Below are 59,407 nucleotides of genomic sequence, written 5' to 3' on the forward strand. Positions count from 1 at the left end.
TCTTGAAAACCAAATTTTGGAATATTGATTCCTTTAAACAGATGTGTACACAAATCAAAGATAGATTTTCGACTATCCATTTACATCCTTAAATTTATTCATTAGTAAAAGTAGTTGCATATTACATACGGATTATCAAAGACATGATTAAACTACTAAACATTAACTCAACTTGGTAAACCCCACCCACTCACCCCCTCTCTCCCCCACCCCCCCCCCCCCCAAAAAAAAAGAAGGAAAAATTATGCATACACCCCCTATATTTTGCCTAACGTACTAATCAACCCAAAATTTCAAAAATTGCATTTGTACACCTCTTGTAGTTTTCAAAAAGTATAAAATTAATAGTCCATTAACCAGATAACGTGTGTGTTAAGTAGACATGAAACGTCAGTTTTTCTGATAAAGAGAAAGCGAAATCGACTTAGAATGCATAAAAATTCAGCCTTAGAAGGACTTTTAAGTCATTTTACCTCACTATTTTTCAAACCATAGCACAAGACTCCCTTCATGAACTTAATTCTGTCATCTACTAGATTTTTATTCTAGGGTTTTACTCTTTTTTTTTGGGAGGGGGGGGGGGTGTAAAGAGTGCTCTTATTGAAAAACCAAACATGAGGAACTCAAGACTTCTTGATTATATAAATCATAATATTAAGCAGTGGAAATAGACCAATCTGTCTTACATACTAGAGACAGACCTTCTGGACTAGGGAATGAGCAACTACATTTGCGTCCCTAAAAACAAGATAAAAGGTACACTCATTAAACTGATTCGCAAGGCAATGGATGTCAGACATGTGATAATCAAAGGGGGAACACTTGTTGGATTAAGCAAGTGGTGGATGAGGTTTGCATTGTCTGACTCGACAATAATATGAGGCAAGCCTTTTGCCGGTGCACACCACAAGCCCAATCGAATAGCCCAAGCTTCCCCTTCTATGACTTCTGAGAACCCCCCCTATGGTCTCTAATAATCACTCCCACACTGCCTCCAGCTGAGTTTGAGCAGAAAGCTGCGTCACTGTTAACCTTAAAAACATACGTAGGGGGTCTTTTCCAGCGATGATGTGGGGATGGGATTGAGTTACACACTTACACTGCTTCACAGCTTGGCGATGTGGGTACTGCGATAGGGACGAGAACTCGTTGAAAGCCTTTTGAGCTGCATTGACGACATCCATTGGTCCCCATTCATTCCTTCCAAAAAACCAATTCTGTATCTAGCCGCCCACAGGTACCAGCATATAAATGTGCATAGGACTCAGAACCTCTGTTAACCTTAAAAACCGTTCATTAGGGTTTTACTAGCATCACGAGAGCATTAGACTCTATTACCCATACGTATTGACGCATCACAGCTGAAATGAAATTAAACAGTGGTAGGGGGAATTTATTTATTTATTTATTTATTTTTGCTGATTGGGTTTATAATGGAACCAATAGGTGATGATACGTATCCTTTTGTTTTCATAAATCTCACTCTATGATATCTAAGGTTGTTCATTACAAAAAAAAAAAAGATATCTAAGGGTGTCAAAATGGAATCAATTCTAATTTCATAGGTTCTATTACCAGTTCGATTCGATTCAAAACCGAAAAACTGAATAAAAACTGAATAGAAAACCAAGATTATGAATATTTTTATTTGTTTAAGAATGGGGTTAAGCACTAAAAAATATTAGGATTCCTTATTGAGAATTTTTTGAATTTCAGTATAAATGCCAAATTTATAAAAGGATGGAATGTTTTAGTACGAGCATGTCTTAGTGAACTTTGTTAATGAATTGGGTGAGGTATGGATTAGTGATGTCCTCAAGTTGGTTTCCCTTACGATACTTTGTGGCCTCACTTAAAAATGTAAAGTGTAAGGTTAAAGGAGGAGAAAGAAAAACTTTAGGTTTTTCGCTTTTCCTTTTCCTTTTCCGCGGCTGTTAATACATTTTCCGCCTCTATGCATGTTCTTAAGTCCGCCTCTGTGCGTGTTCTTCAGTCCGCCTTAGTGCATGTTTTGTTTTCCTCTTTTCTCTTCAGTTCTTCTGCCATGATCATCGGAACCCCCAACGACGAAGATGCCGATGCCGACGCCGACGACGGGCGACGACCTTTGGCCCCTATCATTTCCTTTCAGCTTTGCTCCCATCACCTGGCCTTCCTTTTCTCTTGTTTGCTCCTGTGTATTGCTCCAAATCTGTGCGTGTGCATCGTTTCGGACGGTTGGAAGCTGAGCGAGGTGGAAGTGATTGGTGCCCTAGTGTATACACTCTGGGTGCTAATGAGCTTAGGGATGGATGATGGAGATCAAGAGCATCGACACTTTCTGCCGCCGGCGTTACTCAGGCTCCGTTTGTTGGAGTTGCTCCGAATTCCGGTGAGGTTGTAAGAAGTAGATTGTATCTGTGGCAAGGCTCTTTTACTCTTGGCGATGCAAATGGCAAGGTTCTAATGCCCAAAAGTTTGCCGCATCTTCGAATTCCCCTCCGGCTTGCTGTTTATGCTCTTGCCGAGCGACAACTGGGCAACCCCACCATCGTCATCAAACCTTGTTGCAGCCCAGTTGTTGAGGAGCTTCAAGTTGTCGGTGCTCGGCTGAAACTAATAGCCATGAATCTTGGATCCAATGATCTGGACAGGGCTGCACTTGGGTGCGATGCCGACGAGGCTATGGCAAAGAGTTATGCCTTTTGGCGTTTGGGGTTCACCCTCGCTCGTTTCAGCTTTGGCAACCTCCTCCCTGATGGTGTGAGTATCTCCCTGGACGATATTCTAGGTTGTAGCTTTGCCTTGGATGATCCTCTCGCTGCCGAAATGAGCGAAACGGACTCCCGAAGATGGGAGGCATACAAACTCAAGCCGGTCCTGCTCGTGGTCTCCGTGCTCTCCACCACCGTCACCACTGTCAGTAGCCATTGGAAATGTGTGGTTCCTTGTCTGCCATGCCGGCTGTTGGGATTGTGGGGCCCTGTCAGGTTGTCCGTATTAGATATTGTTCATGTATCCAACTGTTTTGATAGCTGTATCGTTAGCCTTTTATCTAGACTTGCCCATATCCTTGCCGATGTTATCACCGGCATGCATGAGGTCCTCTCTTTTGGCACGAATGTGCATGTGCTTAACCCTTGTTGTGTTTACAACATTTTACCTAGGGAAGTGGTTGTGACCCATCTCGTAGTCTGGATGACCCAATCAATAACATGTGAGACCGAGTCAATTTCCACTTCTTGGTTTTGGATACTGCGTATCCTTGCCTTGCGTTTATCATGTTATGAATCTGTTTTATGTATTTTGATTTCCTCGATTTGGCATTGGGCATGCATGAATGAATAGCCTTTTTTGTACAAAAAAAAAAAAAAAGGGGAAAATTTCACGGACACCCCCTAAAAGTATCCAATATAGCTGAAACTTACCATATTTTGGCAAAAAGGCATAGACTACCCTTATTTTATGAAGATATATGAACTTAGTCCACTCTGTTAGTCTCTGTTAGTCTTTTGGGGTTAAGTTGCTGTTAGATTTATCATAATGATCAAATTACCCTTTGAAAGGATAAATTACCATAATACCCCTTAAGGAATAAACAAAACAGTTCATCATTTTACCGGCTAGGGCTGAAGGAAGAAGATGATGCAACTCATCTCCATAGCTGGGCTGTAGACGGTGACCTCCGCCATTGCTGAACCCATCTCCAAGCTTGGAAGACAAAGAAGGAAAAACCCCCTCTCTACTTGTCACATCTGACCTCTCTTCTCTCCCTTCTCCCGCTGCTGTGGGCGACACCAACGGTGACGACGAAGACCCTTTCAACTCTTCCGGGACTGTTCTGCTGCTACTTGTTTGAGGAATCGCAGTGTGGAAGCACTTGCCACTATTGCTCTGGTTCTTCCTCAAATTCTTCTTCCAATTTCACAAACACCTTGGACGACACCCTCGAATCTGCTCTCAAACAATACCAGCAAAAGTTCAATCTCAACGCCACCGGTCAACTCGATAACAACACCTTATGGCTCTCCTTCTTCCCCAAATTGCTAAAAGTTCCATTCGGTTAAGGAGGACAACCTCTTTGTCTGATCTCTTTATTTTTTTTCTTTTTTCTGGTTTCTCTGTTATTTTCTTCTCTAAAGACAACAACGGTGGTATGGGTTTCTCTGTTTCGAACTTTTCTTCTCTCTCTGGTTCTCCTCCTCTGCTTCGCTGATCTCTGTAACAGCCAAGCCAATGGTAGCACTCCAAACGAATACTTGAAACTAAGATTGCTCCACAGAAGCCCATTTCGTTGCCCCTCTCAATCTCTCCACTTTGATTCTTGTCGTCTCTCCACTATTCTCGGCCTTACAGAGTCGTAAAGGTCTAAAGGTGCATGTTGTTTCTAGAGCTTGCACTGAATCAAGCCAATACTTCGTGGATTTCAGGATCAGAACCCCACCTCAAAAGCTCTTCCTTGTGGCCGATACAGGCAGCGACCTAGTCTGGATTAAATGATTGCCGGAGAACAGAGCTTGAAGAAAGCTGTTCTTCACGCTCCAAAGGGAAGAATATGGTATTTCCTAGTAAAATTTCCCTAAAACTTACTAAGGGGTAAAATAGTCATTTTAAACTTTGGATGATACCAGAAGGGTAAAATCAACATTTTATCTTTGGGGGTTCCTTTGCTTAACATTAGGGGGAAGTTGATATTTTGCCAAAATATGGTAAGTTTCAGCTATTGGATACTTTTAGGGGGTGTCGGTGAAAGTTTCCCAAAAAAAGAAGAGTAATCACTTAAAATTATCATTGCAATTAGCATGTCTAAGTAAACTTTGCCTAGAGTTAGATGTGTATGAAACAATATAATTTCTCCCACATAACAAAGATATGGAAAATAAAATTAAAGGGTACAAAGAACCAGTATTACAAACCGCATGTAACCCGAAAAACAAAAACCGAATAGAAACTACTAAAATCGCACCGCATATACAACGATTCTGATTTTGGGTGATTCTTATCCGATTTGCTTTCGATTTCTAACTTGCAAAATGTGCACCGAACCAGAACCGCACTGTGTTGACACCCTGAATGATATCATTAAGAGTGTATAAAAGAGCATTTATGAAAACAAAAAACACATGCCATCACGTAACTATACATGTGAACAATTGCTTACTCAGTTGGTCGGTGGCTTGTCAATAGAATGTATACTCTCAGGAGGTCACAGGATTGATTCTCCTGTTTCCCACCAATTTAAGGACCTGCATTGTTTTCTCTAGTTTAGGTAATCGGGCCTTATAAGCTAGGGTATGAACACATTTTCATTTGGTTGGTCAGTTAACGGTCCATAATCGGGTTTAAGGTACTCAAGCTAATTGGGCAATAACCAAGTTATAAATGGTTGGTCACAATATTTGATCGGTCCTGATTATCGGGGCACTACCTAGCATCAAAAATGCCCGATTATTTTAATTGATTGGTACTTAAGTCCAACATGGTTAGTAATCAGTCGGGTCAATCTCGGTTTCGACTTTCGAGTTTCAACCGATCAGTCCTATTAATGCGGGCCAACTTTTGACACCCCTTCTAGGGAGATGTATGAGAACTGATGAGTTTAGTGGCGAGTGGCGACGAACAGTCCGGTTCAGCCCAGCCAGGCCGGGTAAATTAGGGCCAGGGTTAGTCTTGAAGGACGAATTGGTAATATGGAGTAAAGACAGCAATACTTTTCGTCTACAAAAATTTCTTTTTAAATAGATTAGCAGTTGTAGGCTCTTATATATACGACCTGGGATATCATTTTTAGGGTTAGGGTTTTTCTTCGGCGGCTCGCTCTTCTTCTTCCTATTTTTCTCGGAGCTCACGAAGCCTTTGTTTCAGTCGAAGAAGCTCTCTACTTTCAGCAACCATGGGGTAAGAAACTTTGGCTTCCATGAATTTTCATTTGCTGTCTTAACTAAAATCGTTTAGATCATACTGTTTCTTTTTCTTTTTGTTAATTTGTATATGAAATCCGTTCCTTTGACGAATAATTGGATTATAACTGAGATATGAGACTTTTCCAGTTTCTTTTATTCAAATAGGGTTTTAAAAATTTAAATCCATGTTTGTTGATTCTCTGTCGGCGACATTTTTTGCTTCTCTAAGTTTTAGCTTAGAATCTATTTTTTAGTTGTTTTTTTGGTCTATTGGATGATGGTATTTAGGGAATCAGAAGAACTTGCTATTTTAAATTATGATGAAAATGTGACGGTTCTTACGTTAGAATCGTTTTGAAAGTATCTGAGAATGGTAAAGGTGCCCTTAGTTAGGATTCTTCAACTCCCCTTTGAGTTTCTGAAATTCATGGATTGGAATTTGGATTCGTGAACTCCCCTTTGAGTTTCTGAAATTCATGGATTGGAATTTTTTGTATGTCATTCGTGTTATTCATTCGCTGTGAGCGTGTCTTCAGTCTTCAGTCTTCGTATGTAATGATTGGACTTCTTGTTCTGCCCCGGATTTGGGGTTTCTGTCATGCTTGGCAAGACCCTGTCCTTGGTGAAACATTTTCTGTTATCTATAAGAAGAAATCGATTATTTTTCATGTGCATATGATCATTGAAAATTTTACTTACATATAATGTGTAGATAAAATATGCTTATTGATGTCTTAGAAAAGGAATTTGTCCGACTATGTTTTCCATTTTTTGATACATCTTTGGAAAGATTCAATTTAATCGTTAGAATAAGGCAGTCATGAAACAATGATAAACTTGAGCATATGGTTTATTGCTTCAAACCTAAGCACCATTTGAAAACAAATTTCTTTTATTTGTTATAATTACTATATTATTCATTCCCAGATTGTGGGGCAGTAGGAAAATTGGATTGATGAAGTTACAGTTGGTATTGCACTAGTCTTTGTTGAGTTCAGTTTCCCTGCACTGCTGTCTTCATGGGGGTGTGTGTTAGGCTCCTTTGTTATTGTTAGTTTCATTACCTTTTATCCTTCTACTGTTATGAGATTCTGGCAAGGCATGATCTTTGGGGTAATTTCCTAGACACAATAAGCATTAATAACACCAAGTCCTGGTGGTTTTCTAACTACCCCAGTGACTGTTTCCCTGCATCCTTTATTGTAACAGAAAAATATAGGGAATTATTCATCACAGAGGGTCAATGGTAATTGGGTTTGTTTCATCTAATTACCATCCCATGATAGTCCTAGATCCTGCTGGTGGTAGTGTGGATACTTGTATGAACAATGTGTACCGTCGTTTTAAAACATCTCACACACATTATTTTTCTTACCCTTCCTATTGACTTGTATAGGATTTTGGTTATTAGTGTAATTCATTTTTGGGAAAGAGAATAGTATCTGGTCGTATGCAGTGTGCGACCCTGCGCCCAGATACAGGGCCACACAGAATGATCGTCGTGCCCTCAGAGGTTTCTGCCTTTCCATTGGGGGGAGTGGCGGTCATTTTGGGCAGCCCTGTGTTTGGGTGCTGGGTCCGCATGCTGCAAGCGACCACGCAGCGTTCTTTCTCCCTTCATTTCTATAGGAACTCGGGGATTAACAATAAAGTAGTTAGACGAAGGTAATGATAACTATTATAAACTTCAAAAAAATTTGGATGAATTATGGATCACTGGAAATAGCTTTTGCATTTTTTTGGGGAGTTATCTGAATAATTGATTATGTTTAGAATATTTCATATTCTTGAAATAGATATGCTTCTTGTCTTTATCAATGAACTTGATTATGTTTTGCCTTAAATTTTGTCACATCTTATGTGTTGGTTATTTATAACCCAAGATGCAAAATTTTAATAGGAAGACACGTGGTATGGGAGCGGGACGGAAGTTGAAGTCCCACCGTAGAAGGCAAAGGTGGGCTGATAAATCGTACAAAAAATCTCACCTTGGTAATGAGTGGAAGAAGCCATTTGCTGGGTCTTCCCACGCCAAGGGTATTGTTCTTGAAAAGATGTAAGACAAAAGCAGAACCCCCTCTTTTTCACCTTTACCACCGTAATTAACTAAATACTTACATGGGTTTTGTTTTCACAGTGGTATTGAGGCCAAGCAACCTAACTCAGCCATCAGAAAATGTGCTCGAGTTCAGTTGATTAAAAATGGGAAGAAGATAGCAGCTTTTGTGCCTAATGATGGTTGCTTAAACTACATTGAAGAAAATGTAAGTTGTCTTGATGACTGGTAGGTCTGGAAATCCATTGCATTGATTAAAGACTTCTCACCTATCTTCTTGGCATTGGATTATTTCAATGCTACTATTGCAGGATGAAGTGTTGATTGCAGGGTTTGGACGTAAAGGCCATGCCGTTGGAGATATTCCTGGAGTCAGGTTCAAGGTTGTGAAGGTGTCTGGTGTGTCTCTTCTGGCCCTCTTCAAGGAGAAGAAGGAGAAGCCCAGGTCTTAATTTATCGGTGGACTTGTATTGCCAACTCTTTTAATGTTTGATTAGAGAATGATGCTTTAGGAACTCTTCATGTTGAGAGTGAATTTTGTGAACGTTTTAGTTCTCTATTTTGCAGTATCTAAGAGTCCCATTTGGGTATTAACTGTCAGGTTTATGTTTTACTTAAAGATAGACCAAATTACTTGGTTTATGTTCTTCCTTTAAATCAAAGTCGTATAAGATTAATTTTTTCCATGGTGCTAGTTTAGTACAATATTATTGCTTTGGAGCTCTCCATATACTTGGTTTGAAGGATGTCTAAATTAGCTACCCGACTTTCTGAGGGATTGGCTTTCGATAGCTTTGTGAGTAATACTGCTTATTTTGATTTCATGGGGTCATAAATTGAAATCAATTTAATCTGAAAGAGTGAAAAGCCATCCTTGTTACGATATTGAATTAAAATCAGATTCAAGTCTATTTCGTGTTCCATGTGTTAATAACAGGGAAAAAAAGGAATGGAAGCAAAATCACTCCATTTTGCCACCACCCACCAACCCTTCTCTCTCTCCTCACCGCCTTGTTCCTAGCGCTGCCCCGATCATCATAATCACACTCCCACAGTAACATAGATTATCTATTTGTGGAACGTCAATTATCAAATGAATTTCTTGTTCTTGTAATATATCATGAAATCAATCTGAAAGTGAAATCATACCAAATCAACCCTTAAGGTCGTCTGCCTTGGACCATTCTCCCATGTCTGGTCTAGGCCGAACGTGATCAAGGATGCTATTGTTCTTCAAGGTCCAGACTAAAAACTGGTTATTTAGTCAGTCTGCTTCTGGGTCTTTATCAGTTTGGGTAAACGGTTTGTTCTTGAAATTTAAATAAAACAGGTGCAAGAATGAAGTTAAGAAAAAGATATTGCTGCCTGGACCTCTAGAGTCTGCATGTGTGATTGCCAATTGGAGCACATGCGCAAGTATAGGAGTCATGAGTCAAACAACTAGGTAGCATTTTTCCCCCTATAATTAAATAAAGGAGCGTTGTTCTGTGTCGCAGCGCAGGCTGTGCTCAGGCACATGGGGTGGGCGCAATGATCACCCTACCTCCCTACACAGGCTGCCCATGTGCCTGGGCGTAGCCTGCGCTGCCGCACACAAAACAGTCTCCCTTAAATAAATTTCCATCAAGTGTTTGACACCACATACTCTTAGGTAAGTTATTTCCTAGTTAATAAAAATGGAAAGAGGACTTGATTAAAAAAATGGGGGGGGGGGGGGGGAGAGGAAATTTGCGGACTATTATCCTCTCCAATTCCTAAAGTGTGGCAGTGCTAGGTGGAGATGTTGACATTTGGCAGCTACTGCATCCAATCGTCCAAACTCATTGATATGGACCGTACGATGCGGCAGCTGCCAGGTGTTGACATCTCCACTTAGCACTGCCACACTTTAAGGGATTGGAGAGGATAATTTTCCAGAAATTTGCCCACCTGGAGAATGGTATCATCATCATGGAACGGGTAAACAAAGTTCAATTTTGTTGAATAGTGAACTCACTTGCATAAAATTTTTCAAAACATTTTGGCCAAACTGGTTTTCAATCTTATTAGTTTGGTTTCGGATTCACCCTTGCAACACCGAAATCAATTCATCCCGGACTAAAACCAACCCAAACCGACTGATTGACACCCCTAGGTGAGTCCTCCAACAAGCCTACAGAATCCTCTCCGCAAACAGATAAATGGACAATTGGAATATACTAAACCGATGATTAGTCATCTGATTAATGCATGGTTCTTTTAAACTTCATTTTACAATACAGGGATAGAATAAATACATGGCGATTTTAACTTGGTACGTAAATCGTGGCTACCTGATTAAGACCCTCTTAGTACAAACCCATCCATGGTTATCTACTCTCTATCAAGAGAACCAGCAGTTTTGTAGAGATTATAGCTCCAATCCTAACCCAAAACATCCAAAAATACAAACATGAAGCATTTTTTCATCGCTTCAGGCTGCTTAACTGGAATTAAAAGGTTTTAAAGTTGGATTGTTAGGCTCTTTCTATTGCGCTTTTTATCAACCAAGTGATATGGCTCTACAATTAGTCCATTTTTAAGCACTATCTGATGTAAGAAATGAAACCCGGATCAAAATATCTCATTTCATCCAACAACGAGAATCGAGTACAGCTAAATTTTCCTGAAAACAGCCATAGAAATGCCATGATCAAAAAATGTTGACATAAAATAGGCATAAAAAAAGCAACAAAAAATATTTAGTTATAAAATTTGTTTCATAGGAACTTAGGAAGTAACATCTATACAGTTGGGCATCCTATTTTATGCCCATAATCCATAAAATAACGTAGGCTAAAGTAAAATATTTCCCCCACTTTTTTCTAGTCCCAAAATTTTTATTTCGAAATGGATGGAACCTCACATATCAAAATGTTGTTTCCAATTGCATTTAATATACCATATTTCAAATGAGCAAAGACAGTTTAGTTTTTATAATCAATTTAAACAGGTAATAAACTAAGTAAAATCATTAATATTTGCAAATGATAATACATTTCATAATTTTATTATCTAAGATGAGTCATTGAAGTGGAAAATAGAACAATTAGTAGTTACATCCAGTTCACATGCTTTCAAGAAACTACTAATAAAAAGGACATAATAACTCACGTGTAAAGGATATGTTGATGCCTTCTCAACCAGTACCTGTATGGCTGAATCTTCTGCAGACACAAACAAACTACTGCTGTTGCAAAAAGAGTCCTTCCCAGTGACAGGGAACCTTGAGCTAGGAGGTTACTAGGACTCAAAAGAATATAAAACTGTAACACTTGTTGATGAAGAGAGGACTTCTTCATAATTCAATTCAGCACATCTGGACTGAGATCTATAACTCCAACAGTTCTTATAAGATTACCAACCTGATCTTCAATTCCAAACGAGTTTTCCTTTTCACTAGAATAACAAGTCCCAACTTCTTTTGAGGGACTAATCTTGATAACTCTTAAAGAGACCTGCCCTTCACTTTTTGCCATTATTTTATTCTTCGATGGATCTATACCACCACTGACTTTTGCATTCGGACCAGTACCACATTTCACTGCATCACCAGTTTCTTTTGGTGAAGCATTTGCTTGTTCATGGAGGTCTGCAAAATTAGGTTTTACACTTGATGTAGGACACAGCACTCTAGTGTGCTCAGATTCAGATTTCACTTTCCCAGTTCTAGCCAGAGTTCTTGCAGGTTGTACTTTACCAGGTTTGATTTTAATGGCACTCCCATTGAGGCAACTGATTCCGGGTCCATCTTTAGGCAAACCACTTCTTACTCCTCCCAAACCTCCCCTGGGAGTGTGCAGTGCAGTTTTCTCCTGAAAATCAATTCGCCCTAATGTAAATCCCATAAGGAAATATCTAGAATGGGAAAAAAATGAAATACATACACCTGAACAACCAAACTAACCGCATCAAAAAATCCAATCTTCGGTGATGGCATTCGAAGGCCTGATGGCTTAATGCTCCTAGAAACATTTGTGGAAGCCACACAAGAAAGAGCATTGGTGTCCACAGGTGATTTCATTTCACATTCACTCCTCAACTCTGTTCCATCACTTCCATGTCTAGAACTGGCCCAATTATGCGGATGTGTCTGCAGATCCAATGCCTGAGGAGCATCATTATCTACAGAGAACCCACTGCAAGGCGACTTACTAGTTTTTGAATTATTAGACCTCTGGTTGATAGTAGAAGTTGATGAAGATGATTCTGAAGACCAACCATCAATAGAACTAGCTGGTGATATGCTTGAATAATGCTTGGACATAGACATTAGGTGTGCAGAGAGATGAGAGTTGCCAGAATCAGCTTTATTTGTTGATGATTTTCTCATGGATTCCACGCGGGTTGAACCAAAGGGAGCCGGATTAACATTTCTAGAACTGGTTTTGTTCCTCCAGGAGTTTGCAGGAGATTTACCCCTAGAATCAGATGAAGTGCTTCCAGATCTATTAACTGAGGAAACAGAAGGAGAACCTGAAAAGGAAGACTTTGGGGATGGTGAAGACCTAGGGGTAAAACTGCCAGAATCACCCGATTTAGGTTTCTTGGACCACACATCAGGGGTCCCCTTACCTGCATTTATCAAACAAAGTTGAATGAAGCACTTAGGAATCCAAATAAACAACTTCTGATCATGCAAGAGAAGTCGATCTCAATTACCAGAAGCAGCTTTTGTGGTGTTATGTTCTACTTTGATACGGCTAGCACTCAAAAAAGTCCTTTTTGTTGGAGCTGCTGCGATGGGGTCAGCCATGCCTAGTATCTTGGGTGGCTTGAGAGATGATGAATTTGGCTTTCTACTTTTAGAAGCAGGCTTTATTTCATCAAAAAGTTAAAGGAAGTCAGTCAAAGAATATCTGGAGTCAGAGTTTTGTTCATGATTCTGTACCATTAAGCTACACTTCTAAGGGCCATGACCAGTGCTGGTTCCGCTTACATGGGGTCTTGGGAGGGGTGAGTTTGGAGTCGGTCCTAACCTGAACCGTTCACCATTGCTCTAAGCAATGGCCCCTTTTCCGAGCATTTAACTACTCTTCTGTATGCGCAAATTAGGATCACTAAATCGGAAGCACCTCTGTGATTGGTAGCAGGCCAATTTCACCCGAGTAATGCTGGCCCACAAAACCCACGAACTGACCAGCACGCATCCATGTGGGAAAGACCAATTTTGACATGAGCCAATATTGTGGCTAAACAAAGATTGGAAGCCTGACCTGTATCAATCATAGGTGAACCACATGCATGGTAGACTAGATAGAAAACAAAAAACTCCATTTACTTGCCTGCACAACATGTGGACATACAGAAGCCTTCTTTGGGGTATTTCCCAAGCTTTGAATGCCAACGGTTTGCCTCTTGGAAGCAGCTATGGGCTTCATCTGTGATTTTGATAGTGATAGCTTCAGATTCCCTTCCAAGAAATATTAAAACACTAAAAATGGCTGCCATCATTGAAACTTACCAAATTTTGAGAAGGAAGCCCAACCCTCTTTGAAGCTGAAAAGAAGGATCACTGTTATTTTGAGAGTTACTATACCAGGAAACTGATGCAAAAGTTAATGTGTAATACATGCTCCACTAGACAAATCCCTACCAGCATATACTTCAGCGAACATTATTACGTAAAATGAATTTCTTGCATTTCTATAAGCAAATTTGACACATGATATGCATGCAGTATAATGGTGAATCAAAATTCGCAACCACATATCCCACTTAGAATTTTGCAGACCAGTAATGGATCAGATCAGGTAATCCTGCTAATTTGATATTTTAATCTTCAAATTCGTTTTAGGCAGCCACAAAATACAGGGTTCAGTATCCCCAGTGTATGATCAGATCTTCTGATTATTGAGCAGCCATGCAGGGTAGATTTAAACCTAGAAGATTTCCTTTGCGATTTTATGTTTGCCACAAACACAAATTGAGGACAAAGTCTTTGTTCTGTTGTTTATCTGACACAATTACCGAAGTAGTAGAATTCTTACAGCAAAGACTTTGGATTCCTTGTTCTCCTGGTCCTGAGTTGCAACTAGAAGATGTCACATTGGAACATTTACTGGATTTTTGAATTGAAGATCTTAGATCTTCAAACAAATCAATCTCAATGCTTTCCAATGTCAAAGAATCACTCTCAAATGTAGAGTTGGACTCAGTAGATCTCCGTACATCTTCTTGAATCCCAGGTAATAGAGGTATTTCAGCTTTACTGAATCCTCTATTTATGATAGACAACTCTTCAGGATTAAGAACACCTGAACAAGAAAAAGATATGCTCATCAGTCATGACAATGAACCGGACATTTGTATCATATCATTCAAAGAGGTCACATTGAACCAGAAGAAGTGAAAAAGGCATACCAGCACTTGTGAAGAAAGCACTATCCCAGGCGATACTTTTGCGCAAGTTACACTTGTTAACTTCTCTTGTTCTTTCAGGTTCAAAGGATTCAGATGACGCAGGTGTCCGTTCCTTTTGCCTAATCAAATCTGCTGCATCTTCACAATCCTGGGCATTCCCAACCTCAAACAACCCAAAGCCACCACTCTCCTTTTGATTTTCTGTGAGCCCCATCAAATTGGGTTAATGCGAAATTTTATTTCAGGGCAACGTGATAGAGAAGGTAACAAAGGAAAATTGCATTAATGATGGCAAAGAAATATGAAAAGCAAACACCAGAAAGCGAATTACTAATTCTAAGATGCTTTTACATTGCTTATCATTTCCACAGTAAGTATCAAACTGTTCGTCATATGTTTATATGTTTCAGCTCACGTTAGGATTCCCCAGCCCCAGGGAAGATCCATGTTATGTCATATTCCCACAAAAACCATATGCGAAATTAATCTTCAATGTTGGATCATTAAGATTTAGCTTGGGTGCATATCTACATATGATATTCTCTTAGTCAAACAGCCTATATTGCATCTCAATGATTAAACCAAAACCCACAACTATTTAATAACATAACTGTTCTCCAAAAATAAGATAAATTTAAGTTGAATAACACATGATTCATAAAGATACGTGGAAGAATCTAGAGGCTTAACGGTTGCAGGAAGTGCAAACACCAATAAATGTATCTCCACTCCAAAACTCCTATAAACTCTGGATATTTGGATGGTGCACACTGGCTTTCAACTAGAATTTGAACTCATAAAGTTTCACAAAATTGTAGTTAGTAAAATAAGACAACCAGAATATGAGTGTTGTTATAGGTGCATCGATGAAGGAATCTTTCCAGAAACAATTGAAGTGTACTCTGTCAGAAAAATCAATCATTTCGAAAAGCATTATTGAGTATTGACCTCCATGGTTGATTCCTCATCCCTCAAGCTTAACAACATGAGCCCTCTAAAAACAACTACAAAGCCTCTAATTACTTACACCTCCATGATCTACACCTCACGAAACAAATTAAACACTGGTTGTGCTTGCTCTTTCCCATTTTGCTAAAGAAGAAATCATTCTTTTGAGAATTATCATCTTCATGGTTGATTCTGCAAATTTAACAGACTGCCTCCTCTAAAACAAGTCAACAACTAAAAAACCTTTGACTACTTAGAGGCCCCATGATTCTATAGTGCATGAGGCAAATAAAGCCAACCGTTTTGGTTTTTTTTTTCTCATCCCTTTTTTTTCCTGAAAAAGGGAGATAAATTCTTGTAAGTATTCAATGAACAACATGTAACTTTCTCCACAACTTTCCTTCATTAATTGCACTCTCAAACAGGTCAGGTGCCTTTGCTTGTGAAATGATAGATAAACCTCTTGGTTTTATTTTTTCTGCTCCTCATTCCACATCCAGTAGAGGCAAACTCATGCGGATTGAATTGTGTCAAATAACCACACAGTCAACTTCTAGTGATTGAACATGAGCAATTGGAAACATAGCATGAATCAAAGATTAAAATTGTGGATGTGCTCAAATAAGCCCTTCAATGCAGTTGCAATGGTAAAACATCACAATCACTGTACTTTAATCTTCATTGTTTGCACCCACCACCACCACCCCCAAACAAAAAAAATCTTCACAGTTCACAGCACTTTAACATTTAGTGCTAAATATGGTTCAAAACTAAAGAGAACCACTTTTCACATTTCTTGATAGTGATGTCAACCCACAACCCACAACCTATTTGACTAATGCATTCAGAATGACAAAAGAAAAGATTGAAGTCGATAAATGGAACCATAATTGCAGGATCTGCTATCAACCATTATTTTTTTGGGTTAAATACGTGTACCCCCCTAAAATGCATCCAATATTCCTCGTACCCCCCTAAGGTTTTGACAAGTCCACGTACCACCCCTACTTTACCCCCTAAAGTCATTTAAGTCCACACCAGGTGTAAATGCTAAAAAATGACCAAACTACCCTTGCTTCTATCTTTTCTTAAATTTGAAAAGACCTAACTGCCCTGACCTATTTGCCACTCATCTTCCCCAAATCATCATCTTCTTTTACATACCCACCATCACCACCACCACCGCCACCCACCATTAACACCATCACCAACATAACTGATCCATCATCCCATCTATTATTCATCTTACTTCATCTTCTACTTATTAGCCAAAAATACTGTCAAACTGCAACTTCCTTTGTTTTATCTTCTACATCAACCTTGTAATGTCAAAGATCAAAGCTGACACCATAACAAACCTTAATGGGATACTTCGGAATCAGGATTGGCAGCACCGAATAAACGCTGGTTATAAAGGGGACAAAATTGAAAATAAACGGAAACCCTAGAAATTCAGCCAAACTGAAAGACAAAATCCTAACCTAAACAAAATCAGTTACACATTCAATCAATTGCTGCATCTAATGTTCACAAAACTACATAATCCTAACCCTAGATAAGCTTCGAGAATTGCATCTATAGATCACAAAAAAAGGATTAACATGTATCATCCATGACCGGAAAGATAAAAGTAAAATCCGAAAGATCACAAACCCCCAGATGAAGTATTGGATGCCATTTTCGATCTCGAGCACCTTTCAATAATTCATAATTCCTTCAACTCATCTATTACCAATCCATCATCCCATCTATTATTCATCTTTCGTCTCTCTTGTTACACCAATTTCAAGCATTGGTGAGGTGCTTTGGTAAGGGCGGCGGTGTTGGTGGAGGAATAGGCAAGGGAAGGGAACTTGATGGTGGAATCGGTAAAGGTGGAGGAGTTGGAGGTGGTGCTGGAGGTGGGGCTTCACGGTGGTGATGATGTTAATGGTGGGTGGTGGTGGTGGGGGTCGTGGTGGTAGTATTGGGTATGTAAAAGAAGATGATGATTTGGGGAAGACGAGGGCATTTTGGTCTATTCAAATTTTAGCAAATAGGTCAGGGCAATTAGGTCTTTTCAAATTTTAGAAAAGATTGATGAAAGGGTAGTTTGGGCATTTTTTAGCATTTAATACCTAGTGTGGACTTAAATAGCTTTCGGGGGGTAAAGTAGGGGTGGTATGTGGACTTGTCAGAACCTTAGGGGGGTACGATGAATATTGGGTGCATTTTAGGGGGTACGCGTATTTAACCCCTTTTTTTTTTGGGAGCGGGGGGGGGGGGGTGCCTATCAACCAATAGTTGATTGGTTGTAGATTTGTGTTCAGCCAACTGATTGTAGTAAAACTACAAGTGTATGGCTACATTTGTAAGAATTAACAAATATATTTCTAAAAAATGTAACACTAGAACTTTTATGTATTATAACCTTTTGGATCATACTCTCATGCATTTACGATGTTGTTGAAATACTCTTAGCACTTGACTATTATATATGGCTATACCATAACTGCTCTATAGTAGTCACAAGCAAAATAATATTGTGAACCTTTCCCCCAACATGGTATCTTGAACCATTCAATTCAGCTCTTTGATTACTACGATAACAAACCCATAGATAGTAAAATCTGAAAGCACTGCAGCCATTGCATTTGTCTATGTAACAAAACCTCAAATTACCAACCAGAATCAGAAGAGAATGGTGGAAAGGGGGACTGTCTAGAGAGCTTAGATCGATACTCAGCAGTCCCCCCCCCCCCCCTCCCAATGTCTTATTTATATCCAACAGATTACATTACTCAAGACTCATATTTGTAATGGGAATCTGAGATAAACTCTAAATACAACTTTAGGACTAAATTATAAACTAACCTAAAGACTGACTTAAGTAAACTAGGACTCCAAAACCACAACAAAGTCAAATCTCGATAGAGGAGAAATCCCCTATCGAGTTACACTTCAATGTACCACTCGGTACTAATATTTAACAGTCTAGATTTTACATTTGTATACAATTGAAATGTATTTTGTTCTGCACTGCAATCTTCATAGTAAGAAACAGGGTTTTTCACATGGAGTGATGACAAAAGATTTGCCCCATTCAATTAATATGCAAATTTTACGGACTAGCCACGTGTATGATGCCATCACTTTTTTCAACCTCCAGATGAAGTCCTTGAATTTTGTTAATCCTCTCTCTTTTTTCCAATATAAACCATGTGTTTTTCCAGTAGGCAGAAACCTAAGTTCTGGAATTTGTCACATGACAAGTGATAATGAGGCAAAACCAATGAACCCATTCATTGGCATGACATTCAGTGTATTAGGTTCAAGGTGGATTTATTGAAAGTATCTTTACCTCCAATAGAAAATTTTGATCAAATTTTAAATAAAATTACTCAAGCTGAGAATCAGAATAGTAGTTTTCAGTGGTTGGTTAGGCAAGCTGAAATGTCATAACTAAAACGAAAAGAAACAAAGAAAATGGCATCATAAAGGAAATTTCCAAAAATGAACCCAACCTGTGTGGTGAAATGAATTTCCAGAAAACCTCATTGCATAATACCAAAATACCAACTCCAATATTTACAGTAAACTCTTTCTTCTCAACCTCTTTTCACGCCCAAATGCAGTTAAGCGTGACTCTATTGCAAGTAAGTTAACAAGTAGTTGCAAAATTTTAATAGCCTCCGCATTTGTGTAGGAAGCCGAAATTCAAAAAGGAACCATATTTCATCTTCAAAAGGAAGAATCTTCTTTTTCATATACTCTTAGCATAAACCATTATATGTAATCCAGACTTCTAGCCTAAAAAACTATGTAAAAGAACATCTTTCGCAATTAAAAGCCAACAAAAAGGCAACTTCCAGTGAATCGATAAATAGATTATGCCTTTGACCTCCTTTTCAGCGAGGAAGACCCTTGCATAAAGTTTTAGGTTTAGAGCTTTGACTATGAGTAATTTCTCAGCAATAATAAAATTCCGGCCACATCATTCTGCCACTTTTCCCCTCAGATTCTCATCCAACCAAATCAAATAAGACGATTGTGTAAAAGTAAATGAATACAAACATAATTAGCAACATTTCACACAAACAAATACCTGAAAGACACTTTACCATTTACATTGTCTGTAGTAGCCAAGAGAACCATTGCATATTTGAATACAAGAATACTAACAAAATGAAAGGCAAGAGCAAAAAATATGAACTCCCAACTACAGAGTCGATCAGAATCATAATAGTAAAGTAGCAGAAATCATCAACAGACAGCTAAGAATGAAAAAGAAATCCTTGAACCCTAGAACGTTAAATCAATATAATACAAGAAAAGACAGATACAACTAGAAATTACAAGAACACAACCCATTAATTAGAGTCGAATCGTTACTGTTTCTAATCAATCAAGACCAAATAAAAGAAGATAAAGGAGCATACTGGAACTTCGAAGATTCGATGTTCTGCCCGAAGGAGAAGCTATCAGGCAATCATCCTCAAATGAAACATCGAAGAGTTGAAACCTCTCCGTCTCACTATCATCCATCGCCACGTTAAACAAATCGACACGAAATTTTTCAGAATTTAAGAACCAGAACGGCAATCTGACAAGAAATCTGTACAACTGCACTGGAGATTTCAAGCTTGGGAGATTATTCGATTGTCTTCTTTTTTTTCTTGGGGATCCAAAAACAAAATTAGAAACGAAAATTTTCAAAAACGACGGTTTGATTATTAATGATGACGGATTGAAACCAAAATCACTGCGTGGACTCCATGAGCGGGAAGTTTTGGATTTTCTATTTCAAGGATTTCAATATGGGCCGAGCAAAGCCCAGGCCCACTTTGTCTACTTGTTTTATATGACCAGTTCCAAATTGTCCGGGCTGAGTTTAGCCTAGGTGTGAAATGATACATTGTGACTGATTTCTGGACCGGCCAATTTGCAGCCCTAATCAGGTTGTCGTTACAGAGAGCCTTTAGGAGTTTTAATGGGCCGGGCTGGGTCGGGCTTGCCCTAAACCCTAGCCCAACCCTTGGAGCCTTAACCTAAACCCAAGTCCAGTCGGCCCTGCCATGGCCAAGCATACCCTCAACCCAGTCCGACCCTAGCAGGGTTTTCCCAAGCCCGACCCGGCTCTGATTGACCCCGAATATCTTGGCCCATTGAGTTCTGGTACTAACAAAGCCCAATTACAGCCCACTTAATAAAGCGCAGTCTATAAAAAAGTGAAAGTTTTGGTACAAACCAAAGACCACTTGGTCACAATAAAACAACCTTAACAGTTGCACCAAAGTACATTCACTATATGTTTTATAAAATATATATTATTTAATATAGGATCGGGTTGGCTCTACTACGGTCGAGGCCTCAACCTAGGGCCATGCAAATATCAGACCCAACCTCGACCCTTGCTTATCCCAGGCCCGGCCTGGCCAGGTTTTTTTGATACTCCTAGAAAGCCTCATAGATGATTTGTAAAATAGAGCCAATTTGGCCTCCAAGTTGTTTTTTCTCGTCTGAGAATGCAAAATCAACCTGGTATGCATTCCAAACGCAGTCATAATTTATATCTACTAGTTTTGTAAATCTTTTTGTTATTTAATAGATCTGGGTAATTCCCCTTGACTAAAATTTACAACTAATGACCATATCGTGTTGCTAGTTGCTACTCAAATATCAAAGCATTGCCACATAACTGTTTTGTTGCTCATAACTCATAGAACACGTATATTTACAGAAACACTCTTTTTCAAGATTATTTATTGATAATGAACATTAATGTTTATTTGTGAAAGCTCTTCTTCATCTTGACAATAAGCTTGAATTTCTATGGCATGACTCATATGATGGCCTCCCAATTGATTGCTGAAGTAGTATATTTAACTAAGTACAATAATGATGGAAAGAGAAAACAAAGATGATGGCAATTTGTATGGTAGAAAAGGCTTCATTTAGATCTATTCATTTTAATTTGGGCAGGAGAATGCTACCAGTCGTGTAGCCCCTGCATCAGCACGACAACCAATGAAGGTGTGCACAGAGATATTGGTTTGGATATGATTTTTCGATTTCACTGGACGGTTGAACGATCATTTCACGCACAAAGGCATTAGTTTGTGTATAGACAAGAAACACGCTAACCATGCAACTGATTAACGTAATCTCACCCATGTTGGATGTCCTTGGCACTCTCTCATTGGCCCCCGCATTGGTGCAAGGGCTCTGCAGTCTGGCAGGTAAGGGTGAAATAGGGCTGGGTTGGGCCCGACTTTTGTGAAACCCCAGTCCAGCCATGAGTCTTCTTAGCTCAACTCGTGCCCAACCCAACCCTAAGGTCAAGCTGATATATCATAGGGCAGACCCAACCTTGTCGGGCTCAGCCCAGCCCAGCCCAGCCCTGATGGATCTTGATCAGGCCATTTTGGGCTGGGTTGGCACTGATTGGCCTGGTTGACCCTGATTTTTGTCAGGCTTGAGCTGGCCCTGTTTTTTGCCATTTGTGTCTTTATATGCACTAAAAAAAAAACTCAGAGAATATAATATAAAATTAGGATCAAGCTTGGCCAGGCCTCGGGCCTGAAAATTCCAACCAAGCCTTGCGGGCTGAAGAGCTCAACCCAGGGGAAAATATCACCTCAATTTATCTACCCGTCAATTTCCTCAATTCCCTCTAATAGAGTGAGATGGACTCCACTCCGGGCAGGGGGTAGGATGATCATTTCCGCCCTCCTATTAGATGGAATTGAGGAAATTGAGGGGCAGGCAAATTGAAGGGATAAATATCCCAACCCTGTCCGGGTTTAGAGCGGGCTTGGTCGAGCTTAGGTTAACAGAACCAAACTTAAACCCCTATTGGCAGCGATCCCACTCCCTCATTTCATTTATTCTCCTCACATGAAATCATGCATAGGATCCTAGCCCATTAAATGAATTGCAGGTCATAGTCCTTCGATTCATAATAGAATGAACAGTTAAATTTACATTTGTATCTTGAGTGTTGTAACTTACACAACCATTCACCATTCATATTAATGGAGGTTCTTTAATTTAATTTGACCATCCCTAGCTCCCCCATTTAATTTGACCATCCAACCAATTTGAACAACTATGGTCACCATCAAAATTCACCAACTTATTGATTTGAATAATATTGAAGGGTGGCCTATCCTCCCACCTGGGTTTCACAGAGTTCAACTCTTTGAACAAAGCCCTCTTAGCAAGACAACTTGAATGAGAAACTAGTAACTTAAATAACTTTCTTCATTGAAATACTCTTTCTTCATAAAATTGAACTATGTAGAAAAACTTGTCTCATTTATGCAAATAATATTTTGGTGATTTTTTTTTTTTTTTGGTAAGAAGAAGATTTACTGATGAGAGTCATGTGTATAATCGGTGGCTTCAGATACATAAAGATCATCAAGCCACAGACTGAAGATCAGCCAATCTGTTATACACATGATAGACAGGACTTGGAAGAAAAAAAAAAAACAGATAGACAGGACCTTTCTTGCCGGGGCATCTATAATTGCATTTCTAGCCCGTAGAACAAAAGGAAAAGAAATAAATAAAAAAAACTGAACATAGTTTGCGGATATCTTCAACGACAACATCAAGAGGTGGAACACGATTGGATCATCAATAAAGCTAACAATCTCCTTAATGTCTGTTTTAATAAAGAGATTTGTGATTCCTAAATAACCCCATAACATGAAGTATAATAAAAGCATTTAAAATTTCATTTCTAAATCTTCATAGTTAATTTACAATGATAACATCAATAAGGATAGCACAGGTAGTTGCAATAGAGAATTCCATGCCTGTCTATCGGGTATGGGTTGCATATGGTTTTGCAATTTTCAAAGAGGGTTGGGTATAATATTGGTGATATATATATCCTTGACCCTCCCTATTGCTATCCCAAATGTGTAGCTTATAAGTTTCACAATTTTTAAAGGATGGCATAGCTAAATGATGTGGCCCCTGCGCCCAGACATCCTGTCTCCATGAAAGGAGGAAATTCAGATCAATAATCTTTATCTTCATCTTTCTAATCCAATTCATAATCTCTCTCTTTATCATAAGAATCCTAATCTCAATCTCATTCAGTAACATTGTCTGGGTCATTCCATCCATGTTGATGCTTCTGCGAATCTGCGAGCATTCCCATTGGCTCTCGCGCTGACGCAGGGGCCACACTCTTGGAAAGGTAATGAGTTCCCTACAAAAGATATGGAGATGTACAATTCAAAGTATATATTAAGGGTTAATATATGTAAAGTAACAAAAATATAAAAATAAAAAATAATATATACAGCTAGTAATAAGTCCACCTTTTTACCATGGTCAAACAATTTTTTTCCTTTTTAAGATGAATAAATATGCTTTATTTGTCTGAAATTATTGTTATACACCAATTAGTTGGAGCTTTTTAAAGTTACTTTTCAATAATTTATTGAACTGAAAATGAGTGAAAAGGTTGGTGTCATCTTCAAATTCGAACTTGTATTTGTCAAGTTAATCTCTTTGTGGATCCTATCCAGCGAAGGACCCTCTAAACATTAGTGATAATGATACGTGTCTTGGTCGCATTGATCTTTAGTTAATTAAGATTGGCTCCAATATCATTTAATATGGTAATATACTTAAAATAGATTTCTTCTCTTTTTTCTTTTTTTTTTTTTGAGAATGATACATGGTATCTTATTCAGAGTTGCATATATTTTTTGGGTCCTTTTAGGCATCACTATGTTTAGTGAAGTATAACGCTTCACTATTTGTCATTTGGCAGTACATGGGGCTAGCTAGTCCATGTGATAGAGAACCACGCATACATTTCAATGGACAAATTTTAATCCAACACTCCAACATAAGCAAGATAAGATGCTCAACCTCTCATTCAAAGTTTTAGTAAAATTATCAAAATGTCATCAAATGAATATAAATAAAAAATACAAAATTGCATCTTTTGTTATTTTAACTACTCCTCTACTCATTTTATGTTGAAATTGTACCAATGAGATGCTAGCCTGGTATTCTATCATTTGGACCAACCTATGTACTGTCATGTGGCAAATAATGAAGCGTTATACTTCATTAGGCATACACAAATCAAATGTTGGGCCAAGCATTGCCAGCCGGTAATAGCCGAAGGCAAAAAAGACTTTTATGGAATAAGGGAGAGAAGGAAGAGAAGAAGGATTAGTAGTTGCCCAGCCGATAATTCAATTTCGGTCCTGGAGTTCAAGACGCCGCCTAAAACTAGTGTCGGTCAAAGAGAGGCATTGATTTCTCTCTTGCTTCCCTTTTCTGTCATCAGTCGATAGGTCCATAGGCGATAGTGGCTTCGGTAAGCATTCCTGTGTGTAAAGACAGTCAGATAAGCGAAGATTGTTGTGTTAATTTGTAAAGCAAAGAGATAGGCAGCAATCAGTACACGAATCCCTTCCTTAGTACAAGCACTAAGTAAGCAAGCAAGCTACCTTGTAAATAGTTCCCCTTCTCTTAATGACTCTTCCAAGTTGGTCAGTGAGGGCGACGGTGAAAGTCACCGAATGGGTCAGTCTTTTCCTTCAGTTTGTCCCATATTAAAAAAAAAAAAGGCATGGGAGGATGTTGCAGACCGGGACGGACACGACTTCTTCTAATGCTTGAAGACCACAGGAAGACACCCGGGACCAGAGCATGTCATGAAAGAAGCACACTGGACGGGCGTGCTTCGACAGTGTCTCTGGGGCGCAATTGAATGTAGATATCATGAACGCGAGGTGCAGGATACCAGGCCAAGAAACCCGGGCAACTGTTCCCCTATGTGCTGATCGCTAACGCATCCAAGGCTCCGGCGCCCAGCTCAGTTGGAGAGGCCTAGCCTGATCTGAGAAGTGCTAATTCGATTCGGATAGACTGGACAAGAAAGAAAGCCCTATATAAAAAGAGGGAAAAAGTTTCCCACAACAGTATACTGTCATCCTGTCACATGAGTTTCTTTTGTTTTGTTTTTTGTTTTCACTCTCTTACTATGATCACATGGGCCCATATGAATAATATCGTTCTCTGTGCCTCCATTGATGTGTCACAACAAATTCTCTCAAAGACTGGGTACGCTAGCTAACAGGGTGCTAGCATACTCGCTACCATAATTATCCCTCTCCCCCCCCCCCCCCCAATAAAAATAAATCAAATAAAGGCCAAGTGGTGGGAAAATGACCTACTATCAAAGAATCGAATTCTACAGAACAAAAATCTTCTATCAATGCTGTCCATTTGTAGTGCTTAGCCTACACAACGCATGCTATATATATAAAACACACTTCAGGTCTTCAAAGTTTGAAGTCTGTAACACAGTACTGATCAGTGCTTATATTTATATACCCTCCCAAATCTAACATTGATGTGGTCACCTATACATGGGAGAAAGTAAACAAAAGAGTTGGGCAGATTCAAATCAAGCTATCATCCTTAAATTATTGACCATATATAATTAGAATAATCATTTTATCCTTCATTGTGAATCTTCCTCAAAATAAGAGGTAATCATGAAAGAGAATATCTTGGAAACCCTGCAAGCAAGGTAATTACCCTTTGCCCATTCTTGGACTACTTCATTAGATGCACCAAGATCTCACATTGTCTCAATCTCTCTCATTCTCTCCCTCACATTACTCTTTCCTCATATAGATATAAATAAAAACCCATCAATCTCTCTGATATATTCCCTAATTGGTTACTTGTTAGAAAAACAAATCAGAGAATCCATTAGTATATCAGGGTCATTACAACAGACAAAGAACAGAAAAGAACGGAAAGAAGAATAAGAAAAAACAAGAAAGAGGGTTCTTAATTCATGAGACAATGAAGAAGAACTAAAAACTACATCAGAGGAGTACTGTTAACAAGTCCATGCCAAGAGGAACCAAATCCATTCCAATTCTCTCTTCCAGAGTCTACAACACCCATGCTTCCTTCTCCACTAACTTGCCATGGAAACCCATACAAAATTCTATTCTCTCCATCTTTTCCTCTTCTGAACTCTTGTTTGATAGTTGTTACTGTTGCATTTGTTGCTGTTGCACCACCAATTTCCTCATAAGGGAACATCATCTCACCACCACCACCGCCGCCGCCGCAGCTGGCGGCACCACCACTTTCTAACTCTCCCATGTTTCCATTCCCATACCCAAAGGAGAAATTATGAAACCCATTTGAGGAAGTATCAAGAAACCCACTTCTAAGTGCATCAAGAAAACCAGGACCAGCTGCAGTGGTGGTGGTGTTATCAGGGTTTCCAAGGATATCAAAATGGGTGGGATTATTAGGGTTTCCAAGAATAGAATTCTCATGGTCATCAAAACCTAACTGCCTAGTGGGTTGTTTGTGGAGTCTAGCAAAGGCAAGGGTGAGGTCATTGGAGTCATAAGCAAAGGATGGGAGGTTATGAATTGGGTTGGAAGAGTTAGTTTCAGTGAGAGATTGGTCTTGTGTCATCCTTTTTGATGATGATGATGATGATGATGAAGATCGCTTGTTCTTCCTGCAACCTCCACCAACTGGAACATTTCTAAGTGACCCTCCTTTAGTCCAATACCTTCTACAAGCCTTGCAGAAGTACCTGGGCTGTGAGAGACTGTAGTTGTTGTAGTAACAGAACTTGGTATTGGTGGAATCACATCTAGGACACTTGAGTGCTTGTTCTGGTTGTGGCCTTAGCCTCCTCTCCTGCTGTGGTTTTGGATAACCCAACACATCTTCTACTGATTGGCTAGACATTGCCTGTGCGACAAAAAAATTTCTGGTAAATCTAATAATTTCTTTAAAAAAACAAAGAAAATAATGTGAAACCATAAATTAGGTTTTCTATTCCTTATGGAGGTTTCTTGGGAATTATAAACTACTAGTTCTTAACTTTACTATTTTAGAATTTTCTATATGATATTTCTGATAAATTTTTTCCATGAGAGTAACAAAACCATAAAATTCTTTTTCTAGAAATAAGTGTAAAATAGAAGAAGAAGATTTCTGAACAAATCCATTATTCATAGATCTAATGTGTTATAAGAAGTATACTTTAGCTAGCTAGAGTTGAGACTTGACAGAGACTCAAAAGAAAAGACATTCAGAGAAATTGAAATAATTACCAAAACCCAGAAAGACTGAATACCCACTTCATAAAAACTACTTTTTAGTATAACCCAAAAGCCGGTAAGAGGTCTAGGGCTCATTGATTGATGTTTTGATACCTTTAAATCAAATAAAGCGGAGGAAGAAGAAGAAGAAGAAGAGATGAAATTGAAAAAAAAAAAAAAACAAACAAACAAACAGTGAAGCTGAGAGACCCAGGGAAACAATATGTGTTAATTGGAGCTCTATCTACTTACCTGCTGTGGGGCGTTTGAAGGATCCATCCATGCAAGAGTTCAAACCTGCTCTGAATTTGTGATTGATAGACACAGAAGGAGCGAGAGACTAAGCGCGAAGGTGTAGACTGGAGAGAGAGAGAGAGAGAGAGAAAGAGAGTATTTTTGGGTGTTGCAAATTGCAAAGGATGGAGATAAATAAAGCAAGGAAACCACAGACACACATATACAGGCGCAGAGAGAGAGGGCAAATGATTACTTCCCGTACGGGATGATCGATGTGTTTGGCTTGCACGCAGAGAAAGCATGGAAATTTCGAGTCGATCTGCAACGGATTTATGAAGAAGGGTGGGTCCGGACGAGGATGGGAAACCACAGGTGGATCCCACTCCTTCTCCCAAAGAATTAATCGCCCAAAAACTCGGCGATTCTGCACACCCACTCACTCCTCATGGTTTGGGGTAATCGTATTTTATCGGGTGATAGATACTGATACGGTGATATGTATCGGTATCGCTAGTCATCGATCTCAATACTATATCTATATTGTATCAATAAAACGGTATGGATAAGGGGTAAAACAGTAGAAAAAAAAAAACTCATTTTTGAGAAAAATTAGGGGTAAACTTGTCCAATATGGTCGATCAGTATCATACCAGTTTTGTAGGTAACCAATGCTCGATCTAATACTGTGCACTAAAACCATGCTCCTCACCAATTCACAAAGCTACATGCCTACATGGTTTTACATCGGTTTGGTCGGCTAAATCGGTTGAAACAATACCAATCACTGATACGGATACGAAATCCTGAAAATATCCTTAAGTCAGAGTATATGTACCTTTGAGGGTAAAATGGTTCGATACGTCAATACAAATCGATATTGGTCATGGTATCGATTCTGATATTTATACTATCGATGTCGAAGAAAAAACAATACCTAAAACCATGCAAACTATTATAGCATGAACTAAAAGGGTGTCAATTTGGGATCTGAACCGTGTAGGACCGGTTTGCTATTCCTGGAATCAATCGTTTTGTTATTATATAGGACACTTCATTTTTTTATCGCTTGTGATATATCCAAATATAACCACCCAATGACGTCATGACACATCATCGGATCATTGTAATTTATTAGTGATCGAAGGTCCAACGAATCACGCCCATACTCGCTCCAATAAGGAGTCCATTCATAAGAACAGCACAACACACCGTGTAAGAATGAGTCAATCCGTCCTTACACTAATTCACTTCTATAAGGAAACTACAAGAGTAGCGCCCACGATTCCTATCAATCTAACAACACTCTCCTAAAGGGACTCTACCAGTAATTCTCCTACCATGAATAGAAGACTGCCAGATTGAGACTCTCCTCCATCGCCTCTACTTGCCATGAACACTATATAAACTCAGGTATAACCCCTCATATAGGCATCTTGATTATTCTTAACTGTTGCTAAGAGAGATCTGACTTAAGCATCGGAGAGTCCCCTATCGGAGCAAACCGACTCTCTTGTGCTCATTCTGTTCTTCTGTGTAGGCCACAACGCTAGGAGACACCCCATGGTGACTTCTTGACGCAACAGATTGTTAAATAGTATGAAACGGTTTTGAATTCTTGGAGTCAATTGTTTCATTACTATATAGGACAATTCATTTTTAGATCGATTGTTAAATAGGATTAGATGTTTTTGGAATGAGTTTCCCAATGGGTTCAGCATCCAAAGATCAACAAGGAATGAGATAGTATCGTAACTGCTATGATCTGTTTTAATAATTTAATATGCATATTTATTTATTTATTTATTTAGGAATACTTAATTACTATATTTTATAGAATGTTTATGTCGTATTACAGAGAAAAACTGAGGATTATGTGTCAAATAAACACTTATATTTAAGTATTTGAGACTTTGAGACCCTAGAACCATTAAGGAACAGAATCAAGTTATGTCATAATTACAAAAAAAGCTACTTACAATATCAATTATGAGATGGTTTAATAAAAGTGCAAGATATACTGTTAGCTACTTTTGTTATTCGAATTTTAATTTTGGGACCATTTAACATATGAGATGATTTTGAAATTAACCCCTTTGATCCCATGGCTTTAGGTATTAGTGTAACATCCACTGTGTCAATTTATATGTATTGGTATTGACGGTGACCAATATCAATATGGCATCAATACATATCAATAAAAGTGTTTCTTTTGATTAAAAATAACTTTTTATGTCAAATAATTGTTGTGTAATATAGTGGTTGCATCAGCATATAGACCAATGAGAATACACACAGAGACATAAACATGGATGCAATTTCTGATTTTAAGGGAGGTAGGATGGTACCTTTACGCATTCTTGTATCGAAATGCAAGAGCCATGCTACCAGCTATCAAGTAGGTAGGTTTTTTTTTTTTTTTGAAACAAAATGTATCGGTATTGACATTGACGGCGACCAATTCCGGCGCCGATAATGTGAACTAATCCTCATTCGAAGATCGCACGTCACCATCAACTGCTATCCTAAAAATGTGGGCCCACTAAGGCGACTTGCTTGTTTTTATCTTTCATCTCTCGCCCCACTCTGAAGTCTCAGCAAGAAGCCTATGATAACTGGGCACACCATCTCGATCAACCAGCCGTTCGATTACGATCATACAATCTTGGAAATTGACACGAATACCGAGTACCGACGCTACAGGAAATCAACAAACAATAATTGATCGCACTTGGTATGTCGGTTGGTCGGGATCGGATTTTGAATCCCATCCAGGAGCGGCGGCTCTTCTTTACTTTGGCTTCCCTAAGTTTTTAAATCCCATTAATTAATTGTAAGTAAATATTCCAAAGCCACCCAATGAGACATCGAAGTCCAGCATCAAATCTCGGTGCGCCTTTCTTTTTGTGGACCCCACCCTATATGTTAAACAGTAGGACCCACAACTACTGCTATCATTGGGATCAGTCAAGATCATTGACCAGTCAAAGTTATCAGTCAAAGATTAACCCTCTCCCCGAGGCAAACAGAGCGAACAATGTGCCTGACACATACACACCGTATCAAGGAATCTAAGCACTCTACGAGAAATCCAATAGCACCAGAAATCTAGGCATATCACAGTTCTTGACCCGACCCGTAGTTATAGGGTGGGAAAAACCCGGTCACAGTTTGAGGACAATCAGCAAGGGAAAGTGGCAAACATGCCATTACATGTCATATTTTTGGAAAATTATCAGCGTCACCCCTGACGTTACCTATATTTTAGAATACACCTATTAATTATCATAATATCAATCATTCCCCATTTTTTAACTATTAACATATGAAATTCATTTGACCAACATACCCTTTACACTAAAAATATAAAAAACCAATTCCTAAATCATTTCTGGCCAACAGCCTATCCCTTCCCCGATTCCCTGAAGAGCTTCTCTCCCTCACCCATTTCCGGCTAACAGCCCGACCAACAGCAATCCCTTGCATTTGAACCTTGAGAATCACAAATCCACTTTATGTGAACAAATTATCAGATGAATGAAAAAAAACACACACACACACACAACACTTTTAATCGAAAGACTGTAAGGGTGGGGAGGGGGGGGGAATGTGGAAGAGAAGAACCCAAGAACAGGCATGGAGTTCGTACCTAGGGAGAGGGGGAGTAGGAGGTTGGAGGAGAAGTGGGGATGATTGAATTAGCATGGGAACTTCCGGAAGCTTGTCGAAAAGCTTTGCAATACTAATACTCCTACTCAATACCAGAAATCTCTCAATTTCCCCTCAGCAATGATTTGAATTTGAGTATACAAACGTAAGCCAATAAAAGAGGGCTTCTTCTATCTTTTGAGAGCTTTTTTTGTGCTATGATAGTCTGCTTGAGACTAAGAATCCAGAATTCTGATCATTTTATTCCAATTCCCAACAGCTGAAACAGCTAATTCAACGGGGTTGCTAGAATCCAGACCCGATACAACTATGGAAACTTTGAAGAAGAAAGTCGTGTGACATTGTTATGCCTGCAAGTCAGGATTAATGAGTTAGATTTTATTTTCGAACTTCCCAAAATCACAAAGAAATAAATGGAAATTTGATTAGCCAAATCCAAGTGCCACAGAATGTTAATGAATGCTCTTCTGTTTCGCCTGGGCTTGACTGATGGTTGAGACATTTTCAAGCAAGGCAATGGAGCAGGAAGAATTGAAAGAAGCTGCAGCATTTTCCAATCCACCCCATGAAACTCCGAGAATTACATGGAGATGTCTGCGTTTTATTTGCGTCTGCTTCGCGACTCGCGAGAGAGAGAGAGAAAGAGAGATGGAAGTCGTTAGCTGATATGGCAAAGTCCCGAGCTAGAAACCTAAGGCCAAAAATAGAGAGACAAGGGAGCTTGATCAGAAACGAACATGAAATACCAGTAAACAGAGGAAATGGAACATCTACTGTACTCGCCAGAGTTAGGAAGATGGTGGTTGGTTGATGCCGGGCTCCTTTATCGTCGGAGTAGGTCTCTTCTTCAAAAAACGGTAGGTTGCAATGGATTCTCCAAGGTTGACAGTGAGTGAGGAAGAAGAAGGGTTTGTGGGTGTTTTAATTGAAGGGGTAAATTAGGTATTTTGCCCACTAAAAAGCATAGAATTATCTTTTAAAAAAAATTAAATAGCTGACATCACCACTTAACAGCTCTTAACTAATAGAAAAGGGTCTATGTGAAATTAATTTAGTATAATAAAGGATAGCCTTGATATTATGATAGTTAATGTATGTATTTTAAAATATAGGCAAATGTCAGGGAGTGGCATTGATAATTTACCTTTTGTAATCTACAATTCCTTTTAGAACTGGGGCTTTAAATTGATGGGTTATATTTTAACACGACCCGGATTCTGATTCGGTCTACCATTAGCATCTTCCTCGGCATTATCGACAGTGGACTACACTACAGTCATGTAAGTGGCCTGCAAGTGTTTTCATAGGTGTTGTTCTTTTGTTTGTCTGGGTTTAAAATTCCTAAAGTGCGCATGCCCTTCAATGGTCTATTCCAATTTTCAACTAAAAAACAAAAAAGTGCATCCGACCCAGTCGGACCCGGTTTTCTGACAATTTCGGTGGGAGAGCTGGTGTTGAAGTCATTGGGGCCCACTACAAAGACATCATCAACCATCGGATAAAAAGGCCAACTAGTTTGATTAGTCACCCATCAAGTGGTTAGGATGCATTGTTTAAGAAATCGGGATCGGATTGGGATCGCTATTGCCAAACCGATCAATCCAATAATTGTAGAATTTTTTCTTTTTAACTATTGTTGATTATTCTTTATTAAAAAAAACAAAAAAACTACTTTTGATTATTCATAGATTATAGCCCTATTCTTCCCTTTTCGAATCATAATCGGATTGAAATAGACGATCGGTTCCCAGTATTTGAACCGTGTTAGGATCAGGGTTTTAAAAAACAAAATCAAGATTCCGATTGAAATCAACTGTGATCGGTCTAAATCAGCCCTAGAATCGATGCTTTAATGCCTAAACAAACCAAATCAACCAACATACTCATTTTTAAACTGAATTAGTCAATCCAGATGATTTGATCCCTATCATGATTCAAAGAATCGATATCGGACCTGTTATATCAATTGATTCGTATCAATAGAAACCGATACCAAATCTTAAAGGGTACAATACCGATCTAACGGTGCTAACCAATGATATAAATATAAATAACCCTTAGGAGTTAAACTATCCAATCAGAATCGATATCATATCAATATCGACCAAAGACTGATACCAATACAAATTATTAAAACCCTATCCTGTATAGGATCACTACGCCATTAGATGAGGCTGGTTGTGGCTGTAGGGTTTTTTTTTTTTTTTCTTTTTCTTTTTATTGGGGGTGTGGGGGGAGAGGGGGGAGCGGTTGTGAATGGTCTATGTTTGGACCACAGAGACCGGCAAATTTTCCATCTTGCTTGGTTTGTCTGCCCTACAACCACTTTTTCCCATCAGTAATGGGCCTAAATCATGATTGCAGATCAAATGATCTGATCATATTTAAATTATTAGCCACGTGTCCTAAAAGAAACAGTATCACAAAAACGTTCTATAGGTCCTGGACACCGTAAAAAACGGGGGGAATTTGAAACAGTGGAGCGGGGACGAGGAGAGGAGGAGACACCGAGGAGTGGCGAGTGGCGAGGTGGGCAGCAAAGTGGGGACGGAAGGTGAGAGAATGGTCGGTGGCGGTGGTGGGACCATGTCTGATGCCTATGTCCCATCCAACACGTGGCCTCCAAATACGGCCGTCACGAATATCTTTGATTTAACTCATCGATATTTACTGAACCCCACTGTAATAGAGAGAGAGACAAAGCGGATAGCGAAGTGTGAACTGATGGAAAGGAAGGGAAGGTGGGGTCTACCTGATAGGTTGAAGGAAATAAGTGGAATGCGGGGCCCACGGTTTCCTCTCTTGTGAAGCAAAGGATAAACTTCATTGAGGGGAACGAAGAGACTCGGAGATAGTCAGTCAATAATTAGGGGATGTAAATGGATCGCATCAGGATCCGGCTCTTTTCCATGTAACCCGGGCTGGGCTATGCTGCACACATCCCGATCTTGGTGTACACCTAGTCAGCCATTAGGATGTGTACAATGCAACCCAACAGTTGGATGCTCCTGGGTAATCCCTGGGTGTCAATATCCGTATTTGTTACGATATTGATAGAATTTTAAACATTAATTTTATATCTAAATTCAAGAGTTTATATCGGATATTCAGATATTATTCGATGCGATTAACTATTCGATTAGTAAATGAATGTCACTGATATCGATTATTGGTTTTCGACTCCGATTACTAATTACTAATTTTGATTACCAAAATATTCTTATAGACATGTTTATAATAAGGGTAATATAGTAATATATCAAATATTTTTATAAAAATATTAAACTAATCATATTTTACATTGGATAGTAAATCGATCCGAAATGAAACTATCTGCATTTAAATCCAAATCTAATTATCTTTCATACAGATTGAATATTTTTGAAAAATCAACATTTTGGATTCAAAAACCCCTTACACGGATTTGAACATGGATGTATACGGATTTTCGATCATCCATTTACATCCCTCATTAAACGTTAGTTAGGTCTTATAAGACACGTGGAGAGCTGCTGATGCCGTCCACGAGATTCACGATGCATCACTGTTAAAAACGGACCTAGCTATGTCCGTTATAGAGACAGGTGGAGACAGAGAGAGACGGTAACGGTAGACTTCAGTTTCCCCACTCAAATCGGTGGAAGAAGAAGACAAGAAGTATAACTGTATCAGTACTGCCAAACAACCGTCCCTAAGGCTGTTTGATAGCGTACGAGGTCTCTGTGATGGCATGATCCTCTCTGTCTCTCTCTCTCTCCATTAGGTGTGAACGTACATATGGGTATTTTGTAACGTGAGTTTTCAATTTTCGTTTTTGATGGTTGTGATGTGACTCTACGTGGCACGCATCTTGGACAGAATCTATGTCGGCCCAGTGGATGCTGTCAATCCGGAGTGTGCAGTGCCTGGGATTGAATAAACATTTTTACCGCCTTACCCACTGGCCTACGTCCTGTCTCAGCAGAGGTAAGGCAGTCAAAGCGCCTGTTCAATCCCAGGCGCTACACAAATGCTGCCCGCTGCCCAGATTGATAGGATCTTTTTCCGGCCCAGTGTAGGCTCAAGCCCAACTAATAGATTTTTAGCCCAATCTAATTTAGGCTAGCAATCACTGACCCACAATCAAAGAAGATAACTAGATGCAGAAACTGCAAACTCCAAGCAAGCAAAAGCCCATCATGAATTGCTTCAGCCTCCATTGACAAGGTAGACAAGTCAACACTATGTCTGCAAATAGTTGCAAAAACTGGCCATGTTGATATCATATAACTGCACGACAATGACGACGCCTATCATAAGATTGCCTCGAACTCCAAGGCCCATCAATAAAAATGTAAACATACGAAAAGGGGAATAATTATCACCTCCAAGTTACGGGCATATTTAATTCTTCCAATTCCTCTAATAGGGGGGTGTGGACCCCACCTTGGGCAATGTTTTCTGTCAAGGGGTGGGGTGGTCATTTCCACCCCTATGTGAGGAATTGGAGGGAGCAGCGAATTAGAGGGGATAATGATTCGAGTAGGTCCGGCGCGGATTGTCAAAAATTACTTGATTATGATGCTTCCAAATTACCCACATCAGCGACGCCCCATTGGATTACAATGTCCTTAGTATCTGGAGCACCCTTTGGTCTGATCTAGAGAAACAAAATCCAGTCTTTGATTGTATATCCATGAAAGTTGAATACTAAAAATGAAGCCATGGGGGTAAGGTAGAACAACCATTCCCAATTTTCCTCCATCTAGCAATCAAAAGGTTTCTATATGTTAGAAGACTTCTTCAGGTCCAAGAACTACTAGCCTATCTAGAAGTCTAAAAAAAAAAGAGTATAGTTTGGGAAATATCAGCCCTTTAAAGCCTGAACCAATAGTGCATTGAATATGTAGGAAATCATATATAAATTGACCATGCGTAAAATTTCAATGCACATAATCAAAGCATTTATTATTTCATGCATATCCATCCGTATCTTGGATGTATAATTTTTTTTGTGCACTCTTTTGGTAGTTCTTAGTTTTTGTTACTTGAATTTGCGATATGGTAAATTCAGTATGAGCTAAAGCTTGACATGTGATTAAGAACCTTAAGGTTCCATCAATTTGTAATCCTATCCATAGTTAGCCAAAATGGAAACGGACAGTGCATACATTATACATCCCAAACCTTGCAGTAGCAGGTGTCTCACGCACCAGAATGCTTTTTTCTAAAGTACAATTATAGTTCATTTTGAATTGAGAACCTCATTTAGAATTTTCGGGAATTGACGTCAGCGTGGGGTCTATTTTGAATTGAAAACCTGACTTCTTAATGAAGCCATTTTTCATGAGCCCTTATGTAGGATACATGCAGCATTTGTTTAATTTCCAACAAACGCAAACACATTCAAAACGCATAAGGCAAAAGTATGTGTTTCATTTTTTCATTTGTTTGAGAGGCATACGGAAAAACGTGTTTAAAATACCAGAAAAGGAAAATGAATTTTAAATGCACTTTTGCTAACAATGTCCTATTTAACTTGTCACATGACAGAAATAAATGTTTATCTATCTATTTATGTATATGTACCTAGAGTGATAAATTTGATCTAAAAAATTAGTTGGAAAATCCTATTGCAACTATAGTTGGTGAAAAGAAATTGTAGCATTGCTTTTTCGTCAATTTTAGTTTAATACACCTCTTCTTTCGTTGAAGAGAAATTTTTGTCATTTTATATATGTACTTTAAAAAAACAAGCATGACAATAACAATTCTTAAGAACGACATAATGGTATATCACTTTCAAATAATTTTGAAAGGACTAATTTTTCCTTCACCCAAGAAAAGAAAGACTATTAATCCACGGATTTGGGCGGTTGAATGGGATTCTTCACAAAAAATATTTTGGATCTTCCCTAATAAAGGGAGGTAATGAGATACATGATGAGTCACTATTCCATGAGTCCCATAAGGGTGTCCAAACCCATTGGATGTTGAGGAAAGGATATGGATTGACCACATATAAATTTTCCAACCGAGATTTAATATATCATCTCATTTGTAGGCATACCCCTAATGTGTATGTTCTCGCACCCACGATTGTCTATGATTACTTTAAAGGCATGAGAATGGTGCTTGGTCGCATGGTCTCCTACACCAGCATCTGGACCAATGGGGAAGGATGCCTGGATATGGTGACTGAGAATCAATGTTTTTTCGATCAATTCTCATAGGACTTCTCATCAAATTGGTTGAGAAGATATTGGGTTTCTACTTTTTAAGTTTAGTATCAATAGTAGGTGCACATACCATCAAACCCACACACAAACTTCTACCAAACACCACTGATCAGCAATAATAGTAGGTGCACACACCATCAATCCCACACACAAACTTCAAACTTGTAATAAGGTACATGAATTTGCAAAATCATTAGTTGATAATCGGTCAACAACTATATAATTCAGATTATTTCACCAAAAAGCTCATGAACAAGGTCAACTATTGGACAAACCATGCCCAAACTTGTAAATGAATCATACAATTCTTCATCATAAACAATCAAAGGAGTTTTAAAAATGCAGTTTCTAGCCTATGAGAATGGAGAAGAAGAAGAAGATTTCTAGGGCATTATTCGTTTCAAAAATAAAAAACCCTCAATTTCTAGGGTATTTTTCGTTTCACAAGAAGAAGAATAAGAAGGATATACCTATGGCTTCGGCGAAAACGACAGATGTTTCACTTGTTGGAGCCTTTGATCGTGTAACAGAAATGTGAGAGGCAAGGATTTCAAACGTGTATGGGAAGAAGAAGAAGCAGAAGATGATGCAAGGATTTCCAATGGTTTCTATATCATGTTTTATTGAGTTAGCATTGTAACATCTTGGGTGAGTTGTGCCTAAGAAATGAGTGGTACAACTTTTTGGTGTTTCTCAAAACCATTCTAGAACCATTTCTATTACCTGGTTCGTTTTAAAAAAAAACATAAAAATAGACCGGGCAACACATACATGATCTTCTCCATTTTTTGCCCCCATTGTTTGGAAGGTTACCATACAGATCCTTATAAACTGAATTCATTATCAATCCAAAATCAGACTGGACCATAAAGCCCAACTCCTTATCGACGCAAATTCAGACCGATCTAATATATGTGAACTGACCGAAACTAAACTGAGCCAACCGTTTAACACCAACAAGGGTCACACCATGTCTGAATTTTTTTCCTCTCAGGTTAGTTGCCTGGTACAGTTGTCTGGTTCCTCTCATAGTGGGGCGAAAATGATGACTTAACCTCACTCGGGCAGTGGGTTAGGTTGTCATTTCTGCCCCTATGAGAGTTACCAGACAACTGTACCGGGCAGTGAACCTTAGAGGATAATGATCACCATGTCTTCAGTCTTCTTGTTTTAATATGACAGACTCTTCTACCAAAAAAATATATATATGACGGACTCGACCCTATCGATCTTTATAACAGTTGTGTTGCGTCAGAAATCCTGCTGGAGTGAGTTCTTCCTGCAAGACAGAGATTAGCAGAGAGTACCGGGCCTCACCGGTGATCTCACTCCGATGCTTAAGTTAGACCTCTGAGCAATAGTCAATTCAATGAGTGTTCAGATGGGTTAGGCGTGTGTTACCTCTCGTATTTAAGATGGTTGAGAGGTTGAGTTATGCTTGAATTGGAAAGCTGGAATTCCAGAGTGGAGTGAGACCGTTGGAGAGTGTAATTCGGAGAAAATGTTTATCCGTTGCTTCCCACGTGCCTGATTAGGTGTGATGTGGGTGAAAGTCTCGGACCCTGTTGGTCCATGATAGACTCATGGTGCCTTACGTAAGCCGCAGGGTTATTCCCTTCTTTCTTAGTGTTATTCCAAGTTGACGAGTTACGCGCCCCCAACGCAAGGCGGGGTGCGTGTTCGCGATCGATGAGCTCGAGACCCGGACCTGGCTGACGACCACAATAGCTCGTTCTTATAGAGCCCGTTTCCATATCCCAACAAGTTGGATGGGCATCGTATTGCCGAAGATTCTAATCTAATGGTGTATGACTCGATACATTCTCCTTTCTCTCCTTTCTTTCTTGTTTCAGATATTCTTTCGTTTTCAATTCAAGCTGTCTTGCACATCAGTTCGCTTGCACCCCAAAAAAAAAACACATCAGGTTGCCTATGCCAGTAATCTGTTACAAACAAACACAACAAGGATTAGGGCTTGGAGTGGACAGGACAGCCATGGCGGCAACTTTGGGTCGAGCTCGGAATAGCTCGCTCTGCGAGCAGCAGGAATCCGTATTGAAAATATTTTCTAAAACGGATCAAAGTCTATATGGGAGAAAATTTATCAAAATCCCTTCGATAAGATCCCTGAAATGCTGCTCTCTGAAGGTATTTGCGTCGGATTCTATCCCTGAAGATAAGAAGAAGAAGGCTCAAGCGCTCGACTTTAAGTGTGTTATTGAAGATTCTCCTGCTTCCGAGGATTTGCAATCACTTCCAAGTAAGGAAAAATAATAATAATCTCTACTTTTGATCGGCATTCAGCCATCTTTCTTTCTTTATTCATTCATTTATTTTGAGTTTGTTTCAGGGCCTCTTTCTATCACCAATTTGCCGAATTTGCCTGACAATGGCTCGTGCCTTCGTGTTGCGTACCAGGTTTGGATTTACCATGGGAGGTTATTTGTTCATATAAATTCAGAATTCCGAGTTTTGATTTCATTGTTTATTTTATTTATTTTTTGGTCTGTTTCGATTGTTTCGGATTTCAGGGAGTTCAAGGTGCCTACAGTGAATCAGCGGCTGAAAAGGCGTACCCGAATTGCGAAGCTGTTGCTTGTGAGCAATTCGAAACTGCTTTCAATGTGATACCTCTTTTCCTTTACACGATCCTCTTTTGTCCTTTTAATATTGATTGTAGTTTTGTCTAAGCTACACTCTGCAACTAATATGTTATTTGGTAACAATATTTAAGACGAGCTTTGTAGGAGCATTGCCCATCAAATTGGACTTTGATTAAGATCCGTTTGGTTAGAAGTGAAATGAGCCAAAATAGCCAAATGTGAAGTAAAATTAACTACTTTATTTTCTTCCCCCTGCTTTACTTCCAAACTAACAATTCGTTTGATAAGTTTACCTTTTCATTTCACTTCACTTCTATCTGAAGAGTGTCTTAGGGACGCGAGAGCCGTCATATTTTTTACAGAGATTTTTTGGTGGTTATTTCATGCAACTATCTGAAGTCTGATCTGATTTGGATATTTGAATTCAAATCCTTTAATATTCAATTAACATTTAAATAATATATGTTTAACATTATTGTTAATGTAAGAAAGTAATACATGATTGTTTAATGAAAATTGTATAATGCATAGAAAGTATCATATATATTGTCATTAATAAATAATTATCTATAATATTATATTAAATTTTTAGGCTGGATATATTCACATCTAAATTTGTATCCAATTATCATCAGAGACAAAAAAAAGTATGCGGATTGGTATTTTATTTTTGATTGTGATGTCAATCCCCTATTTCTCTTAAAAGGATTCTTTCGAGAATCTTTAGGTGCCAAGTCGTAGAGTCTGTTGATGACCTATTACATTGTTCTTCTCCTTTTATCTCTTTTGGTTATTTTGTTTTTTGAATTTCCTTTATCCCATATCCCTAACTTTACCATTCATCAATGTGCCTCAAATCCTTCAAATCTTCAAAAGCTCATTCAGCTTTTTATTGATACTCACCCATGCTAATTGCTATTTTATCCTAATACTTAATCTTCGACTCTGGCCTGTTCAACGTATTGGATCAAAGAATAATTCTCCACATCTCACAATTATCAACCTCTATCTATAACCATCAATCCCCTACTAATACACTTTCAAACTTGGCCAGCCTATTAGGCCTTTGACATTGTTTTCCTATATGTATATTCTTTGAAGCACATCATTTGTATTTCTTTCCTTTCAGGCTGTTGAAAAGTGGCTTGTTGATAGAGCAGTTTTACCAATTGAGAATTCTCTTGGGGGGAGCATCCATCGAAATTATGATCTCTTACTAAGACACAGGTTACATATTGTTGGGGAAGTATACCTTACAATCCGACATTGTTTGCTCGCCAATTATGGTGTTAAATTGGAAGATCTAAAACGTGTGCTTAGCCATCCACAAGTATGTTATCCCATTATCTAAGTCATTTCTCTCTTTTAATTTTTATCTGAACTTCTTGTTAGGATATCTATTCGTGACCTTTACATCTCAGGCTCTTGCTCAATGTGAGAACACACTAACAAAGTTGGGAGTCATCAGAGAAGCTGTGGATGATACTGCTGGTGCTGCTCAGGTATGGTCATAAATTTGATATTTCTTCATTGGTTTGTTAATGGGACAGAGTTTGAAGGGACCTAATTCATGCCCCTTTTCCCCCATCCCACTTTTAAAAGACCTAGTGAAACAATTGAATACAACTGAATGGTTCAATTACAATCAGAGGGGCCATCAGTCCATGGCTCCAGTGGTAGCAACACTTCGGTTTGGCTGGTTTGAAAAACTGAACTATTATTCTGTGCATTTGGGGAGAAATTTCCATGCTAATTTGAGCAGCTCAGTAAGCTTCTTTGGAGACAACTCTGTGGTAGTCAGGTTTGGTCTGCTTGGTCTTCAAGTTTGTGAGCAAACATCAGACCCGAACTAAAAAAGATTTGGCAGGACCTTTAATTGCCTTCATATTGTATATGGAACGCATTCAAGAGGCAATTTAGAGTCAAAACTCAATGGTCTTATGAATGAGATCTTTTGGACAATCCATTTGGATGACCTTAGGCATCCGATATATTTTATTTGGGCTTTAAGTTTCTATCATGTCTGTGGACAGAGCCTTCTCTATACTACCGAACTTTTTTTCCACATGACATGATCAGATGGACCCAAATTACTCAAATGCCAAGTTCTAGCCCTAACAGAGTTTGGGCAAAATAGAGCTCTCCGGAACCAAGACTGAGAGAATAAACAGTAGTGGTGGAGTATCATTGGTGTGCATGGACATACATGGGAGAGTTGCACAGCCTATCCAGATCTTTCCTTGTCTATCAAACGGTTGGAATTACAGCATCATTTTACCACATGACAGAATTGAAGTCGACCGTGGAGACGAGCTTGTCTACATTGATTTTGTAGAGGCAAAATTGCCTATTTTTTTTGCTCTTTTGATGCTCAGCTTTAATGTAGAGTATTCTAAAGTATCAAATAATTATGTTCTTAGTCAAGAGTACTTTTGACCATAATCGTTTTGCTGAAAGGTTGAAATTAAGTTTTTTCTGTATCAATATTTACTTTTGTGCTCTTTCTGTAGAATATTTTTGCCAACAAATTCCAAGATGTGGGGGCAGTTGCTAGCTCTAAAGCTGCAAAGATCTACGGGTTGAATGTTCTTGCTCAAGATATTCAGGTACTTCTGCAGATAACAGAACCCTCACCCTAAATTAAGAGTTAAATGGATATAAATTTGCTAATAATGGCGAGAGACTAGGGTATCTGATGTACAAATATCGAGAAACATATCTGAGATATGTAACAAATAGAACTGATATAGGAGACAGAATCACAGAATAGAAAACTCAGGAAATCTGATTTATGATGTGACAGAAATCACCTAGGCAACAGTGCTCAGAAATTAGGCTGAGGATAAATTTGAAAGCTCCTCGACCTTGATTTGAATTCACTGAAACTCAGTTGATTTCCAGTAACGATCAGATCTGTCTAATAAAACGGGAATCTCAATTTTCTCTTTACTGAAATCAGGGTGCGATTGGAGCTGGTTAGATTTTGGTCATTTTTCTGTGAAACAGATTAATGGTAATAAGTAGGACTTTCAAACAGAGAATAAAGTACAGAGTCAATAGATCAGAATGCATGAAATTCAGAGAACAGAACTGGAACGGAAAAGCTAACAGAATAGGTTGATTCCGATCACAAACACAGTTACAGAATTGAGTTGAAAAACAGCGTATGTAATGCAATCAGAAAATCCAAATTAAGAATCTCAGATGCAAGTAGGCCCAATAATCAAATCTGTAATCAAATCTGAGATAAAGGAAGCAACTGCGTTGTCTAGGGAAGAAATAAGATTGATGGAAGGGGAGGAAAGAAAGATGAGATTGATCTTCTTGGGAGAAAGAAGAAATCAGATTTGGGACACCAATCCTGTATGCACTGCTCAACAGTATCAAAACTCTTTAAAAAAACTCATTCTTTACTCAAATCATCTCTAATTGATGGGGGGGGGGGGGAGGGAGGATGTATTACATATATATAGACCTTCTAAAATTCCTAATTTTACTCATAAAAGGACTCCTAATCACTCTAATACACTCAATAAAGTAAATAAACTCAAAACAAAATTATATCTATCTATTAAGTATCCTAATCAAACTCAAACACTCAATTTAACTACTAATCCCGTGTACTAACATTAATAAACCCAAAATTAAGAAGCCTAAGGTCTATAGAACCCAATCATAGGCCACAATAAAGTCTTCTAAGGCCCAATTGACCCAATTGGAGAATCTTAACTGCATCAGTATGACAAGTATCAACTAGCAGTTCAGTATAAGAGGAAAGAAAAGAGTTCTCTGACCTAATTTAACTTGTGAATGCAGAAATGAATTGAATTGAAAGAAGTTAGAAAAGAAGATAGATTTGCAGGGAATCCACCTCTAGAGACCTAACGAATCCATGATAGGGAAATCCAATCTTGCATACCATGAATCCACATGACTCAGAAGAAGATAAAACTTCATAACTTTATCCACAAAATTCATGTCCCTTTGGTCTGCTTATAAACTAATATAATTACTAAAGTTAGAATCTTAGTTGGGATAGGAAAGCCCTATCCAACTGCAATTCATAAGAAAAGCTTAAAAAGAAAATTCCTAACACGCTTCTAAACAAAAAACTAGAAACTGAAATACTAGGAAACTAAAATAGAAACTATCACCAGTACTCCTAAAACTTCTTGTTGTCATCTTATCTCATTCCATTATATCTTTTATGTAGGATTACGCTGACAATGTTACACGGTTTTTGATGCTTGCAAGAGAGCCCATTGTTCCAAGCACTGACAGGCCATTCAAGGTAAGAGAGAGAGAGAGAGAGAGAGAGAGAGAGAGAGGACATTTCCCTTTGTTTAGTTTTGATCCATTGATCTGATTTCCTTAACTTAGTTTGATGAGGGATGCTATTGAATCTCTCAGACAAGTATAGTTTTCTCTATCAAGGAGGGGCCTGGTATTCTTGCCAATGCGCTCGCTGTTTTTTCAATGAGGAATATCAACCTCACAAAGGTACTCTCTTTGTTCTTGAATTGGCTTTCTTCCCCATTTTCTTGGGAGTGGGTATATGGATCACATATTTCTTTTAATAGTTCTTATCTATTGTTTTCCTTTTTACCAGATTGAGAGCCGCCCCTTGCGTAAACAGCCCTTGCGTGTATCTAATGGCAGCGTCAATGGATGTACAACGTGATTACTGAGACCCTGCAACTTCCATTGTTTTTCCAAATGCATAAATACCATTTTTGCTTTGAACACAAAGATTTGGAGAATAAGTATCTATCCAAAGCAAATAGATAGAACTCCTAGAAAAACTAGTCTTGATAAAAATTTTGTTTGTCATACAGATACTTTGACTGTCTTTTCTATTTGGATTTTGAAGCATCAATGGCTGACCAAAGGTCTCAAAATGCCCTTAGGCATCTAGAGGTATATTTTTAGTTATTGCATTTGAGATACATGAATATTGATTTTGATTAGAAGCATCTAAAGTCTTGCTTCCTTGTCAGGAGTTTGCTACATTTCTACGAGTACTGGGGAGCTACCCAGCTGATGCTAGCTTGACATGAATGCCCTTAATTCTGTAAGAGTCTCCACTGTAGACACTAATTTCAGATATTGGGCAGATTTTTTTAACTGTGCAATTCCAATGAAAACAACAAGAAGTCAGCCTTATCCCAACTAAATGGGGTTGTCTACACGGATCCTTGCAAAGATAAAATATTAATAATAATGGTAAAAAGAAAAAGAACACAACAACTCAGCATTATCCCAACTACATGGATCCTTTCCCTCCAATCAGCTCTATTCGAGGTCATACTTGAAACAAGGCCTAAATTATGCATGTCTTTCCTCACAACTTCTCCTAGGGTAATGTAGCCTAGGTGAAATAAGTCTCACTTAGGACCAGGTTCTGTCTTAGGGTTGGCCGAATGGACAGATTAGGGTTACTAGGGCAGAAGTTAGGGTTAGGAATGGGAGATTGAGTTAGGGTTTATTGGATAATGGTCTGCAGGTTTAGGGTTGTTGGGTGTAATGGAGAAGAGAGGAAATTAGGGTTTAGTTGTTGAGATGAAGGCTGCAGGTTAGGTCGAGTGGAAGGTCTGCTGTGAGGGATTTGTGGTTAGAAGTTTAATGAAAACTGATGGTCAGATCTGTAGTTACGAAGGAATCCTAGTTAAAATAGGAGTTGCAGATTTAATGGGGTTGAGGGTTATGGAAATTGATAGAGGATGTAGGGATGGGTTAGGGAATAAGAAGGAACCAATTAATTGCAGAATTCTGTAACAGCTTACTTGTAATAGAAGAACTTCAATGGCAGCAACTCGAAGAGCTTGATTGAAGAAGAAGAAGAACCTCCCGATCTGTGAGATGCAAGGAGTCGCTGGATTTCTCCAACCCTAGCCCTTGATATAACTCACAAGGGGTCTTGATATGACACACAAGACAGAGAAGCAGCAGCAAGAAAAAACAAATTTTCAAACATAATAGGTGGGGGAGCCTCCCACGAAATATCTATTTATAATAAAAGGGGGGGGGGGGGGCCAAAAGGCCTTACAAATAATCAATCTAAAAGCAAATCCTAGTCAGATTAGGAGTGGGAATTCCTAATCTGAATCCTAATCACAAACATAAAACATAATAGACTTATACTCTAAATAGGAGTATAAGCTTAAACAAATAAAATAAAAAAAACATCTATCCCTCTAAAATCGTGGAGGGAGAACTTAAGAAAATAAATATAAAAAGACTGTTTTAACCCTATCATAAGAAAAGTAAAAAGGCTCCAACGAAAATCAAAGAACAGCCAATTAAATCATGGTTTCGGCTTCTGCATCATAGGGTTATTTTAGGCCTGTCCCTAGCGCTTTTAGTTCCTTCAATCTGAATCAAATCACTCCTCCGTGCTGGTGCATCCCAAGGCTTCTGTTGAACATGGACATGCCACCTCAAATGACTTTCTCGGAGCTACTCCCAAATCAACTCTAATATGATCATTCCTTACTTTATCCTTCCTAGTTTTTCCACTCATCCATCTCAACATCCTCATCTCCACTACGCTGAGTTTATCTATATGATGTTTCTTAAAGGAATGCGTCAATTACACAACACTCCGGACGCATCTCTCCACTTCATCCATCCTACTTTAATTCTCTGTGAGACATCATCCTCTATATCACGTTCTTTATTTATGGTTGACCCAAATATCTAAATATTCACTTTGTGGTATCTCTCTCTCGTCAATTTTCACCATTGTGTTATCTGTCTTAGTGTAACTAATGTTACATACCATATACTCCATCTTTGTTCTACTTATCTTAAAATCTCTTGATTCCAAGGTTGATCTCCATAATTCCTCTTTGCAGTAATCCATGCTTTTGTCTCATCCAATCAAGGCCTGATGCAGATAAATTAGATTAAATGAGCTTATTTTAGTGGAAATAAGCCTTGGGGCGGGTTACATATATATTGGCCCTTTTGGTCCAAATTTTTTTTTCCTTGTAATTGGCCACCTTAAAAAAGGGCATACCTAGTGCACGAGGCTCCCGCAACTGCGGGGTTTGGGGAGGGTCTTATGTACGCAGCCTTACCCCGGCTTCGCGGAGAGGATGTTTCCTGATTTGAACCCACGACCACTAGGTCGCACTGGAGCAACCTTACCGTTGCCCCGAGGCCCACCCTCTCATAGTAGGCCACTTTCATGGACCTAAAATATGGGTAGAAGGTAGAAATTCGGTATTTACTTTATTAATTAGTCTACTTTTTTTCCTTTTTTTTTTTTATTGTGGTGATGATGGCGGGGCGGTGCCTGCAAATTTTCTTCGTTGGCAGCAAATGTTGTGGCTGCCACTGCTACTGCTTCTTCAATGTTCTTTATTCTTCCTCCTCCCGCTCCTTCCATCTTCTTCTTCTTCTTCTACTTATTACGTTGCTGCTACTGCTGCTATGGCGCTGGTGGTGGCAGCAGCAGTGTTTCTATTGTTGTTTCCTCCTTATCGGGGTTGGGTGGGGAGTTGAGTCGTAGGGGTGAGCTGTGAGCATGTGCTGCCGACACCAAAGCACCGTGGACAATAAGGCAACAGCTTGCCTTGGCCCAGATTTTCTGCCTGGATGCCTAAGCGGTGCTTAGGCGACCTTTGACAGCTAGGGTTAAGACTACCTCCAAGCCATTGGTTGGAGGAGTTTTATGCTGAGTTTGAATTTTTTTTTCCTAGACTTATATAAGGTTGTAAGGGGCTTAAGCCCTGCACACGAATTTGATGAATGGAATTGCTTTCAGCCCTTTAGTCCTGTGAGATTCAGAGCACCTATTTGTTGTGAAATACAGTGAAGGCTTGATGGGATTTCAAGCTTGGGTTTGGTGGGATTCTTGATTGATATCCTCCATTCTCTTTTTAATTCTTCTTCTCCATCAGTCATACAGATCAGATTTATCTTGTGCATCTCTAGTTCTTTCTATTCTGATTCTGATCCTGTTTTTGCTATTTTTCTGTCACATTTCAGTTAATCTGATTTCACGCTTCATTTTAGTTTCAGTTCAGTTTCAAAAGCCCTAAAAAGCCTATCATATCTAGAGTCCTAGTTTGTTTCTACTTAAAAATCTCTTATTTCTGATTTCAGTTAAGGATTCTGTTTACTGTTTAATCAACACATCGGTCCATTAACTGATTCTGTTTTGAGCTCCCTAAGTCCTGATATTGAATTCTGGTTTCCTATCTCAAGAGGGAATCTCTTGCATCTTAAAATCTGGTTGTCGGATTGCTTCCTAATTTTGATGGTTTATTCCCTACAGCCAATAGAGCATTCGATCAGAATTATAGCAAGATCAGACATTTCTTTCTGATATTTGTTTCTTTTGAATTCTGGTTTGTTTCCTTTTCCTGCTATTCTGGAAAAACTCTTGGTTTTCTAAACCCTAGTGGTTAGAATCCGCTTTAATGCCTCCTTCCACTACTTGTTTTTTCTTTGATGGAACACTTCTTGGTTTATTCCATGCTGTTGGTTTTGATTTGGCTAAGTATGTTAAAATTGGGTGCTTACACGTATCCAGCCTCATTCAGACCAAAACATTGAGTTGAGCCATTGGCAGAACCTCCAGGTTGGTATCTTTTTTTCTTTTTTTTTTTGGAGAACAATATTCAGAAATGAAACTACATGTGGTCAAATGGAAGCTGAATAATTTATGGTAAAGAATTGTTTCAGTCTTCATCTCTTCAAGACCTTCAAGTTTTGTTCCTAACATTCTTATCTTCTCATTGCTGAATACAGATTCTGTAGAGGGGTGACCGTCTGACAATACAATTAAAAACCAATGACTGCACTGAAGTTTCTTAATGGCAATTCAGATTTTTTCCAGGTACTTTGGATCAACCCAAGAGGTTGGATATGAGAATCAACCCCTATTTCTTTTTCTATTCAAGCACCCCTCCCCCGCCTCTAACACACACACACACACACACACAAATGGGAGATGGGATATACGTGATGGTGTTAGTACCAAGTTTTCTCACAAGTACAGGTATATACATGAATATGAGTAAACAATTTATCTGATGTAACACATGCTAAGATCAAAGGCCGAGTGCAATTCTTGATGGATTAAGTATAATAGTGATTCATATTTGAATTTTCTGAAATCTTGAGCAACCAAATAAAGAGGACAACCTTCATTTGAGGATTGCCCTCAACACCCTGCTTAAGGATCAGGGCAACCCTTTTGAAGCCCTACATCCCTAGGACTGCCCCGATCCTTCAAACAGGGAGCGGAAGGGGTGTTCAAGGGTTGAGGTTAACATCTTTAGCATTTCTTTTCTCGCCCATAAACATCTGAGGTTTTATTTTGGAAAAGAGAACGAAATGAACAGAACGTGGGAGATTGAAATTCACAAAGGTCTAAGGTATTACAATACTTCATGAAATTTTGATGTGATTATAAGGAAAGATTTTAACTCTTCAATAGTAAATCTTAAGAATGTTAGAATTTGATGAAACCTGAAAGAATTGGTTAGAAAGGAAGATTACAAAGGGTTATTGGATCCAAGGTTGCACAATTAAGACTAAGGTTTCTTTTCTACATATACCAATCAACTAGGTATAACGTTAGTATATAGCACTCCATGGAGTGATATGAGCAAAGCCAAAATCTAAGTTCATAATCATTTTTGTAAAATCTTGAATCAAGATCTCAAACATGAGTATAAACTCAAGCAAGAACTTTTAAAGTTAACCATAGGCCAGGAATTAGATAGGAATTTTGAAGAACCGATGAATATTCACAGATATTTCTTTTTCTGGGATAAGAAATAGCAGATTTACCCTCCTCTCCCCCCTTCCCCTTCTCCCCGGACCAGGATACTCTGCCGTACAGAGGATTTTTATTCCGTCTCCATTAAAATTTTTTGTTTTTTTAAGTTTTGCCTTTTGAGAAAAGTTATCTAGATAAATTTGGGATAGACCCTAATGTCTGCTTCCCACATAACAAGTTTGAGTCCAAATAATTAAATGATCAAATAAAACTTTGAAAATCTAGGGAGACAACTTAAAAGATGGATGCATGGACACAAATGAGTGGATAAGAAATACGACTTAATACATTATAGGAAAAAAAAAATGCTGCATTGTAGTGTGGTTCCTATGCCCAGACACAAGAATGCACGAATTTACTGTTCCATCCCCTATGAAATAGAAAAATCCATCCATGTTGATGCTATTTTGTGTACCCTCATTAGCCTCCGTGCTAATGCAAGCACTACACGAACAGACATTGATCTCTTTACCATTCGTTTTATATGCTTGCTAGTAGTGACTGTCCAGTGGCATTTTACTGTAATCCTTATGAGAAACCTTATGCCAAAGCTTGAGCGTTGATCAAGATTTGCAATATCAAACTCCCAAGTCTCAAGTGTGGTGCACCTTAAAAGTGCCTTTGACGACTGCACTTGGGAGGATAAAAATCCAAAGTCTCAAATGCAGAATGCACTGGCAATGCACCGCACTTGAGAGAAGGATAAAAATTCATGATAACCTTAGATTTGTGGGTGAAAGGAAAACTTTTGCCAGATTTCGAACGTCAGACTCCAAAGAACGTGTGTGCAATGGATTTCGTGACATTGGCAAAAGTGCAAAACCCCATTGGGAATGTCTGACTCATCTCATCTTTTGAAACTAATTCTCCATCTAATGGTTTTCATACTAAAGTTAGTTACTAGTGTCTTCATTTCACACACACTGAAACCTACAAGGAAAATTATTTTTTGATTTTTTTTAAGAAGGGCCTAGGGGTAGGGTTTTTGAAATCGATATTGTATCGGCAATATCGGTCGACACCAATACCTGGCCTATGCTGAATCAGTTACACGATACTTACTGAGGGTAAAATAGTCAAAAAATGATATCAATTGGGCACCAAATGTAACCCTACACAAACCTTAACGAATCTACTAAATGCTCCCATGTTAGTCGTAGCATGAACTAATAATTTTTTAAGTGATTACTATTGTCCTTATGACAAAGAGATGAGGAAGTTAACTATGTACGCAACCCTCTCTTTGTGACCCCATTGTGAGGAGTCCGGCACATGTCCTCGTACAAGGACGGTCCTTGGGACCTGAGCACCACCCACATGGAATCCACGCTGCTGGGCCACCATAATTAGATGTTAGCCGATTGATAACCAAGGCCTCATCACCCTCAATAATCAACTCATCCCAACTGAATCATAATGTCACCCTAACGCTCTCTAAAAGCTCCACCCTTACCTGCTGGACCTGGACTTCTCCTTTAAGCTAATAGGAAAGTTCAGCAAAATTCCATGAAAGGAAACAAATAGTCACAAGCAAACAAATTGCAACATCAATTTTCCCCTCATCAAAGGAAGTTGAATGCCCAAAAAAATAAAAAATAAATAATCCAGGATTTCTTAAGAGGGCTTCCATTTACGATAGAAGAGGGCCAAAGAGGGGGGCCTAACTGCCATATCAGAGAGAACAAGGAGAAAGAGTAGACAAACAGATTCCCCAATTGCCTTGCATATCAAACACAATGAAGAAAATAAAGCTTGTTCTCACCCTCCACTGGAAACCACCACGTGTTCACATTTCCATGGCTAACCTCCCAAGCTAAAGCCCATCACAACTTACAAGCATAATTATTTATATATTTAAAAAATAAATAAATAACCCACTTATAAAGCATAATTTGCAAGGGGATCCAGTTCATTAAAAGAGAAGAATACATTGGCAAGGGCGATTCGTAAAGTTGGTGACCTCTTTGCATTCGGAAATCTCTCCCTCCTAAACCCAAAATTCGAAATCAAACTATCCACTAATATCCAGAAGATTTTCACGAAATTCCATTTCTCTTGGGGGTTCAAACCCCCAAATCCTTTACATTTCTTACAAATTCACAAGACGTGCTCCATTTCACCATTGTCGCAAAAAAGGCCACACTGCAAATGCTCAACATGAAACATATCCCTTCATGGGATTCATGTCAACATTTCACATTTGACAGTATTATGTCATGGGTTCTAATGACTCTAATTTCTTATGTATTATTACTCAAATCACTACAAATACCACATCTAACACTAAAAACATTATTCAGGAATGTTATTTTACTACTTTAATTTTTCACACAGAGAACGGGGTGAACCAGTTTGCCACTAATCATGAATCAGTAGCACCGACCAAAACATTTACAGGGTCAGAGATTCATGAGTATTCCAGACACTGCAACTGCCATAAAAATTCATTAGCTCCAGAACAAAGGAAAGTACCCACACAATTTAAATACTTCAAACACTGTCAGAAGTATCAGATTATATCAAATAGAAAAGAATATAAATAAAAAGGAGACCATGAAAGAGTTGAAACGCATGTTAAATGAATAAATTTCCAACCTTTCTGATGCCATTTGGTTGAGATTAAGAATATCAACTAAAGGATAAAAGCACAGCTTTTCTATATAGACACCAGCATTGGACACATATATGATAGCCAGAAATAGAGAAGAAAAATCTAAGCCTACTAAGAACCTTGGGGTCTGAATTCCATAAAAACAGATCTACATGCAAGATCGAGAATATCCATTTTACATTAATCTCAATGAAGCCAACAAGCAGCCTCAAAACCAAGAGCATGCTGAAAACAAGTATTTTGCCTGAAATACAAAGCAGAAATAACCCATGTGGAAAAAATTCTCGGATACAAAGATTAACATAACAGTGAGTTACCATCTTCAGCAGCCCTCATTTCACCACCCTCAGTGGACCTCCAACATTTTACGTGCCATCTACCACCACCATTCGAGTCTCTTAACACACCTGGAAACATAAACCAGAACATAAATAAATCTAACAGTCAAAAAGAGGAGGGTCTCAGATACAAAGATTATCATAACAGTAAGTTACCACCTTCAGCAGCCCTCATTTCACCACCCTCAGTGGACCTCCAACATTTTACGTGGCATCTACCACCACCATTCGAGTCTCTTAACACACCTGGAAACAAACCAGAACATGAATAAATGTAACAGTCAAAAGGAGGAGAAACAAAATGAACGTTATGTCAGATAAACCAACAGGATGATATACCAAGGACATGAGTCATAAGGCTCACATGCAATGGCATGACAACTGTCCATAAGTCCCCTCAATGGATCACCTAGGCAAGCACCAGGAAAACCAAACTTCCCCAACCATTCAATTTGTAAACTTTGTTGAGTTGCACCATCTTTTCGCAGAAAACTAGAAGGAAAGCAATTGAGGTTAAGTTTGTCCTATCAGAATCCTCAGCGACCTCATCGAATGGTGAATCTGACCCCCTGGCATTGAACCAAATTTACTTAATGGGCCAGAACATGCAACTTATATGAAAAGGGTGGGGGGCCAACACTTCTAGACACCAACATCAGAAAAAAAGTTGAGGGGGGAATTTTTTTTAAAAAAAAAAACTAAATAAAGATAAAAGAAAAAAATAAAACAAAAGAGGGTGTACCCTTTCAGATCGACTCCTAATGAACTGATCCATCAGCCTTTGCTTGCCATCCAGAGCAAAATATAACAGGATGGTTCAAATGTCAGATTAGATGAACCCTAAGTAGGAAGCACTGAGAGGTGGGTCCCACCTTGCAGGACAAGTCTGCTGCCATGCAGTCGGTAAGCCCCTGTTATGATCAACCTGAAGATGACCATAGATTACCTCAAAGAAATAAGGTTCCTCAGCATTGCTGTGACAGATATGATGCATGATGTGAAAATACCTGAATCATTCAAGCAACAGCTTTTCTGCAAGAGAAAAATCAAGATGTGTTGCCTCCTGCAGGTGCTATATCTTCCATGTCACGGGGTCCCATATCTACTACCTGTTGTGGTGCCGCATATTCTCTGTATTGTGGTTCCATATCTTCTGAGCCTTGTTGTGCCATATCTTCCATACCTTGTGGTGCCACATCTTTTATTTGTTCTGGTTCCATATCTTCAGTGCATTCTATTACCATATCTTCTGTGTGTTGTAGTGTCATATCTTCTGCGCCTTGTGGTAGCATATCTCCCATCTGTTGTGGTGCCATATCTTTTATGTCTTGAGGTGCCACATCTTCTATGTGATGTACCATATCTTCTGTGTCTTGTGGTGCCATATCTTTCATACCCAGTGGTGCCATATCTTCCATACCCAGTGGTGCTACATCTTCTATGCCTTCTGGTGCCATATCTTCTGTGCCTTCTGGTGCCATATCTTCTATGTGCCGTGGTGCCATATCTTCTGTGCTTTGTGGTGGCATATCTTGCATCTGTTGTGGTGCCATATCTTCTATGTCTTGTGGTGCCACGTCTTCTATGTGCTGTGCCATATCTTCTGTGCCTTGTGGTGTCACATCTTCCATACCCAGTGGTGCCATATCTTCTATGCTTTCTGGTGCCACATCTTCTGTGCCTTGAGGTGGCATATCTTCTATGTCTTGTGGTGCCACATCTTCTATGTGCTGCGCCATATCTTCTGTGCCTTCTGGAGCCATATCTTCCATGCCTTGTGGTGACATATGTTCTAATTCCTGTGGTACCATATCTTTTGTGCCTTGAAGTGCAGCCAAGGATGGAAATTTTGTTGCTGTTGATGGCAAATACATCAGGCTGTAGCTGACAAGCATTGATCCAAAAATGTTGAATTTCCCTGCACTACTGAGAGCAATCTCTGCATCAGTATGTCTCTTGAAGACCACTCTAGCACAGTTACTTGTCTTTAGAACTTCTGTTTCTGATTCTTTCAATGGCCCAAAGTGTCTAAATAGTCTATTCAGATTTTTTTCTGAAGGAATACAATCTGTATCAGACTCAGAGAAGCTTAATATTAGTGCTGCTGGTGAGTTGTAATCCTTGGAATTTGCACCCACACTGCCCACTGGAATTTCAACTGGCCGTTCATCAGGTTTTTCAACAGGCTGTTCAGCATTGTAATCAGGATTTTGCTGCACAACGTAAAATTCAGGACTCCACTGATGAGAATGATGAGAATTGTCAGCTCCATTGGTCAGCATAAACATTTTTTTCCTAGGCCTTCCTCTTTTCTTCCGGCTTTTGTCCAATGGTTCTTCTTCTGTACTGATTTGGACAATCCTGTCAGTCCAGTAAGAATCTTGCATATCCTCAAAAGTATATGATTCGGTGGAGTCGATGTTAGGGTTGGGTGATCTTTTCTTCTTACCACCCACTCTCTCTGAAGACATTTTGTGCTTCCAAGAACTTTTACGATCAAGGCAAACAGAATTCCTGAATTCAGAGAAGAAACTAATTATGGTAGTCAGAAAACTGTATCCTTTCATTGGATCTCGTGCAGCCAAGCAAAGTTGTGACAGCATTTCATCAGGCGAGGAGTGCTCTGTTGGAATGCCTATCTTTTTCCTTTGTTCGGGAGTTCTTAGAGAAACATCACCACCAACCCAAGTAGACCTTTCACTGCTACGATCCACCTTAGCTGCACCTTTACGGAGCCTTTCACTGCTACATTTGAGGATTGGAGGAGATCCAGTGAGTAGACTCGCAACTCTACAGATGGATTCACCGACTTTAAAAGATCGCTTGGGCTGAGCAGAATCAGCATCAGCAGCTCCTGATAATGAACTATTTCTTTTCCTATTTTGAATCACAGGGTCAGCAAAAGAATCACCCAGCTTACGTTTCTTTCCAGATGATGATGAAACTGGCTTACTGGCAGCACCTTCAATAGACTCATTCTCATCATCAGTTGAGAAAACTTTCTTCCCAGCCATCAACTCTGATAAACTTCTTTCTTTTTTCCTAGGATGTACACCATTCACTGAGGCATCTTTACGCTTACGAGAAGAGCCGTCTCGACTCTTCAATTTACCTTTCCCAGGGAGTACCCGATCATCATTCTCAGATATAGCTGCCGTATCATGAACAGTTTCTTTTGAAAGCTGTCTTTCCACCAACATTGAACTGTCGGTTTCATTCTCCACCAAACCACCACACAACTGGAGTTTAGGCAAACAAGGGTATCCCTTTGAACGACATAAGGCCAATAATTGAGCCTGAGCTATGACAAGCTCCAGCCTATCAACTCCACCAAATGGAGACGATGCTAATGCTCTGATATATTCAACAAGCATCTCAGGTTTGAAAGAACTCAAACTGAGGGGTTTATCAGTGCCTTCTCTCCTACTTGATTCTTTCCGGATCCCAGTGTTCTCAATCATTTGGGATCCAATCTTTGAATAGACTTCTTCTGAAGTGCAAGAACAGGCCAGGCCAAGCTCTACTCGTCTAGCAATTTCATCCAATGCACCATTAACTGCTTTACGAAATGACTCCGAATTGCTCTGCTTCTCCATCTGTGAAAAATGAGTCCTAAAGGGCTTTAGCAGTGATGCTTCATTCCAAGCAAATGTTCGATCCCCAAAATATGCAACCAAAAGGCTGTCCTTCTTTCGATATTTCATTGCCTGATCTGATGCATCTGAAGGATCAAATATTTGTCCAGGCCACCAGGGATGACTCTTCACCTTACCCCAGACTAAATCAGAAACTGAAAACACACCTTCTTTTTCTGCATCCAGGCCATAAAAAACCTGGTTATCACTTACAGATGCAGTTCCAGAGCCTGAAGTAGTTGTAACCTCTTCTGAAGTTTCTATCTTCTGGTTTACACGTGAATCAACCCCACCGGCATCTTTTGTTACATTCTCATCTAAGCAGTCTGATGCAAAAGATTTAGCATCATCTTCTCTCTCTGTAACCTCGGCTCCATCTTCCTTCAGAACCTCTTCTACTTTCTTCTGTTGTCCATCGCTGCCTAGATGAGTGACATCATCTCCCATCTCTTTAGTCTCACTTCCTTCAACTTCCTTCAGAGAATCATTAAGGATGACCTCGTTCCCGTCCTTCATGTCCATTTCATCATCATTCCGGAAAACCTCATCAACAGGCTTCAGGTTTCCATCTGTGCCCAGACAGGTAACATCATCCCCCACCTCCCTAACCTCAGTTCTTTCATCTTCCCCAACAACCTTATCAGCAGTCTTTTGGTTTTCATCTCTGCCCAGATGTGTGACATCACCTGCCATCTCCTTAACCCCAGTTCCTTCACCTTCTTTAAAAACATTGTCAGCAATATTCCTGTTACCATCTAGCATCTCTTTAACCCCACTTCCTTCCTCCTTGAAAACCTCACCAACGGTATCCTGGATTTCATCTTTCTCTGGATTAGTAACATCGTCTCCCATCTCTTTAACATCAGTCTCTCCATCTTCCTTGAAAACCTCACGAAAATTCTTCTGCTTTCCATCTGTGCCAGGATGAGTAGCATGGCCCCCACTCTCTTCAACCTTGGTTCGTTCATCTTCATTCAAAACCTCCTCCACAATCTTATTATTCACATCTGTGCCAAGATGAGTAGCATGTTCCCCACTCTCTTCAACCTCGGTTCGTTCATCTTCATTCAAAACCTCCTCCACAATCTTATTATTCACATCTGTGCCAGGATGAGTAGCATGGGCCCCACTCTCTTCAACCTTGGTTCGTTCATCTTCATTCAAAACCTCCTCCACAATCTTATTATTCACATGTGTGCCAGGATGAGTAGCACGGGCCCCACTCTCATCAACCTCAGTTCGTTCTTCTTCATTCAAAACCTCCTCCATAATCTTATTATTCACATCTGTGCCAGGCTGAGTAGCATGTTCCCCACTCTCTTCAACCTCAGTTCGTTCATCTTCATTCAAAACCTCCTCCACAATCTTATTATTCACATCTGTGCCAGGATGAGTAGCATGGGCCCCACTCTCATCAACCTCAGTTTGTTCATCTTCATTTAAAACCCCCTCTACAATCTTATTATTCACATCTGTGCCAGGATGATTATCCAAATTTTCAACTAAACTACACACATCAGAGTCAATGGAAATTGGCTGAGATTGAGATTCAAATTGACTCTCATCCAGCTTGTGACACCCACCCACTGCAACTGTTTCAACTTCAACCTCCATCGATTGGTTCTCCACCAAAGGAGAAGAGATCAGCTGAGGAGAAGGCAAGCCCATACTTTGGTCCTCCTGATTAGAACTGCAAACACCTGCAATTTGAACATCTGCATCCTGACTCTGGTCCGGCAGAGGACCTAATGATCCAGTAACTTGAGTATAATTAACCCGCACCACCGTAGACGGCAAAGCACAAGAAACTGAAGGTTTTGGTTCATCAATATCCTCAGCAATTACCTGGTCAGGAAGTGTTTCAGCTACTAGGGGAACTAGCTCTTCTTTCCCATATTCAGGAGGACCTACGTCACTATCATCTGCACTTAAAGTGGTATCATGTTCGCCATTTGAAAGAGAACAAACACCCACAGAAGGATCCGAATCCCTAAAATCATTATCTTCGTTGCTTCTCTCCACCCCCTCAACCTCCAACCCTTGATCTTTCTCTGGAAAAGATGGTTTCTCATCCAAATGCATCGGCTCCAGTACATCGCCTTTGGGATTTGAAACCTCAGAATTTTCCAATTCAACAGTTCTCTCTCCGGAAGCAAAGTGGATTTCCTCAACAGTAAACTCGGTGATCGTCATAGAACTCTCCGCTTCTGTAACTTCACCCCTATCTTTAAATTCTTGAGCATCAGAAGCAAAAACTTTTAGCGTTAGCGTCACGTCAGGTTCACAACTTAATTTGCCATCAGCAGCCGCATCTACAGATTCCTTGGTGTCTCTCTCTGAATCCTCCTTGATCAAAAGAACTTCAGCAGCATCTTCTTCTTCTCGTTCTTCCATCGAACTACCTTCGATCCCACGAGCACCCTCCTGAGCAAATGTTTCGAGCAGATTCTGTCCTTCAACAGATACCCTAGACTCGGAGGTTTCTCCTTCAGGGTTAAAACCCTGACCGATGGTTTCCTGCTCTGCTAGGGTTTCAGTTACAGACAAACTGAGGGTTACCTTAGTTGATTCTGTAACCCTAACCACGGAAACAACCTCATCGCCGAGAGGAACGGCTTCCGAGTTCAAGTCGAGGCCCTCGGAGGAAGCCTCATTTGTTGAGCCAGAGAACATGGTAAAACCCTAAAAGAAAGAAAAGAAAAAGAAAAAAAAAAGCAACAAAGAAAACATTTCCGTTTCACCTTCACAATCTCAAACTATGCTCTAATCAGAGAACTTCATGAGATAGAAACCCTAGATTCTTAGAGATAAGAAGAGGAAGAAAGTACCTGGTTGCAACGCTGTGCTTCCCAGAGTGGTCGACTCCTGAACGTGAAAGAAATCTCGAAGGTTTTTGAAGAGCGAGGGAAACAGAGAGAGAGAGAAAGAAAGACAA

The 59,407-nt window shown here is 39.2% G+C and overlaps 5 protein-coding genes across 7 annotated transcripts; 2 read left to right on the top strand and 3 right to left on the bottom strand.

Moving 5' to 3' along the window:
* Positions 1-5,741: 5,741 nt before the first annotated feature.
* LOC122653241 (40S ribosomal protein S23) lies at positions 5,742-8,591 on the top strand. Its single transcript, XM_043847206.1, has 4 exons — positions 5,742-5,877; positions 7,783-7,938; positions 8,020-8,146; positions 8,250-8,591. Exons 1-4 carry the CDS (start codon positions 5,873-5,875, stop codon positions 8,388-8,390), a joined length of 429 nt encoding a protein of 142 aa, XP_043703141.1. The 5' UTR covers positions 5,742-5,872; the 3' UTR covers positions 8,391-8,591.
* A 2,620-nt stretch (positions 8,592-11,211) lies between these two features.
* On the bottom strand, positions 11,212-19,856 carry LOC122653238 (putative GPI-anchored protein pfl2). 3 transcript variants are annotated; one of them, XM_043847198.1, is made up of 10 exons: positions 19,686-19,856; positions 14,503-14,520; positions 14,320-14,457; positions 13,947-14,213; positions 13,421-13,455; positions 13,242-13,337; positions 12,619-12,772; positions 11,864-12,531; positions 11,758-11,771; positions 11,212-11,724 (listed from the first exon to the last, which is right to left on the bottom strand). In XM_043847198.1, exons 1-10 carry the CDS (start codon positions 19,789-19,791, stop codon positions 11,262-11,264), a joined length of 1,959 nt encoding a protein of 652 aa, XP_043703133.1. In that variant the 5' UTR covers positions 19,792-19,856; the 3' UTR covers positions 11,212-11,261. The 3 variants fall into 3 exon arrangements, with proteins under 3 accessions (XP_043703133.1, XP_043703132.1, XP_043703131.1); XM_043847197.1 differs by having other exon boundaries at positions 11,212-11,771; positions 19,692-19,856; XM_043847196.1 differs by having other exon boundaries at positions 11,212-11,771.
* A 6,128-nt stretch (positions 19,857-25,984) lies between these two features.
* On the bottom strand, positions 25,985-27,783 carry LOC122649699 (dof zinc finger protein DOF3.2). The gene is made up of 2 exons (XM_043842936.1): positions 27,624-27,783; positions 25,985-27,018 (listed from the first exon to the last, which is right to left on the bottom strand). Exons 1-2 carry the CDS (start codon positions 27,648-27,650, stop codon positions 26,119-26,121), a joined length of 927 nt encoding a protein of 308 aa, XP_043698871.1. The 5' UTR covers positions 27,651-27,783; the 3' UTR covers positions 25,985-26,118.
* An 11,704-nt stretch (positions 27,784-39,487) lies between these two features.
* LOC122649566 (arogenate dehydratase 2-like) lies at positions 39,488-48,995 on the top strand. The gene is made up of 12 exons (XM_043842764.1): positions 39,488-39,752; positions 39,843-39,910; positions 40,024-40,116; positions 41,225-41,425; positions 41,517-41,597; positions 42,606-42,701; positions 44,309-44,386; positions 44,506-44,595; positions 44,705-44,772; positions 44,931-45,012; positions 45,093-45,166; positions 48,853-48,995. The coding sequence occupies exons 1-11, from the start codon at positions 39,488-39,490 to the stop codon at positions 45,150-45,152; spliced, it is 1,182 nt and encodes a 393-aa protein (XP_043698699.1). The 3' UTR covers positions 45,153-45,166; positions 48,853-48,995.
* A 4,681-nt stretch (positions 48,996-53,676) lies between these two features.
* On the bottom strand, positions 53,677-59,180 carry LOC122650137. Its single transcript, XM_043843452.1, has 3 exons — positions 57,919-59,180; positions 53,845-57,639; positions 53,677-53,762 (listed from the first exon to the last, which is right to left on the bottom strand). The coding sequence occupies exons 1-2, from the start codon at positions 59,143-59,145 to the stop codon at positions 53,884-53,886; spliced, it is 4,983 nt and encodes a 1,660-aa protein (XP_043699387.1). The 5' UTR covers positions 59,146-59,180; the 3' UTR covers positions 53,677-53,762; positions 53,845-53,883.
* Between the last annotated feature and the right edge of the window lie 227 nt (positions 59,181-59,407).

Source organism: Telopea speciosissima, chromosome 2, assembly GCF_018873765.1.
Source record: "Telopea speciosissima isolate NSW1024214 ecotype Mountain lineage chromosome 2, Tspe_v1, whole genome shotgun sequence".
NCBI lineage: Eukaryota > Viridiplantae > Streptophyta > Magnoliopsida > Proteales > Proteaceae > Telopea > Telopea speciosissima.

What these genes read in the sequence shown, in the direction of transcription:
- LOC122653241 (XM_043847206.1), top strand. An exon ending in GGTATTGTTCTTGAAAAGAT is followed by an intron (nt 7,939 to 8,019) that starts GTAAGACAAAAG and finishes TTGTTTTCACAG; the next exon opens with TGGTATTGAGGCCAAGCAAC. An exon ending in TAAACTACATTGAAGAAAAT is followed by an intron (nt 8,147 to 8,249) that starts GTAAGTTGTCTT and finishes CTACTATTGCAG; the next exon opens with GATGAAGTGTTGATTGCAGG.
- LOC122653238 (XM_043847196.1), bottom strand. Translation starts at nt 19,791, where the DNA reads ATGGATGATAGTGAGACGGAGAGGTTTCAACTCTTCGATGTTTCATTT. An exon ending in GGCTTCCTTCTCAAAATTTG is followed by an intron (nt 13,338 to 13,420) that starts GTAAGTTTCAAT and finishes TCAAAATCACAG; the next exon opens with ATGAAGCCCATAGCTGCTTC. An exon ending in CACCACAAAAGCTGCTTCTG is followed by an intron (nt 12,532 to 12,618) that starts GTAATTGAGATC and finishes TGATAAATGCAG; the next exon opens with GTAAGGGGACCCCTGATGTG.
- LOC122649699 (XM_043842936.1), bottom strand. Translation starts at nt 27,650, where the DNA reads ATGGATCCTTCAAACGCCCCACAGCAG. An exon ending in CTTCAAACGCCCCACAGCAG is followed by an intron (nt 27,019 to 27,623) that starts GTAAGTAGATAG and finishes TTTGTCGCACAG; the next exon opens with GCAATGTCTAGCCAATCAGT.
- LOC122649566 (XM_043842764.1), top strand. Translation starts at nt 39,488, where the DNA reads ATGGCGGCAACTTTGGGTCGAGCTCGGAATAGCTCGCTCTGCGAGCAG. An exon ending in GGATTTGCAATCACTTCCAA is followed by an intron (nt 39,753 to 39,842) that starts GTAAGGAAAAAT and finishes AGTTTGTTTCAG; the next exon opens with GGCCTCTTTCTATCACCAAT. An exon ending in AATTCGAAACTGCTTTCAAT is followed by an intron (nt 40,117 to 41,224) that starts GTGATACCTCTT and finishes CTTTCCTTTCAG; the next exon opens with GCTGTTGAAAAGTGGCTTGT.
- LOC122650137 (XM_043843452.1), bottom strand. Translation starts at nt 59,145, where the DNA reads ATGTTCTCTGGCTCAACAAATGAGGCTTCCTCCGAGGGCCTCGACTTG. An exon ending in ATAATAAGATTGTAGAGGGG is followed by an intron (nt 57,640 to 57,918) that starts GTTTTAAATGAA and finishes ATTGTGGAGGAG; the next exon opens with GTTTTGAATGAAGATGAACG.